Here is a 72089-nt window from a genome sequence, read left to right as displayed (position 1 = left end):
AACAGTAAAATTAGTCTGTGTACTGTAGGAGACCAGATATAGTGAATGCAGGGTCCTGGGTTTAGTACACTTTAAGATACTCTCCTTGAATGTCAAAGGACTAAATATCCCAGAAAAAAGAACCATGGTTCTCTCGGATTTGTCGAAGCATAAGGCGCAAGTAGCCTTTATTCAGGATACCTATTTCAAGTCTTCTGCTGTACCTAGATTTACCAAATATCCTGTCCTGTATCATGCTTCTGCCTCAGACTTCAATGGCCAAAGGAGTTACAATTTTTATTGCCAAATTGCTTCCATTTGTTCTGTCAGAATAATTATTTGATCCAGAGGGTTGCTAAATCTTTTTAAAAGGCATGTTGTCTATTACCTTCGTAAATATTTACTGCCCTAACGACAAGCAAGTCCCAGTTATTCAAAAATTGTAGATTTGCTGATTCCTTTCCAATCAGGGATCTTGATACTGGGAGCTGATTTAAATGTACCTCTGAACCCTTTATTAGACTCCTCCATGAATGCCTCCACAGTCCCCTGCAGGGCAATTGTCCTCTCTACTTCTACAAGATACATGGAAAACCCTCTATGCTAATGGCAAGGACAATACTTTCTATGCCCAATCACAGTACTAGCACTTGAACTAGATTTTCTTATCCCAGTCCAACTTAAAATACATGACTAAAGTGACGATTGAACCCATGTATCTTTTTTTTTTCTTACTCTTTATTGCATATCAAAAAACATACATAATAATACAAATTACATTTACAGTTTTCTATGTTAATCATTCTATTCATCTACTCTATCTCTCACTAGTCCCTTCCATACTACACCATATACCCCAAATTTTCTGATATTTTTGTAAGGTTCCCCTACTTTCATACATAACTTTTTCATATGCTATGATATGATTAACTACATTCATCCATTTTCTGATAGAAGGAGGTACAACTTGCATCCTTCTTTTTTTTTCTTTCGAGCCTTAAAAAGTGTTTTTTGCAAAAAGATCTTTGCATGTCATGACCATTCTTCATCATTTAACACCCCCAGCAAACATACTCCAGGGGTACAAGGCACCTGTCTTTTAATAATTCCAGATCATTTTTTATTACTTGACTCCAATATCCCATTAACTCTCTACATGACCAAATCAAGTGGCAGAAATCCGCTCCATCTTGATGACAGCACTAACATTCTGATGTTAGCCTTCTACCCATTTTATATAGTCTAATAGGGCTAAGATATACAGTATCTCACAAAAGTGAGTACACCCCTAACATTTTTGTAAATATTTTAATATATCTTTTCAACACTGAAGAAATGACACTTTGCTACAATGTAAAGTAGTGAGTGTACAGCTTGTATAACAGTGTAAATTTGCTGTCCCCTCAAAATAACTCAACACACAGCCAATAATGTCCAAACCACTGGCAACAAAAAAGAGTACACCCCTAAGTGAAAATATCCAAATTGGGCCCAATTAGCCATTTTCCCTCCCCGGTGTCATGTGACTCATTGGTGTTACAAAGTCACAGGTGTGAATGGGGAGCAGGTGTGTTAAATTTTGTGTTATTGCTCTCGCTCTCTCATACTGGTAACTGGAAGTTCAACATGGCACCTCATGGCAAAGAGCTCTCTGAGAATCTGAAAAAAAAGAATTGTTGCTCTACATAAAGATGGCCTAGGCTATAAGAAGATTGCCAAGACCCTGAAACTGAGCTGAAGCATGGTGGCCAAGACCATACAGCGGTTTAACAGGACAGGTTCCACTCAGGACAGGACTCATGATGGTCAACCAAAGAGGTTGTTCAGCGTCATATCCAGAGGTTGTCTTACAGAAAAGAGATGTATAAGTGTTGCCAGCATTGCTGCAGAGGTTGAAGAAGTGTGGGGGGGGGAGGGGTCAGCCTGTAAGTGCTCAATAAATACACTGCACACTGCATCAAATTGGTCTGCAGAAGGAAGCCTCTTCTAAAGATGATGCACAAGAAGCCCGCAAAAAGTTTGCTGAAGACAAGCAGACTAAGGACATGGATTACTGGAACCATGTCCTGTGGTCTGATAAGATCAAAATAAACTTATTTGGTTCATATGGTGTCAAGCATGTGTGGTGGCAACCAGGTGAGGGGTACAAAGACAAGTGTGTCTTGCCTACAATCAAGCATGGTGGTGGGAGTGTCATGGTCTGCATGAGTGCTGTCGGCACTGGGGAGCTACAGTTCATTGAGGAAACCATGAATGCCAACATGTACTGTGACATACTGAACCAGAGCATGATCCCCTCCTTTCGGAGACTGGGACACAGGGCAGTATTCCAACATGATAATGCCCTTAAACACACCTCCAAGACAACCACTGCCTTGCTAAAGACAGGTTAAAGGTGATGGACAGGCCAAGCATGTCTCCAGACCTAAATCCTATTGAGCATCTGTGGGGCATGCTAAAATGGAAGGTGGGGGAGCGCATGGTCTCTAACATCAACCAGCTCTGTGATGTCTTGATGGAGGAGTGGAAGAGGACTCCAGTGGCAAACTTGTGAAGCTCTGGTGAACTCCATGCCCAAGAGGGTTAAGGCAGTGCTGGAAAATAATGGCGGCCACACAAAATATTGACACTTTGGGCCCAATTTCGACATTTTTACTTAGGGGTGTACTCACTTTTGTTGCCAGTGGTTTAGGCATTAATAGCTGTGTGTTGAGTAATTTTGAGGGGACAGCAAATTTACACTGTTAAACAAGCTGTACATTCACTACTTTACATTGAAACAAAGTGTAATTTCTTCAGTGTTGTCACATGAAAAGATATGATAAAATATTTACAAAAATGTGATGGGTGTACTCACTTTTGTGAGATACTGTATCTGGTGCATTATATGCATTTATGTCATCTTATTATTATCTAGTTGCGATACAACGAAATGCGAGGAGCATATCTCCCCCCATTTCTTATCTGTCATTTCTGGGATACCCGCCCATTTATCTCTTACTTTCAATGCTTCTCTTCCTATTTTAGCTATAAGAATGAGTACAATTTTGATATTATTCCCTTTAGCCCCTGTGACTTCAGAATTTCTATAAGGGGGTATTTTGATATTTTAAGATTCTGCTTGCCAAATTGCGCCTGCAAGGCATGTCTTAATAAAATAAATATCTATAAAACTGTTTATGTGCTATATCATGTTGATTATTTAGGTATTCAAATGTTCGCATAGTTCCATGTTCATACACTTGCTTTAGTGCAATCACACCTTTCTGTTTCCATCTGGATTTCCTCCCAGCTGTTCAAATGCTGAGTTATTCCAGATAGGAACTTCATGGGGGGATATCTCTAAACCCTACTATTCTCTTAGCTTCTTACCACACCATTCGTGCTATTGTAAACATGGCAATCTTACTTTTGGGTAACCTCGCTGACTGTGACTCCAATCCTACCAGAGTATTTCCAATAGGTACTTTTCCACTCCTCCTGCTCTTTCCTGTCCTAGCCATGTCTGTAACTGTTTTAACTGCCCTGCCAGGTAATATAAATATATATCTGGAAGTGCCATCCCTGCTTCAGTTTTTGATCGTTATAATGTTGTTATTTTAAGTTTGGATCTACCATTAGTCCATATAAATTTTATAATTGCGAGTTTACCTTTTTAAATATAGACTTTGGTGTAACTACTGAAGAATGTGAGAATACATATAAATATTTGGGTAACACTACTATCTTGATTAAATGTATTCTTCCTGCCATCGAAAGTGGTAACTTTGACCGTATTCTCAACTTGCATTTAATTTGTTCCAATAAGGGATTTACATTCATTGCCAATGCTTCCTCTGGATCCAACGTAATTTGAATACCTAAATATTTAAATTAACTCACTATCTTCAACAAGGGAAATTGTTCCTCATTCCTCTGTATATCATGTCTAACTGGCATTAAAACAGATTTCTGCTAAGTGATTTTTAATCCTGAATATTTACCAAACGTATTTATTAGTTTCATTGCTTCCATTAAGGAGCTTTGTGTGTCTCCCATATACAGTATTATATCATCCGCAAAGAGACCAATGACCTCCTTCCTATTTTCCATTACTATTCCTTTATATTCCTCTGATTTCCTAAACCTCAAAGCAAGTGTCTCTATTGCTATAGCAAATAGATGTGGGGATAGTGGACATCCCTGTCTTGTCCCTAAACTTACTGTAGATTACATTATTCCATTCATCAAAAGAGTTGAATGAGATTGACTATAGATTATGGTTATCCATTTTCTAAATCTTTCTCTGAAATCAAACTGTTCCAGTGATTTTTGTAGATACAGCTATTCAGAAATCTAAAAAGAGGGGAGAGTTATCTGGGGTTCAAAAGGAACCACAACAGGTCAAACTCCACTCAATAAAGGAAGGGGGACTTTTAAGGGTGTGGAGTGTGCAATGGTGAGTGTATTACAGCATCAAAAAAGTACATAAAAAAACAATTTATTGTATACACATAATTAGAAAACATAATAATCATCACAAAAATATAATTACAAATCTGCCATAAAGGATTGATCCAGCCAACAAATGTGGATAGTCTGCTGATGTTCCAGTATATAGCATGGGTCTAACAAGTTTTGATGAATTGTGATTTTGCAAGGTGCTTCATCAGAGACCCTTAGCTTGATGGCAGACTTGATAAGAAACAAAGTACATAACCATACATTCATTCAGATAAAATCCAAATACCAGAGCGCATGCGCGGCAGCTCCAAGATGGTCGATTGAAGCCGGATCTCTGTCCCGCCCCAGACAAGTCTGGATCCCCGCGCCGCTTGACGAACCCGCAGCCTGTCACCACCGGCACCTGAAGGTGGGGGAAAGCCCGCTGATCAGCCCTATGTCCTCGGGCTCGGTCCGCAGGGACCTTTCGGCACTCTTTTCGGCCCCGGAAACCCTGACAGGAATAGCCAAGATGGCGGATGCCGCGCCGATAGGCCCCTACACTCCGCTGAATTCCTCCTCATCACTGGGACAAGGTATGTCGGCAAGTCCTGTGGGGGGCTCCCCTGTGAGTGTGCCACAAGGGGGGTCAGTCTCTCCAGCCTTCACGGAATCACTACTCGGCTTGATGTTATGCACCATGCCAGGGTCTCCCATGGATGCAGGGGCGGCCCATCCTCAGTCTCCTTACTCTGGAGCTGCATTCTCCCCCTGCCCACAAGCTCAAATGGAAGCTATGTTCAATAAATTTGCTGAACTGCTGGACAGAGGCCTGGCTAACACAGCTTCTAAAATTACAGGGGAAATTAAGGCTGATCTTGTTAACCTTGGTTCCCGCATTGAATTCATAGAAACCAAGCTTGAACACACAGTACTCCAATCTAACCAGAACTCTGATTGCCTTCAGGAGTTGCATGATCAGTTAGAAACGGCTATTTTAGAAATAGATGATCTGTTTCCCTTCAGTCTCAAATTTGAATACAAGAAAAAATCCTATACGTTTTCTTCCTTTCATGAAGGTGAAAAACTTCTTCTCAAGCTACATCTCATCTCTCAAGAACCTGGGTCTCCCCCCACTTCTACGGCTTCCAGTTCCACCAAGCGACAACTTCCTTCCAGCCCGCTTTCACCTTTATGGCATACAACCAAGTCCAAGAAATCTAAAGATGGCCGCTCGCCCTGAAACTCTTCTTCTCATCTCCTAGCTTCACTACACCTATGGACGTCTTCTGGAACTTTCCTGAACAACAGCTTACTTTTTATTTCTAATTTTTTTTTTCTCTTCCTTCTCATTTTTACCTTTTGCGTTACAAGGACTGGGTCATTTACGATTCTGTTATTTTTTTTATGATATTTAAGTCTTAAAAGGAGCTCCTTGTATACATGCTTTGAGTCACTGGGATGCTAGACACTGCTACGTGCTCTAGGTTTACATGGCTACTGGTAGCCCTGTACACCGGGATTATTTTTGTTGGCTTCCCAATGTATTCAAATTTTGGTTTTCTATATGCATTTTTATTGGGTTCTTAATAAGTTTAGCTGATGTTTCGGGATCCCGATCACTGGGGCGGTGATCATGCCCCTCTCCCCATTTTGGTAGTTGGTTTTTCAGTTCTACCAACATGGGGCTTTCCCTCTCCTCAGGGGAAAGCACATTTCCTTTACTCTTGGTCCTTCGGGACCTTCTATGTTGTATGTCTTTGTTTGTTAGTCTTGTCTTCATGTTGACATATGTTTGCAGTCCAAGCCGGTTTTGTATTTACTGGCCCCTTAGACGGGTATCCTTATTCCCGCCTAAGAACCCTTCATGTTGGGGCACTAGCATATTGGTCCCTTATTTTTGCTTCTTTCTTCTGTCTCACCCTTTCTTTTCATCTCCATTGTCCAGGGAGACCTCTCCATGGGAACTCAGACCAGCCTTGAACTGCCTTCATCTTGGTACCAGACCTTCCTCCTTGTCAGGTAAGACCACTTCATTTATGCTAGAGAATTCTCCCATCTTCCATGGCTACTCGTGATACACGTTCCCCCCAGCTTAAAATAGCCTCCCAAAACGCTCAGGGCCTTAACTCACCCACCAAACGCAGGAAGATACTACAGAACTTTCATGCCCAAAGGGTAGATGTATTGTTGCTGCAGGAGACTCACTTTGCACAACACTATAAACCTTCCTTTCTACATGCTAAGTATCCCTATCTGGCTAATGCGCACAACAAGACGAAGGGGGTTGCGGTTCTTTTTTCTCGCAACTGTCCCTTCACTATGGTGTCCACGCACTCAGATCCTGAAGGACGTTTTATACTGTTCAAAGGTCACATAGCAGGTACCCTGTACTCCTTTGTTTCCTACTACGCTCCTAATCTAAACCAATACCAGTTTTTCCTCTCAATGTTTAATGCCTTGTCCCCTCTATTGGAGGGGGTGTTGATTTTTGGGGGAGATTCTAATATAGCGTTTGATCAGAGCCTTGACAAAAAGAGACCTCTGTCACACTAGCGACTGGCTCCGACTAAACAAAGTCTGCGGATCTGCCAGCTATTGGCTAGGCAGGGTCTGGTGGACATTTGGAGGGAGACCAACCCGAATGGGAGAGATTATACTCATTTTTCTCATCCACATCTTTCTTTTGCTAGGAAAGACCACATCCTCATATATTCGCCTCATGTACCTCAGGCTTCTAAATATTATATCAGGGATGTTTCCTGGTCTGATCACTCAGGTGTATATCTGCACCTGATGGGCGGTGGACATCGATCACGCGAATACACATGGAAACTCAATGAATCTCTCCTGAGTAATCCTAGCACTGTTAACGAGATTGATGGGGCTATTCGGGAATATTTTCAATTGAATGATAATATGGATGTTTCCCGGGAGACATTATGGGCGGCACACAAGGCCACGATTAGAGGGGTACAAATTTCCTCGCGCACGCTTAAAGCACATAAAGCTGATGTTGAACGACTTGATAAGGAATTCAGGGAATTCAGCGATAAACATAAACAGAACCCTTCTAGACAATCGGCGGAAGCTCTGGGTGCTGCCAGGCTCTCTCTTAACCTGGCTTTAACTACTAAAGCCGAAAAACATTTAAAGTGGACCTCGGCTAAATTTTACCATCAAACGGATAGAATGGGCTCATTTCTGGCTCACAGACTACATCCCAAACATCGCATGCAGGCACTTTCGAAACTCAAAGTAGCGGGGGGGACTTTAACTCAGAACCCACAGCGTATTTTACAGGCTTTTCGAGAATTCTTTCACGGCATTTACAATCCTGCCTCACCCCCTGCACTGACAGACGTGCAATCCTACCTTTCCTCCCTCTCCCTTCCTCAACTAAGTGAACAACATAGCGCAGATCTTGACCTACCCTTTTCGGAGGATGAGATTTTAAGGGCTATTAAACGGACTAAAACGGGCTCTGCGCCAGGGACGGACGGCTTTTCCAACATCTATTATAAAACCTTTGCACCTACATTTGCCCCTCGCTTAGCGGCTTTCTTCAACGCTCTTCGCACTGGCTCGACACTAGATAGGTCACTCAACTCAGCTTTCATTTCAGTCATGCCCAAACCGGATAAAGATCCGAGCCTCGTTAATAATTATAGACCTATTTCATTGATAAATAATGATCTTAAACTTATGACTAAAATATAAGCTAACCGTCTGGCCGCCTTTATTACATCCTACATACACAAAGACAAAGTGGGTTTCATGCCGGCGAGACAAGGACCGGATCAGGTTCGGAGAGCAATTGATATCGTGTCCCTATCTTGGACCTACATAAGGGCTTCGATTCCATATCGTGGACTTATTTGTTTGCACTACTTAAGCAATGGGGGTTTGGTCCTTCCTTCATGAATGTCATTGGGGCGCTATATTCCACTTTCGATCTCTAGAGGCACTAGGCAGGGGTGCCCTCTGTCACCCCTGCTTTTTGCCATAGCAATAGAATCTCTGGCTATATCTATTAGGGATGACCTGGATATCAACGGGGTTCGTTGCAGCCCGCCTACCCACAAATGCGCTCTATTTGCGGATGACTTACTTTTATTTTTAACGACTCCCTTGGTCTCCTTACCGAATGTCTGCCGGACCTTGGAGGCCTTCTCCAGAGTCTCGGGCTTAAGAGTGAACTTCTCAAAATCTCTGGCTCTGAATGTTAACCTCCCTCAGATAGAGGTATCTAATCTCCAGTCCAATTTTAACTTCTCTTGGGCAGATTCCTCCATCCCCTACTTGTTTCAACAGGTCATTTCTGACCTTAACAGCTGGAAAAACCTGCGCCTCTCTTGGCTGGGAAGAATACACTCCATAAAGATGACTATTCTACCCCAAATATTATACTACTTCAGATCACTCCCTATCCCGATTCCCAAATGGTTTATACAGAACCTACAAACTAGGATCACCAAATTTATATGGGGCTCTAAGGGTTATAGACTATCACGAACAGTTTTGTTTCGCTCTAGAAGGCAGGGTGGTCTGGGAGTGCCTAATTTATGGTGGTATTTCCAGGCTGCCCGATTGGCCCAAATTTCGGAGATCTACAAGCGCTCTGATATCCCTGACTGGGTACTTATTGAACAACAGGCGGTCCCACTGAACACCCTAGACTTTCTTCTTTGGTGCCCACCCAGCAGTAGACCTCCTATTCTCTCCCCGACTCTTTCACATTCGTTTAGATTATGGGACTCTCTCAGAACTCATCCAGGACTCGTTTCTCCCATCAAACCCTTAGCTCATATCTTTCGGAACCCACTGTTTTCCCCGGGTGAGGATATTCAGGCATTTCAATAGTGGTTGGATAAGGGTCTCTACAGGATAGGACACTTTTTTACCCATTCGGGTCCCATCACGGATACCTACTATAAAACGAAACTGAGGATGCCGATTTCCGAAAATACAGGTTTCTCCAACTAAAACATTTTTTACACTCTTTATGGATAACCAAGCCGGTCACCCCCCACTATTTCCTCTTATGAAGCCTGGTGTGGTGAATTATCAGACAGGAAGGGCGGAATCTCGATCATATTTATTTCCTTGGCCTCGAAATCCATGCAAACAGCCTATATGGAAGCATGGGAGACTGACCTTGCAAGTGAGTGGTCTGTGGAGGAATGGTTTTGTGCCTCTAATAGAGCCTCTCGGGGGGTGCTAAATGTGGCCCTGATCGAAGCCAATCTTAAGGTTCAAATGCGGTGGTATTTGGTCCCATCCAGGCTTTCACGGATGTTCTCCTCGGCCTCTCCATTATGCTTTAGGGGCTGTGATATGGTGGGTGATATGTTACATACCTGGTGGTCATGCCCCAAGATTAGGGTTTTTTGGAATAAAGTCTTTAATGTTATTCGCAAACTCACTGGTGTGGCTCTGCCACAAATCCCACAAGTAGCTTTGTTGAATGTACAGAATTTTCCAGCAAGTAAACCTAACCATCGTCTCATTCACTTTATCCTAACGGGAGCCAAATTAACCATAGCGGGGGCTTGGAAATTCTCCTCGGTATCCTTCTCTAGGGCTAAACAGAAAATTTCATGGATTATGACACAAAAGAAGCTGGTTAGTATACTGGAAAATTCTTCCGCTAAGTTTGAATCTACATGGGAACCATGGGCAAATTATGTGAAAGTCCCACTATAGAGACCAGAGCCCCTGCCTCCCTCATTAGAAGGATCTCGTGGCAGTGAGCTCTCCCTGGACAATATTATATTCCCTTGTTCCCCTTTCCTCTTTCTTTTTCTGCTCTATCCCTCTCTTCCCTCCCTCCTCTTCTCGGTAACTTTATGGTTGGACCTTAATAGGTCTTAGTTGGCATTCTCTTCTCACGCTCCATCCTATAGCTGCCTGATACTGATTGGAGCTTCTTGACCGTGGGGTGGGTATAGATATGATCTTTACCTTCAACAGGTAGTGGGAAGCCATATGGGCCCTGCCTGACCTCCTCTTCGCTCCGGCCTCCGGACTGGGGGTTCCCCTCCCTGCGCACAGCTGGTTCCCGATAGGGGTGCGTTGGAGGGCCTCACCTTGGTGAAGGTGGAATATCTGCATCCACATTGGTAGTGGTTGGGTATACTAAGCTATGTTCTAACATGGTATCCCACTCAGTTCTTACACTAGGGGACAAATGTCTTATGAATGTTACCAATTGTTCGGATTCATTGTTTGTTGATTCCAAATGCATTACTCTGTTTTGTAATTCTCAATAAAAATTTATTGAAAGGTAAAAATCCAAATACCAATCAAAAAAAATAAAAAACAAAACAAAAAAGAAAAAATATATATATGCTCACCACACATAATATAATGATAATAGGCAAGTCTTCAATGGCTGGGATAAGGGGCACTGCGCAGGCACGGCAGGGACGCCCCCGACAAAGTAGCCTTAGAGGAGAACCCCAGGCAGATGACCCGGGGCGCTCAGTCGTGGAGGGACTTGGCAGGTTCAGAAGCAGCTGCACACAAAGCGCATTCTAGAAGGATAATATATAGATATGGGTTAAGGGAGTCATATCACAGGATAGCCCCAAGAAAATCAAAGAGCCAGAGACAATATACGATGAGGTGCTTAATAAAAGGTATATGTGAAGAAAAGGAGGCAATACATCCATGTGTGCAGGGAGGGTCAGGGATGACATACACACATTGATCCCCCAGCGAGTGTCCTCAACCAACCAGTTCCCAAATAAACAGGGCCAGGCAAAAAACAGATTAGAAGAGCTATATAACAAAAGAAGCCCCCTAGCACCAGACAGCCAACAACAGGTTGATAGATGGAGAAATCAAGGCAAAGAGTCATGATAGATATAGCCATTCAGTAGAGTCAAATGCTTTTGCCATATCCAAAGATGCCAGGGCACTTGACTCGGTATGTATTCCTTCATTTGTGGCATCAGTTGTGTTCTTGTTATATTAATTGACATAGATTTTTCTGGCATAAAGCCAGTTTGATCGCTATGAATAATTGATAAAATTATGTTATTAAGTCTTCCGGCTAAGATCTTCGCCAGTATTTTATAATCACTGTTAAGCAGTGAGATTGGCCTATAGCAGGCACATTCACTTTGGTCGCTATGAATAATTGATAAAATTATGTTATTAAGCCTTCCAGCTAAGATCTTTGCCAGTATTTTATAATCACTGTTAAGCAGTGAGATTGGCCTATACGAGGCACATTCACTCTGGTTTTGGAATGAGTACCACGAGAGCCTCATACATAGATTCTGGTAAAGATTCCTGCGTTAAAGCTTCCGTATACATTCTATTTAGAACTAGTTCAACTTGACAAATCTATATACAGCGAAACATATAGTTGTGGCAACCAGAAGCTCTTCAGAAGCATTTGCGATACTTCATCCGCCCAGCCTGGCCTCTGTGTATCCCCGCGGCACTATTTCCGGCTACTTCCGGTGACGTCATCCAGGCGTCACTTCCGGTCCGCACGTAGGACTCGGCTTTCAACTACGCATTGGCCCCCGGTTCAGTGTAGCGGCCGCACACAGAACCGTGTGAGCCACTACCATCGGAAGTTCCAGCCTTCCATCAGGGAGCAGCTTTTTCTATCTGAGTCACCTGATGTCATTGCGAGCCCCATGATTACCACCAGGTATTGCCATGGCTCCCTAGGATATTCAGAGGCTCCAGAGTCCGGTTTGCAAGTATCTTCATTGTATGAGTTTATTAAACTTTTGAGTCCTATTACAAAGACCATTCTCTGAGGTCATATTTGTACTTTTGTATCACAAGTGCACACCTGATCGCCATCCTTCTCTTCTGTTTAACTGTCTGCATACACCATCCTGTGTTAAGGATCAGGCGAACGTGGCGCACTTAGTCTTCACCAGTTTATATTTTTGGGGGGTCATGATACAACATGGATACTGCATGTAGGACTGGCGCTTGAACTTTGTTTGTGGAATTTAAGTAAACAAAGAATGCCCCCTGTATTAGCTCAAGCTGCTACCACTCTTGACAAACAAATCCCAGTGAAAAAGATAATGGATGCTCTCAAAGTCATGAAGATGGGAAAAAAAACCTTAGACTGGTCGGCCTTACCACACAATAGTATAAGAGTTTTGTGGACATTATTGTCCCTCACTTTCTTAGGGCTTTTACCTCCTTGTCCAGCCTCATCCACTTGACCAAGGAACTTCTTGAAGCACACATTACAGTAATCCACAAAAAAAGATAAAGATCCTACTCAAGTGCAAAACTATTGACCAATATTTCAGCTAAATGTAGATATTAAACTTTTTGTGAAAATTCTGTCAACATTCTGCCAATCGTTTACTGCCATACCTTAGATCTCAGTTTTTTTGTTTAATAAAAGCAAATATACACAGGTGATCAGTACCATTATTTTGAAGTTTCAGAAGTGCAGATTAAATGATCTTTTAGGTATTTTACAAATACTGTGCAAACTAATACCATCATATAATACATCTGGTGTTATTTTTAGCCGCCAGCATTTTTTCCATAGAGCATTGGGAGTTGAGATTGCAAATTACAGAATCTCCTGGATAACAAATGGTCTCCATTTTCTAATGATATTAATATTGTATTAAAGCCAAAACCAAAAATGAAATATATTGCAGCTTAACAATCATTAAACATGGTGGCTGCTTCAGTTTTCTTTTTTTTTATTTAATTGTAAGCACCCCTACCAGTGTTAAATTGTTAGCCACATCCTTGTAAACTGATCTAGAAGAGAGCTTGTTCCTTTGAAAAACAGCAGAGATATTGGACAGATTGCCAGTAGAGTTGAGCGAACACCTGGATGTCCGGGTTTGGCGGGTTCGGCCAAACTTGAAAAAAAAGTCCGGGTTCGTAACCCAAACTTAACCCGAACTTTACCCCAATCCCGAACCCCATTGAAGTCAATGGTGACCCGAACTTTTGAGCACTAAAATGGCTCTAAAAAAACATGGAAAGGGCTAGAGGGCTGCAAATGGCAGCAAAATCTTAAGAGCAAGGCAAGTGCTCTGCAAACAAATGTGGATAGGGAATAACATAGAAACATAGAAACATAGAATGTGTCGGCAGATAAGAACCATTTGGCCCATCTAGTCTGCCCAATATATCTGAATCCTATGAATAGTCCCTGGCCCTATCTTATATGAAGGATAGCCTTATGCCTATCCCATGCATGCTTAAACTCCTTCACTGTATTTGCAGCTACCACTTCTGCAGGAAGGTTATTCCATGCATCCACTACTCTCTCAGTAAAGTAATACTTCCTCATATTACTTTTAAACCTTTGCCCCTCTAATTTAAAACTGTGTCCTCTTGTGGTAGTGTTTCTTCTTTTAAATATGCTCTCCTCCTTTACCGAGTTGATTCCCTTTATGTATTTAAAAGTTTCTATCATATCCCCTCTGTCTCTTCTTTCTTCCAAGCTATACATGTTAAGGTCCTTTAACCTTTCCTGGTAAGTTTTTTCCTGCAATCCATGTACTAGTTTAGTAGCTCTTCTCTGAACTCTCTCTAGAGTATCTATATCCTTCTGGAGATATGGCCTCCAGTACTGCGCACAATACTCCAAGTGAGGTCTCACCATTGTTCTGTACAGCGGCATAAGCACTTCTCTCTTTCTACTGCTTATACCTCTCCCTATACATCCAAGCATTCTGCTGGCATTTCGTGCTGCTCTATTACATTGTCTTCCCACCTTTAAGTCTTCTGAAATAATTACTCCTAAATCCCTTTCCACAGATACTGAGGTCAGGACTGTGTCAAATATTCTATATTCTGCCCTTGGGTTTTTACGCCCCAGGTGCATTATCTTGCACTTATCCACATTAAATTTCAGTTGCCAGAGTTCTGACCATTCTTCTAGTTTTCCTAAATCCTTTTCCATTTGGCGTTTCCCTCCAGGAACATCAACCCTGTTACATATCTTTGTGTCATCAGCAAAAAGACAAACCTTACCATCGAGGCTTTTTGCAATATCACTTATGAAGATATTAAACAAAATTGGTCCCAGTACAGATCCCTGAGGTACCCCACTGGTAACATGACCTTGTTCTGAATGTTCTCCATTGACTACAACCCTCTGTTGTCTGTCACTCAGCCACTGCCTAATCAACTCAACAATATGGGAGTCCATGCTCAATGACTGCAGTTTATTGATAAGTCTTCTATGTGGGACAGTGTCAAAAGCCTTACTAAAATCTAGATATGCAATGTCTACTGCACCTCCACCGTCTATTATTTTAGTCACCCAGTCAAAAAAATCTATAAGATTTGTTTGACATGATCTCCCTGAAGTAAACCCATGTTGTCTTTCATCTTGCAATCCATGGGATTTAAGATGTTCCACAATCCTATCCTTTAATAGGGTTTCCATTAATTTGCCTACTATTGATGTCAGACTCACTGGTCTATAGTTGCTCGATTCCTCCCTACTACCTTTCTTGTGAATGGGCACGACATTTGCCAATTTCCAATCTTCCGGGACGACTCCTGTTACTAATGATTGGTTAAATAAATCTGTTAATGGTTTTGCCAGCTCACCACTAAGCTCTTTTAATAATTTTGGGTGTATCTCATCAGGACCCTGTGAGTTATTTGTCTTCACTTTAGACAGCAATCTTAGAACGTCTTCCTCTGTAAAGACACATGCATCAAACGATTCATTAGTCATCCTTTCAAGTGGAGGTCCTTCTCCTTCTTTTTCTTCTGTAAAAACTGAACAGAAGTATTCATTAAGGCAGTCGGCTAGCCCTTTATTCTCTTCTACATACCTTCCGTCCTTTGTTTTTAATTTAGTTATTCCTTGTTTTAATTTCCTTTTTTCATTTATATATCTGAAGAATGTCTTATCCCCCTTTTTCATAGACTGAGCTAGTCTTAACTTAAAATAAAATAACTTAATAACTTAACTTAATAACTTAAAAATAACTTAACTTAATAACTTAAAAATAAAATAACTTAAAATAACATAAAAAACATAAAAATAAAAAATAATCATCTTGATCTAGGAGGAGGAGGCCCATATGGAGTAGGAGGTTGAGGTGGCGGTGGATGCGGCGGTGTAGGTGGACGCAGCGGCGGCGGAGAAGGAGCAGGAGGATGAGGTAGCCAACACTGGTTTTGGTTTTTAATTTTATTTTTTTTAAACTAGGGTACACCCCAAAAGAGTAAGAAAGATCAAATACAACAATGGCTGGGTAAGGCCGGTATACATGTCTATTCTGCACAAGGTACGGACAAGTCCCGTGGGATCCATGCCTGGTTCATTTTAATGAACGTGAGCTTGTCCACATTGGCTCTGGACAGGCGGCTGCGCTTGTCTGTGATAACGCCCCCAGCTGTGCTAAATACACGTTCAGATAATACACTGGCTGCAGGGCAGGCCAGCACCTCCAAGGCATAAAGGGCAAGCTCAGGCCATGTGCCCAACTTGGAGACCCAGAAGTTGAAGGGGGCAGACCCGTCATTCAGTATGTCTAGGCGTGTGCACACATACTGCTCCACCATGTTAGTGAAATGCTGCCTCCTGCTAAGATGTTCCATATCAGCTGGTGGTGTTGCTGCTTGTTGTGGCATGCTGACAAAGTTTTTCCACATTTCGGCCATGCTAACCCTGCCTTCTGAGGTGCTGGCAGTGCCCTGGCTGCGTTGGCGACCTCTTTCTCCTCCTCTGCCTTGGCCTTGTGCTTCTACTGTGCCCCCGCTGTCAGGTGGGAATGCCACCAGCAGCGCGTCTACCAGCGTGCGCTTGTACTCGCCCATCTTTTCCATTCACGCTCCAGTGAGGGAATTAAAGAAGGTACGTTGTCATTGTAATGGGGATCCAGCAGCGTGGCCACCCAGTAATCAGCAAGTTACAATGTGGGAAACTCGGCGGTCATTGCGGAGACACTGCAGAATGTAATCGCGCATGTGTGCCAGGCTGCCCAGAGGCAACGAAAAGCTGTCCTCTGTGGGAGGTGTATCCTCTGTTTCCTCTGTATCCCCCCAGCCACGCACCAGTGATGGCCATGAGCTGGCCTGAGTGCCACAATGCTGTGAACATGGTTCCATATCCTCCTCCATCTCCTCCTCCTCATCCTCCTCATCCTCCAGAACTGTGCCCCTGCTGGACAATTGTGTACCTGGCGTTTGTGGGTGCAGGAACCCATCCTCTGAGCCACTTGTGAATGACTGCCCTGAAAGCCTTGGGAATGATACCTCTTCCTCCTTCTTCTCCTCCTCCTCCTATAAGTCCATTGATGCATTCAAAATAAGGTGCTGGACAAAAAAGTGCTTGAGGTGCTCCACACTGTGGTAAAAGTGCTCCAAACGGCCCCTTTTGGGGATCCACTCACCAGATGTTAAAGGTAATCAAGCCTTAACAACCATGGACTCTCCAAAACAGCCCTGTGGATGGATGGATCCGTGTGTCACCAGACGAGCCTCCAACCTTTACTAATGATCCCTCCTTCCTCCGCACACACCGAGCTCTCACACAAACAGCCGACAGTGTCACAGTAAAGTATGAATGAAAAACTGAAAAATAATTGTCCCCTTAAATCGGTGCTTTTTGAATTGCAGATTAGAACTGCAGTGTCTAAACGCTGTATGACAGTGTCACAGTAAAGTATGAATGAAAAATAATTGTCCCCTTAAATTGGTGCTTGTTGAATAGCAGATTAGAACAGCAGTGTCTAAACGCTGTAAGTCACAGTAAAATATGAAGGAAAAAACTTTTTTTTTTTTTAAATTCAGATTAAGCAGACACATATGCACTGAGCTTGCATTACATGGCCGCTGCACGCCGCACACCTAACAGACTGATAAAAGTTTTTTTTTTTCTCGTTCCTCCTCACTGGGCTCAGGTCAGGGCAAAAAGATTGTGCACTGCACCCCCACACAATACAATCAATGTAGATCGCTGTCTGATTAAAGAAGATTCTTCCTATTCTTTCGCTGAAAGCAATCTCCAGCCTGCCCCTACAATAATCTCCTATCTCTCCCTCAGCAGCAGCAGGAACCTCTCCTTACAGTAGTTAGAGCAGAGTGACGTGCGGCAATACGTGACTCCAGCTTATATAGAGGCTGGGTCATATGCTGCACTGGCCAATCACAGCCATGCCATTAGTAGGCATGGCTGTGATGGCTTCTAAGGGCACACTAGTTAAACGCTTGCTGATTGGCTGCCTTGCAGCTGTTGAAACCGCGCCATTAAAACAGCCCCAAAACATGAAATAACATTACCAAACAACGGACTGTATCCCGAACAAACAGTGAAATGTTCGGGTCTGTGTCCGGGTACCGAACACCCAAAAGTCCGGTACGATCCCGAACAATACAGTCCGAGTTCGCTCAAACCTAATTGCCAGATGACAATAGAAGAAAGCCTAATAAAGAAAATGAATAAAGCCATCATGTCTAAAATAGGTAAGCTGCAATATAATAAATGTTTGCTTTTAGGTTTAAAACCACTTTAATTTTAGTTGCAAGTAATAAATAGGTGATTTTAACTCTGGAATGACTAGGAAAGTCTGCTATCTTTTTATGGAATATGGCTTATTCTACTGCAGGGGTCACTAAAATGTCAGTAATTTCTCTTATGAGTGGAAACGTGCTGTTCCAATAAGATTTACAGATTTAGAGAGCCAATATATGAATAAAAGATCCAAGTTCACCACATTGTCTCCAACATGGTGGAGAATGAGAGAGGTAATATACCAGCAATTGAAATTCGCTGAAAGTATTGCAAATTATGCATTGGTGGTGCAATGGAAGGATTTAAAGACATGCCTCACCGCATAAGTCACATTGCATTAGTTTTACAGAATAAAATAGCAGTGCAGGTGGCTATAAAAATGTAATTACAAGGTGATTTGGAGTCATATAGATAGGTACAGCTTTAATGGTCAAATGTTAATTCAAATTTTAGCTGCTTGCTCAATAAGTACTGTGAAATACATAAATATTTATAAAGTTCCATAGGATGAATTTGGCATTTCTAAGAGGTATTTCAAACAACTTTAGCTGTATATGTTGCTTCTACTTCAGAGAGAGGAGAGGAGTAATTTAAAGGTTCAGTTGGCCTTCATAGGCAAAAAGTCTAAAGCCCGGTACACATGTACTGCAAATCCTGCTAAACTGGCTGACATTTGGCACATGTGTACCGCTGCCTGTTCAACAGATGCCAGTCTAACGACAGGCTTCTGTCAAACGGTCTTGCTGGAAAACCAGCAACCAGTGTATATTGACAGGTGGATGTCCCCCTATCAGAATACAATAGCACAGTGGGTGACATCCCTGAATCCCCGCATCACACAAAATTTTGTTGAAGCAGGGACTTGTCTTTTTTTCTTTTTTTTTCTCATTTAACCCACTAATCGAACAAAAAATAAACTGCATGTGTTATACCGAGCTTAAAGAAGTTTCAAAGTCAGAAGGGTTTTTATATTAATGCATTCTATGCATTATGATAAAAATCCTTCTGTGTGAAGTAGTCCCCCTCTGTCCCCAAACACTTACCTGAGGTCCCTCTCTGTCCAGCAATGTCTACAAGTGTCTCAGCCATGTGAGATTCCCCCCTTTCTGATTGGCTGGGACACAGCAGTGGTGCTATTGGCTGCAGTTGCTGTCAATCAAAATCTGCTAGCCATTCGGGAAAGAGAGGGTCAGGACAGGGCTCTGTGTCTGACTGGACACAGGGAGCTGTGACTTGGCTCGGGTGCCCCCCATAGCATAGCAAGCATTTTTTTTTAGCACTGATCACTGTATTGGTGTCACTGGTCCCCAAAAGTGTCAAAAGTATCAGTTAGATGTCTGATTTGTCCACCCCAATGTCGCAGTCCTGCTAAAAATCCCTGATCGCCGCCATTACTAGTAAAAAAAAAAAAAATAAATAAAAATTCCATAAATAAATATTTGTATAAATGGATATTGCATAGTTTGTTGAAGCTATAACTTTTGCGCAAACCAATCATTATACGCTTATTGGGATTTTTTTTTACCAAAAATATGAAGCAGAATACAAATTGGCCTAAATGAATTAAATCATTCGATTTTTTTTATTTTTTTTGTTTTGTAGCAGAAAGTAAAAAATATTGTTTTTTGTTTTTTTTCAAAATTGTCGCTCTTTTTTTGTTTATAGCGTGATCAAATACCACCAAAAGAGAGCTCTATATGTGGGAAAAAATGACATAAATAATTTTGTTTGGGTACAGTGTCGCAAGACTGTGCACTTGTCAGTTAAAGTAATGCAGTGTTGCATGGCAAAAAATGGCCTGGTCATTAAGGGGGTAAAACCTTCCAGTCCAGAAGTGGTTAAACTGTTCCAAACCTTAGAAGTGCAGCTCTGTTCGCAGCCCCCTTTAAATACTTACCTAAACCTGATCTCGGTCCAGTGCAGGGGGGGTGAGGCTGGTATAAGCAAAAAGCCTGACCCAGGAGCTAGCCCATATAAGTGACCCCATAGGAAGCAGTTTACTATGGGGGCACTCGGAGGCGGGGGGAGCCAGGAGTGTTGGCATGGGTCCTGAGAAAAGTAGAATCAGGGCTGCTCTCTTCAAAACCATCATAAAGAGCAGGTAAGCATAACATGCTTGTTATTTAATGGTAAAAAAAAAAAAAAAAACAGAAGCTATTACAAGCACTTGCCTATCGCTTGCCTATTTATGCAATTTTGACAATTTTCATATAATGTGTAAAAAGCAGAATTTTGTTGCTAGGAAATTAGCTAAAACCCATAAACTTTTTATATTTTTCTGAAAGTAGAGGCCCTGGAGAAAAAAAATGTTGGTTGTTGCAATTTTTTATGTCATATGATATTTATTAAACTCTAATTTTCAGGGGGAAAAAATACACCTATATAAATTTTAGTGCACACAAACACAATATAATACTCAATTTTTTGCTAAAATATAAAAAACGATGTTGCCTTGACTAAATAGATACCGAAAAAGTCAAGATTTAAAATTTGCATGTCTGTGCAGGGGCGACAAACTATGGTACCTAAAATTGTCTGTAGGCAATACTTAAAAAGCCTTTACAGGTTATCAGTTTCGAATTAAACATGAGGTATAGCACTAGAATTATTGCTCTCACTCTGACATTCATTTTGATGTCTCACATATGTGTGAGGGGGGCTGCATGTGCACAGGTGTGTGTGTGTGTGCGTGGGTGCTGCATGTACAGTATGCAGGTGTAAGGGGGGGGGGGGCTGCATGTGTACAGACATGTGGGAGTGCTATGCGCATACAGTTGTGGCGGGAGCTGTGAGTGTACAGGTGTAGACGGTGCTGCAAGTATACAGGTGTGGGGGGTGCTGCATGTTTTCAGGTGTTTGAAACTAGGTGTGTACAGGAGCGGGGGTGCTGCATGTGTACAGGTGTGGGGGCTGAGTGTGTACAAGTGTAAGTGCTGATGCTGCATGTATACAGGTGTAAGGGTGGCTACATGTGTACAGGTGTATGGAAAGGCTATGCATATACAGGGGTGGGAAAAGGCTGAGTGTGTACAGGTGTGGAAGTGCTGCATGTGTACAGGTATGGAGGGGCTGAGTGCGTACAGGTGTGGAAGTGCTGCATGTGTACAGGTATGGAGGGGGTGAGTGTGGGGGGAGCTCTGTGTGCAAAGGTGTGGGGGTGCTGTGTGTGTACATATGTAGGGCAGAACTGTGTGTGTGTGTGTGTGTGTGTGTGTGTACAGGTGTTGGTACAAGTGTGGGGGTGGCTATGTGTATAGGGGTGGGGGTTCTGCATGTGCACAGGTGTGGGGGTAGCTCTGTGTACAGGTGTTGGGGGGGGGAGCTGCACATACACGGTTCTTGGGCAGATCTGTGTGTGTGGGGGGCTCTATGTTTGTGTATAGTGGTGGGGAGGCTGAGTGTGTGCAGACAGGTGTGGGGGGTCTGAGCGTGTACAGATGATCACTGTATGCATACAGTGTGTGTGTGTGTGTGTGTGTGTGTGTGTGTGTGTACAGATTTTGTGAGGTGGCAGGCTGTGTGTGTACAGGAGTGTGTGCACAGGTGGTGGTTGTATGTGTACAGTGGGGGGGTCACTCTAAGTCAAATAGGATGCCCTCCACAAATGCCAAGACATGGTGAGGGAAGGAGGTATTTTCATGTGGAAAAGGAGGTTCCTGCGTGGCAAGCTGTACCTTCCCCGCCTCATGTATGCACTGCCCTTCGATTTGCCTCTGGCTGGCCCAGTGCTTTTTACAGTCAGTGCAAGGAGACCGACACAGGCAAAGAACACACAGCAGGGTGGTTCAACCATATATCAATGCGTACTTCTGAAACCTGAATGGTGGGCCTGGAGCAGTGCAGTGTTGTTGAGACAAGTGTTCTGGCAGCTGGGAGTGAGATCCCAGCTGCAAGAGACGATCAGGAGAGTACAGTTGGTATCTTCACCCTGGGTGCTGAATGAACTTGTCTTGGCACTGATCAAATGTGCAGCATCATAGCAACTGTCAATCTAAATGAAGGTTAAGATGGCGCTGTCTTTGGCAGGTAAAAGGATAGGAGGATTTAGTATCACTTTACCATCTGCTGCCTTAATGGCTCAAAATAACTTTATTTTAGAAAACAGGGCACACTGCCATAATGTGATCTATTGTGATATGGTGTTTACTGCAGTTATAAAGAGTACACTGAAAATGCTTTGTTTTAGGTCAAGATATTTAACAAGAAAAATCTTAAAGTGAAGTCGTTTTTTTTTTTTTTTTAATGCAAGTAGTTTAAAATGCAGTATTTAAAATTACTTTCACTTAGCCAAAGTTGGCCATGAGTGCCAGGCTTGCTTTATTACTCACTCTATGTGATAGAATGTCTTTGTAACTTTCATCTTAAAAATAGACTTGACACCTTGCAGACATGTTTTAAAGCAGTCTGGGAGTTGACATAATGAAGTGATATCTGCTGATGAGTACAGAGTTCAAATCTATCTTAACACTTTTCCTTCACAGCACCATCTGCTTCTCTACTTAGAGATTCTGTGTCGCATTTGAAAGACGACAGAACAGTTTGCTACCAAAAGCTTTACAGGCCTTTTTTTCTGTCCAGGATGATGAGTTTACCCCCTGACTGATGAACAGACCACTATCATCTACAATTTATAGATTGACCCTTAAGCTAGGGCATGCATTCATTACCGAAAGCGCTATGCTTACACTGTTAAAAAAAATGTATCGCATCAGTATGAATATGCAATCAGAATGTTGGTCTATTAGGGATTACTACAGTAAAAGTGCAATGAAATCCAATGTTCTACCCCCCAAAAATATATGTTTATAGCACTAAGAAAGTGTTTTTGATTTAGTGCTGGTACGGACTACTGACAATATAAAAAAAAATAAAAATAAATTGTCGGAGATTTTAACGGACAATTGCGCGGTCCTGCGATGCTGTACCCAAATGAAATTGACATCCTTTTTTTCTCACAAACAGAGCTTTCTTTTGGTGGTATTTGATCACCTGTGCGATTTTTTGATCATGCGCTATAAACAAAAAAAGAGCGACAATTTTGCAAACATAACAATATTTTTCAAATTTTTTTATATGAAACCCCCCCCCAAAAAATTTTAAAAATCAAACTTTTTTAACATTTTAGGCCAATTTGTTTTCTGCTACATATGTTTGGTAAAAAAAAATCTCAATAAGCGTATTTTGATTGGTTTGCACAAAAGGTATTGCGTTTACTAACTAAGGGAAAGATTTTTGTCATTTTTATTTTTTTTTTTTTAACGAGTAATGGCGGCGATCTCCGATTTTTTTTGCGGGACTGCGACATTGCGGCGGACAGATCGGACCCTTGACTGACATTTTTGACACTTTTGGGAGTACCAGTGACATTACTACAGTAATCAGTGCTAAAAAATATGCACTGTTACTTTAAAAATGACACTGGCAGGGAAGGGGTAAACTTTATTGGAGAAGCAGGGGTTAAGTGTGTCCCTAACTGTGAAGGGATGTGGCTGTTTGTGTAACAACAGAGAAATACAATCCTACATAGCAGGACCGTATGATCTCTGTTCTTACACAGGGGAGAATGACAGGCGGCTTTGTTTACATTAGCCGCCTGCCTTTCTCCCTCTCCACCCGACGATCGCGAGTGACCGGCGGACATCGGGTCCACCGGTCACACTCGTGGGGGTGGTCTGCGCTCTCGCCCCCTAGAGCCTCACGGGCTAGTGACGTACCCCTACTTCACTTTGCCTGTGAGGGGTTGACTGCCGCCGTATATAGTCGTGCGGCAGCTGGCAAGTGGTTAAAAAACTTTTTTTTTTTTTGTCTTGTAATATTCTAATTTGCTGAGATACTGAATTTTGGGTTTTCACTAGCTGTAAGCCGTAATCATCAAAATTAAAAGAAAGAAATGCTTGAAATATATCACTCTGTGTGTAATGCATCTATATAAAATATATGAGTTTCACTTTTTAAAGCTAAATTACTGAAATACATTTTTTTTGATGATATTATAATTTTATGAGATGCACCTGTATACTGCCAGCACTGTCTTGAAAGCCTAATAACTGCCAGGCTTGTTCAAATTTAGATTTTTGTTATTTTTGAAGAAGACAACTTGTCTACTTCAGGATTCCCTTTAATAATTATTTAATCCATTCTGAAACTTCCTTATCTTCCTTGTCCTTTGGTTGCTCTGTTGGAACATTACTCAGAAGAAATGTCTCAGACTTCTAACAACCCTAGATGTCTTGTTACATTTACACACTGACTATGATTTGAAAAATGGCCCTCTGCTTCACTTTAAAAAGATACAAATTTTGTTTAACTGAACCAGCTGCTTTACTATTTCGCTTTTAAAATAGCTCATAGTGTTTTAAAATAAGTGCTATAACAAAGGATCCCTATGCAGTAAAGACTGTTTTGTTTGAAGAAAACCTGTTAGGACTGAAATATGATAGCGGCCAATACTGATTTGAAGTGCATGCTGTTTTACTAATTAGTGAGTTATTTATCTAGAACTAGAAGTGTATATCAGGTGTCACTGCACCTTCTTTTTACACGTTTGTTCCAGGTCGGTAATTTACCCTGTAGTGAAAGAAGAATAAAAATTAACAGCAGGGCATGTAACTTTAAAGACAAGCATCTCCTGCATTTTTTATCCACATATTCAGACCTTTATACATGTGTTATATGATATACTGTGTATTTTGCTATGCTATCAGTTCTGCTGTAGAATAAAAAAAAAAGCTTTAATTTCTAAAATGCCAATCCTGGGGCGCATGCGCGGCACTAGCTGCTCGCCTCCGTCGGAGGGGGGAGAGACAGGCGGCTTTCCCGGGGCCAGATCTAAATTTTTTGCAACAAAAACTACCAGCACCCCCGTGGGAACATCCCGTGCATGCCGTCAGCAAGGAAGAACAATCGGGGTCGCCCTCCAAAACGCTCCCTGACGACTTATCTCCTCAGCACTAAGGAAACCACCAGGATGACCAAAGATGGCGCCCAGGCCTGTTCTCAGCAGCATGCAGAAACCTCATCACCGCCACCTTCCACTACATCTCCTGCAGCAGACCGTGAGTACGCTAATAGCATTTCTAAGGCAGGTTTGGATGCTAGTCTCACGCCGATGTATAACAAACTGGCAGACAAATTTCAAACAGAGATTCATAAATCGACCAACACTCTGTCACAGGAAATAGCTGCTTTAGGGGGTCGCACAGATTTACTGGAGGCAAAACATGATGAACTGGCCATTGCACATAATGATCTCAGGAAAAACTTTGAGCTCCTGTCTGACAATTACGATTTATTACAATCTCAGGTCGAAGACTTGGACAATAGAAATCGTAGGAATAACCTGCGCCTCAGAGGTATTCCGGAGACGGTGACTGAGTTAACCCCTGCAGTGTCCAAACTTTTCAGTGAACTGCTGCCAGATAAACCTGCTGCTGCTTTCTTGTGTGATAGAATCCACAGAGCCCTGCGCCCTAAACCTCCCCCAGATAAGCCCCCAAGAGACGTGGTACTATGTCTTAAAGACTTCCTGGTTAAGGAGGACATCCTGCGTGTATCCAGGAATACTCCAAATATTATGCTGGAAGGCACTAGGATCCAAATCTTTCCGGATATATCGCAAGCCACCCTTGAGAAACGGCGTGGTATGAAGGAGGTCACCACCATTTTGCAGACGGCTAGGATTCGTTACAGATGGGGATTTCCCTTCAAGCTCACAGTGCCTCATAATGGTTCTGTTTATGTGGTTTACAACTTGACACAAGGAAAAGAACTGCTTATCAAATTGGGCCTGATGAACGCAGCACCTGAAGCCCGACCACAAACCACTCCAAGACTCTCACCTGTGTGGTCTACCCCAGCTACAAGAAGGGATCAACGCAGATGGCGAAACCCCTTCAGAGATGGTCCCTTTTAATCATATACATACCAAATATGCGGTTCTTTTTCTTTTCTCTCATGTTTGTGTGCGAATTAGCAGGAACTCATAGGATGGGTCCCCATTATACCTATGATACCCTTCAGTGCATTAATATTTTGTTATATAATACTGATGGTTTGAAATCTTTAGATTTCTAGGTTTACAATTCACAATTGCCTTTCTCTCTCCCCCCCCCCCCTCGCTGGTTTGTCCCCCATGTGCTTTTTTCGTGGGTGTCTGCGCCCTTAACAGAAGCAATTCGGTGTCACGCCGCAGGTTCCTGGGGCCCCAGGGCGCTGACCCCTACGAATGGCATCTGGACTTAATCGTCCTATGTTTTGTTGTATTTTTGATGGGTTTACATGAGTTGCCCGTCTCCCTGAGATATTTTTCATATCTTAGAGTCTTTCTGACTCCTGTTGGTATTGTCTGTTTTTTGATACCACAAAAATATTGTTTTTTGAAAAATAGAAAGTCATCCACTCAGATCATTATAACCTTTTTACAGACTCTTTGATCAGTTGGCCTGTTTGCGATCTCTTGCTTGAAGGTTGCACTACCTCTTATTTTTGGGATATTTTTGCCATGCTATTATCAGAAGGTTGCATATAAGATGTCTCTTGCATATTGGTTTCAGACACACTTAATGGTTTCTTTAAGTCACTGGGCTCAGTCTCAGCTATCTTATCTACTAATTATCCAATCGTGTAGATTTTTCCTCCTCAATAACGATGGGTCTTAAAATAATTTCACACAATGTTCAGGGTTTCAATTCCCCAAACAAAAGACACAAAGCATTTAGACATTACAAAAGAATAGGTGCTGATATTATTCTCCTGCAGGAAACGCACTTTGCCACAGACAAACATCCTAAATTCTTTGACAAGTCATTTAGGCAATTTCAGTACTCCACTTTTCACAGCAAGGCTAGAGGAGTAGCTATCTTCATCCGTAATAACATTATTTTTGATATATCTTCTACATATAGTGATCCGGATAGTAGATTCCTGATCCTCAAAGGTAATATAGCGGGTAAATCAATTACAGTTGCCTCTCTTTATGCCTCTAATGAAGCTCAGGCCACGTTTTTTAAACACTTCTTTGAGATCCTTGGTAGATATTCATCGCCCCATATGGTGGTTGGTGGGGACTTCAACCTGTCCACTCACCCTTCACTGGATAGAAGTAGAGTTACACCCTCTTCCAAGGCCTTTCCCAAAACTCTTACCAAGGTCCTTAGTGACTTCCAATTAATTGACGCTTGGAGAGCTCATAATGTAGGTATTAAAGAGTTCATTTTTTATTCCCACCCCCATGAAAGCGCGGCCAGACTGGACTATATTTTTTGCACACCGGTTTTACTGGCTAACTCCTCGGAGGCTAGGATACACACCTGTCCCTGGTCTGATCATAAAATTGTGTCATTCGAAGCATGTGGGGTTGGTTTAAAAAGTTCAACATTTAATTGGAGACTCAATGATTCATTGCTGAATGACTCTACATTTACAGCTCAGATTGCATCCTCCTTGGAGGAATATTTTAGTATAAATGAAAACGATGATAACCCCACGTCAACAGTGTGGATAGCACATAAAGCGGTAATTAGGGGTAAGATTATTGCCCTAGCTTCAACCAAAAATAAAGCTAGACTAACCGATATAAAATCCCTTACCAAAGAGTTAGATAGATTATATAATTTACATAACCAAGCTCCCTCCTTAGATTTGATGGATTTGATCTCCACCAAGAGGCGTGTTCTGGACGAAATTTTGTCTGGTGATACTGAAAAGGCCCTCAGATGGTCCAAGGCAAAATTTATGCTTAATAGCAACACCATGTCTACGATTTTTGCTAAAAAACTCACACAAGATTCTAAACCCACCCATATTTATAAACTTAGAAGGCGGGATGGAAAGATAGTTTCTCACCCAGAAGAGGTGTTGAAGATCTTTACTAATTTCTATAAGGATCTGCTATCAGTATCATCTGATGTATCTCTGGCTGAGTTCGACTCTTGGAGGCTCCTTGTTCGGAAGAGGAGATCCTACACTTGATCAAATCCTTGAAGTCATCCACGGCCCCAGGTCCAGATGGATTCTCCTCCTCCTACTATAAAAGTTTTGCCCCAGTCCTGACCCCTAAATTAACCAAATTATTTAACCATATTTTACAGGGCGGTAACTTCCCAGAAGAAATGCTATATGCAAATATGTCACTCATCCCTAAACCCGATAAAGACCATTCTCTCCCACAAAACTTTAGGCCCATCTCGGTTATGAATAATGACCTGAAACTGTTTGGTCGCCTACTTGCTAATAGATTAGCTAAGTACATCTGCCATTTGATTAATCCAGATCAAACCGGATTCATCCCGGGTAGGCAACTTACCGACAACATTAGGCTAGTCTCTAATATAATTCAGGACGCCAACATTAGCAAATCACCCACTTGTCTAGTCAGTTTAGACATCAACAAGGCGTTTGACAGCGTCAGCTGGGCCTTTTTGGATCATCTGCTCCCAAGATATGGCCTGGGCGATGGATTCGTTCATGGCTTTAGGGCGCTGTATGAATCCCCACAGACGAGGATCCGCCTTCCTGGATGCAACTCTGACTTTTTAAGTTGAAACGGGGTACCAGACAAGGGTGACCCCTTTCCACTCTTTTGTTTTCCCTGGCAATTGAACCTTTAGCAATCTCTATCAGAAACAATGTCAAGATTAGCGGCTACCGTAAGGAGGGAAGGGAGTTCAAACTTAGCCTTTTGTAATGTTCCGGTACCTTGGGTACCCTAAATTACTCTTTTCACAAGTGTATGCGCCCCACCATTCTCTTTTGGAAAGGTGCGCATACACCTTTAAGACTGAAGCTGTCATCACTCAGCGCCGGACTAGATGGCTATTTAAATTGCCGGTTCTCACTCACATGTGTTCGTTCAAACACCCTTACCTGGATGCTAACTTGGCTTGAAGCTTTCGTGCTTGCAAGCATACCTCGCTGACGGAACCTCGCTGTGCTGATCCCTGCATCCCGCTTCCGGATCATCCGCTCCTCCTGAACCAACCTTCGGCTGTATTGCTATTAGTGCTAAGTACCCCGCAGGGGAACCCTCTATAAACTTATACTAAGCTTACACTATCTAGCTCTGCATAGTAAAGACTATTTATCACATCTGCATATCTAGATTGCTAGCTCTTAAGACTACTGCTACTTATTCCTGCACTGGGTTGATCTCTCTTGTATGTCCACCTGCTACTCTGTCATCTGCTACCACACATGATTGCTAAACCTACCTGCATCCATCTGCTACTGTCTTACCTTCAAGTGTCTGTCACCTACCACCTCCACTCAACCTGTCTCTTAAATCTTCATCACTGTGTTACTACATACATAAAGTCACTCTAGGAACCAGCTTGTTGAGTGTGTGTATTTACTAGCTGAATTAAGACCTTCCACACATGATGAGTCATTGAGGTTGGGAATGGTATCTCAGCATCTCTCTTACATGACTACTGAAGTGGAATATTTCTGCAGCTGAAAATCCACACCATACATGAAACGCAGGAGCGTTACAGATTGAACGAACCCACAAATGGATTCAGCAGAAATAACCACTCAGGTGACACAATTAAAACAGCAAGTAACTGCGTTAATACACGCACTTGCTGAATTAAAAGAAGACAATCAGGCTCTGTCGCAGCAGGTAATTAGACTGACACAACTTACCTCTGCTCAGTCCCCTGAACCCAAGATAAATCCCCCTTTGGTATTTACAGGCGATCGCAAAAAATTTTGCGAATTTAAAAACGCACGTGAGTTACTTTTTTTGCTAAAACCTCGTACCTACCTTACTGATCACATTAAGGTTTGTACTATTATTTCTTACCTAACAGGCGATCCTCGAGCCTGGGCAGACTCTCTTTTTGAGAAAAACGACCAGCTTCTCAACTCCTATGCCTTGTTCCTAGCAGAACTCACTAGCCTATATGATGACCCCAATAGGCAGAGTACTGCCGATCTTCAATTAAGATCCTTGAAACAAGGAAGGAGGCCTGTAGAAGACTTTGTCGCGGAATTCAAGAGATGGACCCTTGATTCAGAATGGAATGATGCATCTCTGAAAACCCAATTTAGGCTTGGCCTATCAGAAGCCGTTAAGGACGAGCTCGCCCGAGCGGATCTACCAAAAACCCTGGATACATTAATACAACTCAGTATTACCATAGATAGAAGACTACGAGAAAGAAAGGCTGAGAAAATGGGAATGCCATTATCCGTTTCCTCTCGGATTCCGGCCGTTAACCCCGTTCCTATGGAGGTAGGAACCATACGCCCACCGCTATCAACTATGGAAAAAGCCAAAAGACGATATGAAAATCTCTGCTTGTACTGTGCATCCCCGGATCACAAGATAAATGTCTGTCCCCTAGTCAACAAAAAGAAGGGTGAGTGTTCACATGTCCTCCTAGGGGGATTGACAACTTCATTCACTAACCCTTACATTTTTGTTTGTTTGACATTACAGTGGGACCAGAACAGGATTACTACTAAGGCCATGATTGACACAGAATCTTGTGGAAATTATATTGATATATGTTTTGCTGCTTCAAATAAAATTCCTATTATTTCTAAACTTAAACCTGTCTCAGTAAGTCTTATTACCGGTGTTCCGTTATCCTCTGGTCCGATCACCGATCAGACACAAGCACTTCTAGTCACTATTAACGAGTCTCATAGGGAGACTACTACCTTCGATTTAATACCTTCACCCCACTTTCCCATTGTGTTGGGACTTCCCTGGTTACACACACAGCAACCAACCATAGATTGGAAGGAACGGTCCTTGGCCTTCCTCTCTTGCTATTGCGAGGATACGTGTAACCTCCCGTCTTCCGGGAAGATTCTGTCTATGGTGACAGATGAGATTGCACCACTATGTTATCAGGATCTTTCTGAGGTTTTTCTTGAGAAAAATGCTCAAGCATTACCTCCTCATCGAGACTATGATTGTAGCATTGATCTACTCCCAAATAGCAAATTGCCGTTCGGTCATGTTTATCCTCTTTCACAGGATGAACTTTCCCATCTCAAAACCTATTTGGATGAGAATTTGGAAAAAGGTTTTATTAGACCTTCCACTTCTTCCACAGCAGCAGGACTCTTTTTTGTTCGCAATAAGGACTCAAGTCTCAGACCTATCATCGACTACAGGAAATTGAATGCTATCACAATAAAAGATCGCTATCCTCTACCGCTTATCCCTGAGCTCATTGAGCAGGTGCGTGGAGCTACCTATTTTTCAAAATTGGACCTGAAAGGAGCATACAATCTCATTCGAATCCGTGATGGACACGAGTGGAAGACTGCATTCAGAACCAGATACGGATTGTTCGAATATCTTGTGATGCCATTCGGGCTATGCAACGCCCCTGCAGTTTTCCAACGATTTATAAACGATATTTTTAAAGACTTACTAGATGTCTGTGTTGTGGTATATCTGGACGATATACTTATATATTCACGATCCCTGTCTGAACACATAAGACATGTAAGACTTGTACTATCGAGATTGCTTGCACATAACCTTTATGTGAAACTGAAGAAATGCTTGTTTCATAAAGACGAGGTACTCTTTCTAGGCTACATCATATCCAAAACAGGAATCGAGATGGACATGAGTAAAATATCCTGCATTCAGGATTGGCCTACACCAACCACACGCAAGGCGCTACAGCGATTCCTGGGATTTTCAAATTTCTACAGGAAGTTCATTAAAAACTTTTCTGCTATTGTGAGACCCCTCACACAGCTCACTAGCATAAAAAAACCATTCAAATGGTCAGAAGAAGCCAATAAAGCTTTTCACTTGTTAAAGACAAGGTTTACTTCCGCTCCCATATTACGCCATCCAGACCCATCCCTCCAATACATTCTGGAGGTAGATGCGTCAAACATGGCAGTAGGAGCAATACTCTCCCAACGACCAACCCACACTTCACCACTTCATCCAGTCGCCTTTTTTTCTAAATCCCTAAGCAGTCCCGAGATAAAATACCCCGTGGGTGAAAAGGAACTGCTTGCTATAAAATTGGCTCTGGAGAATTGGCGACATTTACTCGAAGGCACCCAATTACCAATAATTATATACACGGACCATAAAAACCTCCAATATCTTCAGACTAGCAAAACTCTCTCGCACCGACAGGTACGATGGTCACTATTCTTTCTAAGGTTTAACTTCCTAGTGACTTACACACCTGCAGATAAGAACAAAAAGGCGGATGCACTATCACGACTAACTGAAGAAAACTACTTTGAAATCCCTTCCGTTCCTATAATACCTCACAAACGCATTATTGGAGTTGTCCGTTCCTTGAAGGAAGAGGTTTTGCATGGTATAAGTTTGGATTCACCCCCACCACAACTAAATACTGATGCAGAAGGCTTCCTCTACTACAACGACAAACTTTACATACCACCTACCCTACGCACCAAGATCTTGGAATTATCTCATGATGTGCCTATGGCAGGACATATGGGTATGACAAAGACTCTTAATTTGATTTCCCGGCAATTCTGGTGGCCTGACATGAAAACATCTATACAAAAATTCGTCTCTTCATGCAATGTCTGTGCCAGGTCCAAAATTGACACTACGAGACCATCCGGTCTACTATGCAGTCTACCAATACCCCAAACTCCATGGGAAGTTTTGTCCTTGGACTTCATCGTAGAATTGCCTCTTTCCAAAGGATTTAATACCATCTTGGTGTCAGTGGACCATCTGACAAAGATGGCACATTTCATTGCTATTCGCAGACTACCTTCGTCCAAACAAACGGCAGAACTCCTGATGAAACATGTCTTTAGATTACATGGTATCCCAAAAACTCTTCTGTCTGACCGTGGATCCCAATTTATTTCTAAGTTCTGGCAAGAACTATGTCACATACTACGGATCGAGCAGAAGCTCACTTCTCCTTACCATGCGCAGACCAACGGACAGACTGAAAGAGTCAACCAATTCATCGAGCAGTATTTACGTTGTTACACTTCTTACCAACAGGATGATTGGGTGGATCTTCTCCCTCTGGCAGAATTTGCCTACAACAACGCAACCCACAGTACAACCAAGCAGAGTCCGTTCTACTTGAACTATGGGTTTCATCCCTCTATTCTTCCACCACGCATCCTTCCTTCAAACAACCCAGTAGCCTCAGACTATCTTACCCAAATAAAGGATTCTCTGGGTTTATTAAATACTACCATTGCACACGCTCACAGTCAACAAAAGAAGTACTATGATCTTCGCAGAAGACCTTCTCCACAGTACACTATCGGGGACCTCGTTTGGCTCTCAACAAAAAATTTAAGACTGAAGATCCCTAGCAAAAAGCTTGGACCTCTGTTCTTGGGACCTTTCCCAATCAAAAAACTTATTGGAAAAGATGCAGTACAGCTTACATTGCCAATAGACCTAAAAATCCATCCCATTTTCCATGTGTCCCTACTGAAGCCCCATGTTCCGGACCAAGGAATAAGGCCTAATATTCCACCTCCGCCTCCTGTACAAGTTGAAGGTGGAGAAGAATACGAGATAAAAGATTCTGGATTCTCGTATCTACAGAAGAAGACTTCAGTACTTGGTTAGATGGAAGAACTATGGGCCCCAAGACGACACCTGGCTAAACACCTCTGAAATACATGCCCCTAGATTAATCCGCAATTTTCATGCGAGATACCCAGACAAACCAGCTCCAGAGGCCTTCAGGAGCCGGCCTTAAGGGGGGGGTATTGTAATGTTCCGGTACCTTTGGTACCCTAAATTACTCTTTTCACAAGTGTATGCGCCCCACCATTCTCTTTTGGAAAGGTGCGCATACACCTTTAAGACTGAAGCTGTCATCACTCAGCGCCGGACTAGATGGCTATTTAAATCGCCGGTTCTCACTCACATGTGTTCGTTCAAACACCCTTACCTGGATGCTAACTTGGCTTGAAGCTTTCGTGCTTGCAAGCATACCTCGCTGATGGAACCTCGCTGCGCTGATCCCTGCATCCCGCTTCCGGATCATCCGCTCCTCCTGAACCAACCTTCGGCTGTATTGCTATTAGTGCTAAGTACCCCGCAGGGGAACCCTCTATAAACTTATACTAAGCTTACACTATCTAGCTCTGCATAGTAAAGACTATTTATCACATCTGCATATCTAGATTGCTAGCTCTTAAGACTACTGCTACTTATTCCTGCACTGGGTTGATCTCTCTTGTATGTCCACCTGCTACTCTGTCATCTGCTACCATACATGATTGCTAAACCTACCTGCATCCATCTGCTACTGTCTTACCTTCAAGTGTCTGTCACCTACCACCTCCACTCAACCTGTCTCTTAAATCTTCATCACTGTGTTACTACATACATAAAGTCACTCTAGGAACCAGCTTGTTGAGTGTGTGTATTTACTAGCTGAATTAAGACCTTCCACACATGATGAGTCATTGAGGTTGGGAATGGTATCTCAGCATCTCTCTTACATGACTACTGAAGTGGAATATTTCTGCAGCTGAAAATCCACACCATACATGAAACGCAGGAGCGTTACACCTTTACGCTGATGATGTCCTTCTTTTTTTGTCCCACCCTCATATATCCCTTTCTCAACTTTTAGTGGAACTGCAACAATTTAGCTCAATCTCAGGTCTTGGAGTTAATCTCTCCAAATGTTCTCTCATGCCAATCAACCTCCCAAATTGGATGCAGATTTCCATCAGAGAACGATTTTCATTTGCCTGGTGCCCGAGACCATTCAAGTACTTGGGAGTGCATATTACCCCTCACTATGATTCTCTATTCTTGCTAAATTTCCCTAATATGTTCAAAAAACTAACATTAGTGCTAAAAACCTGGTCTACTTATCATCTCTCTCTCTTGGGTAGAGTTCTAGCGTTAAAGATGATTGTACTCCCTAAGCTGTTATTTCTTTTCCGTGCCCTCCCCATCAATGTCCCAAAAACACATATTTTGTTATTTCAAAGAGAGATTTCAAAGTTTGTTTGGTGTGGGAAAAAGTCTAGATATAATAAACAGGTTTTACATGCCCCTCAATCTCAAGGTGGTCTGGGTCTCCCTGACTTTTGACTTTATTACCTCTCCGCCAAATTTCAGCAGCTGGCACAATGGTGTTCCAATGATGATTATATCCCTTGGTTGGATTTTGAACGGTCTTCGGCTGCCCCATGCTCGCTGAAGGCCCTACTTTGGGACATTCCGAGACCGCCTCGGTTCAAAACTTTCCCCAACAAAATTATTAACCATTTACTTCAACTATGGTCCAAACTGAAAACTCCTTTGGAAATGGTATCCCGAACCTCACCTCTGACCTCCTTCATGAACTATTTGGGCTCCCCCTCTTTCCCACTAGATGAAACAGACCTGGATCCTTGGATATCCAGAGACCTGGTTTCCCTTAAAGCCATCACAGTTTGTAATACAATCTGCACTTTTGATCAACTTACCCAACTGCACAATATTCCCAGCTCTGAACTGGGCCATTATTTAACCATAATTGAGTTTTTTCGCTCAAAAGGCACCGTATCACTGAACCCACCATTTACTGTGTTTGAGAACATTTGCTCCTCTTCTCCCAGAGGAAAGGGTATTATTTCTACATTGTACTCACATTTAGTTGGTGTCTCTCTTCCTGAGAAGCAGGGGTATATGATTAAATGGGAAGGGGACCTGAGTTGTATTTTTTCACCTCTGGAATGGAACAATATGTGGAGTAATCTACGCAAATGTTCCCGTTCTAGCGCTTGCAGGGAATCCTCCCTTAAACTCTTTACTAGATGGTATTTAACCCCTTCTCTAATGCACTCTTTTTATGAGTCAGTCCCTCCTTCCTGCTTTAGAGGTTGTACTGAAGAGGGTACCCTGCTTCATCTCTTTTGGAACTGCAATTATTTGCGACCCATTTGGGATCAGGCCCAAAAGCTTATTTCGAAAATTGTTGGGTCAAATTTTTCCCTCTCCCCTAAAGTTTGTTTACTCTTTATGAAAATTCCTGGTGTCCCATCCCAAACAGGGAGACTAATCCATACATTGATGTGTTCCATTCATTGAATGGTTGCCCTTAACCACTTAAGCCCCGGAAGATTTTACCCCCATTCCGACCAGGGGGTATTTTGCGATTCGGCACTGCGTGACTTTAACGGACAATTGCGCGGTCGTGCGACGCTGTACCTAAACGAATTTGGCGTCCTTTTTTTCCCACAAACAGAGCTTTCTTTTGGTGGTATTTGATCACCTGTGCGATTTTTTGATCACGCGCTATAAACAAAAAAAGAGCGTCAATTTTGCAAAAATAGCAATATTTTTCACATTTTTTTATATGAAATTCCCCAAAAAAAAAATTTAAAAATCAAAATTTTTTTACTTTTTCGGCCAATTTGTTTTATGCTACCTATGTTTGGTAAAAAAAATCGCAAAAAGCGTATTTTGATTGGTTTGCGCAAAAGTTATTGCGTTTACTAACAAAGGGAAAGATTTCTGTCATTTTTGTTGTTTTTTTTTTTTAACGCGTAATGGCGGCGATCTGCGATTTTTTTTGCGGTACTGCGACATTGGGGCGGACAGATCGGACCCTTGACTGACATTTTTGACACTTTTGGGGTTACCAGTGATATTTCTACAGTAATCAGTGCTATATATATGCACTGTTACTGTAAAAATACACTGGTAGTGAAGGGGTTAACTTTATTTGGGAGGGAGGGGCTGTGTGTATCCCTAGGGGCGTGCTTTCTACTGTGATTGGCTGGGGCTTGAGCTGATCACTGATCAACGGATCTACATACTAGATCCGAGTGATCAGTATCCTAACAGCAAGGAGAATGACAGGCAGCTTGTTTACACAAGCTGCCTGACATTCTCCCTCTCCCCCGCCGATCGCCGAGTGACCGGCGGACATCGGGTCCGCCGGTCACACGCGCGGGGGGGTCCGTGACCACGCGGGAGCGGGAGCGCGCCTCCGGGGGTGCGCGCTCGCTCCCTAGACCCTCACAAGCTAGTGACGTAGCCCTACGTCACTTTGCCTGTGAGGGGCTGACTGCCGACGTAGATCGGCGTTAGGCAGTCGGCAAGTGGTTAATTGTAGATCGGATACCTTGGTATGGTCTCAGGTTCTCTCCCGAATGGAAAGTATCAAGCTGTCAGAAAAAGTTTTTCATTCTGTACACAACTCGATGGCAATATTTCAGGCCAAATGGGCCATATGGGACTCCAATGTTTGAAACTATTAAATTTTAGTATATGGTCTCTTTGATCATGTAGTAGAGCCTTACAGCACTCTTTATCTTTCTCAGCTCCATTGTTTTTATGCTTGTCTTCCTTGTTCTCTCTTATACGCAGACCCATTTATGTAATTTCTTTGTTAGGAGGTGCAACTACTGTAAATCTCTAAATTTTTTTTTGATATATGTTGAAAATGATCTGTACTGTTTTTCATGACTTTCTAATAAAAATCTTTTGAAAACAAAAAAATAAAATGCCAATCCTGGAGAAAATTCCTACCCAGGCTCCCTTGAGCAATCACATCCTACAAGTCTAGGTATGTGATCTGGGCAAGATTTGCCTTTTAGATAAAGAATGCAAAGAGGAAACGTTTCCAGATATAACTCCCTGTAACCCTTTTTCCGCAAACACCATTAACCACTTTAAGACTGGAAGGATTGGCCCCCTTGCTGACCAGGCCCTATTTTGGGATTTGGCACTGCGTTATTTTAACAGACAATTGTGCGGTCGTGCAACGCTGTACCCAAATAAAATTGATGTCCTTTTGTTTTCTGCTACATATTTTTGGTAAAAAAAAATCTCAGTATTTTGATTGGTTTTGCGCAAAAGTTATTGCGTCTACTAACTACGGGAAAGATTTATGTCATTTTTATTGTTTTTTTTTTATACTAGTAATGGCGGTGATATGCAATTTCTTGCAGCGACATTGCAGCGGACAGATTGGAACCCTAACTGACATTTTTGACACTTTTGGGGGTACCAGTGACATTACTACAGTAATCAGTGCTAAAAATGTGCACTGTTACTATAATAATGCCATTGGCAGGGAAGGGGTTAACCCTGTGGGTGATCAAGGGGTTAAATGTGAGCATAGGGGAGTGATTCTAACTGTAGGGGGCATGGCTTCTGAAATTACCATAGAGACATGTAATCCTATATAGAAGGATCACATGGGCTCTATGATCACTTTGGGGAGAAGAATGTTTAGCTGTGTTTACAACAGCTGCCCATCCTTCTCTCTCAGCGGGGAGCGGGTGTCAGGCGGCAATTGGAGCCACCTGACCTGTACATCGGCGTCCCCGCTGCCGAGTGGGGGCGGGAGCAGCCAGCCAGTGGCGCACGCTCGCCCCCTAGCTTTCTTCGCACGCGTGACCAACGTAGGTCTACGTCGGTTTGCGCAGGAGAGCCACCCTGCTGCAGTAAAAAAGCGGCGGGTGGTCGGGACCTGGTTAAAATACACTTTTTTTTTTTTTTGCACATTGTGTTAATATTCTATGCCATTTTATAACTGATAGAACAATAAAAGGGGTGTATAAGAAGGTGATCATAACAGTGAGGTTTACTTTTGATTTAAACTCCAGTAATGCAAATCCAGCCTAGTGAAAATGTCAGCAGAGAATCAGCTAACCCAAACTCTGTTCTGACATTCCAAGAGCAAGGGGTTCATTTACTAGAATGAAACGTGCAGAATCTGGTGCAGCTGTGCATGGTAGCCAATCAGTTTCTAACTTCAGCTTATTCAATTAAGCTTTAAAAAAAATGGAAGCTGATTGGTTTCTATGCAGATCTGCACCAGCTTTTGCACTCTCCAGTCCTAGCAAATCAAACCCAAGTGTCTCAATGTCCATTTGTGCAGTCTGGTCCCCATTTTTTAGTGCATTTTCAGTTTTGCAGAAACACACTACAGTCCATTTAACATGGTTTCCTATGGGTCACGTTCACATCTGTGCATTTTACGGAAAGGGCCAGAGCCTTTTTTCTGGTTTTTGGTTCCATAGACTTCAATAAATCAAATACGTGCATTAAAAAAATGCAAAATGCACCTGGAATATGCCAACTGCAACCAGCATAGATGTGAAGCAGGCCTAAAGCCCTGTTCACACCTAAATGTTTTCAGCATCTAAACGCTCTGCTCTGAAGCTCCAAAACGCCCAACAAGCAAAATCCCATTCATTTTAATGTCCCCTGTTCACATCTGAGTGTTTTGTTACCTGAAGCAAAATGCCTAAAGCTCAAAAAGATACATGAGTTTCTTTTTGGCAGATTACAAACATTTTTGGCTCCAAAGACTTCAATATAAAAGCCTGACATGAGCAGAAAAACACTCGTAAAATGATAGTAAAACGCTCGTAAAGGACTCAAATAGCAGCTCTCCACTTCTAATTCCCTCTCTCTCCTCCCCCTAGTGCTTTCTATTGGCAAAACAAAAACGTTTGAAGCTGTAAATCGCTTGTAATACACTTTGAAAACGATTTAAATAAGGGCTCTTTCACACGGTCCGCCTCCGTAGGCGGATCCGTGCTGCTCAGCGGGGATCGATCCGCGATCCCCGCTGAGCCGGTGGATGACAGCTCCGTCTCCGCTTGCAGTGCGGAGAGGGAGGTGTCACAGCTCCCGCTGCTCTCTATGGGGAATCGGATGAGAGCAGACCGCCTGTCCGCTCTCATCCGATCCCATCCAATCCCCAGGACGGATGGAAAATAGGGTTTCCATCAGTCCGGATTTCACGGACAGGATCGGATGCGGATGGCAGCGGGTGTCAGCGGACATGTCACCGCTGACATCCGCTGCTCCATAGGGCTGAATGGGGCATCAGATCCGCCTAAAAAACTGACAGGCGGATCTGATCGGAACGCCCATGTGAAAGAGCCCTAAAGCTTGTAAAAATCTGCAAAAAAAGCTTACAAAAAATGCAAAAAAAATGACAGTAAATCGATACGCTAAGGTGTAAATGGAGCCTAAAGGGAACATGAAGTAGCATTTTCTCCAGGCAATTTCAGACATCCCATTACTGTTTCTGTACTAAATAACATGACATCATGTAAAGACTTGTCTAGACAGAGTAGGGAGTAGATTGGAAATATTAAGAACACATTAACCATTTCTGGACCAAAAGGTTAGGCCCCCTTAATGATCAGTCCATTTTTTGGTAATTGCGCAGTCATGCAATGTTGTACCCAAACAAAATGTATGTCCTTTTTTCCCCCACAAATAGAGTTTTCTTTTGGTGGTATTTGATCACCTATGTGGTTTTTATTTTTTGCGATATAAATGAAAAAAGACTGAAAATTTTGAGAAAAAAAAATCTAATTTTCTCCTTTTTCTTATACAAATATCCAATAAATCTCAATTTTTGTCATACATTTAGGCCAAAATATATTTAGCTACATGTCTTCGATAAAAAAATTCTCAATAAGTGTATATTTATTAGTTTGTGCAAGAGTCTACAAACTATGGTGTATATACTGGAATGTACGCCGCTTTTACTTTCTGACTTTCTAATTTCTTGAAGTGCTAAAATGACAGGGCAGTACACAAAGTTGCTCAATTCTCTGGCAAGGGTCAAATTTGGATTTGCGGCAATGAATTGATCAGCATAAAAATTGCTTTGGTCCTCAATAGATCTGTACAGATCTTCCTTGAAAAACAGCTAAAAAAAATCAAAAAAATCAAGGGAAGTAAAATTCCCTGTTTCCACTTGAATTTCGGGTTGGCCAGTAAATGGGGGAAGTACGGGGGCTGCAGAAATGGTGGGCTACCAATCAGGATTTGCAAGCGCATTAGGAAGGACACTATGGGCTCTATGGGCCTGTCTTCGAATTCTTGGTGCCTCCGGGACACTACTTGTGCTAGCCACCGCACCAGCTTGAACTGCACTTATGGGACTCGCCACGTCACCAAGTGTTACTGCAGTGCGGGTTTGACTATGACCAGGATGTACTAGGCTGCTGGTGCTTCCCACGAGAACCCTATGGTTGTTGCACCTAAGCAACAGGAGGAACAGGGTCGGGTATGCCTGACCTTAGCAGGGACCACTACTCGTCAGAGCTATCTGTCATGGTGCCGCTGCTCTCTACAGGTTTGAATACTGAGCCTGATTCTGACAGAGAGGCTTCCTCATCGCTCTCATCTGTCATGCTCAGCATCGTGTAGGCCTCTTCACTAGTGTACCACTGTTTGGACATTTTGGCCAATAAATTTATATGTACCTAGTGTGACTCATAGCTAAAGAAGCACCTGGTTGTCAAGGACTGTTTGAGCTGCTACCACTATCTATTTGATGTTAAACTGTAAATTTAAAACAAAAGAAAATAGGGGTGCAAAACAGCTTCATAGTTGTATCAAATGCGGTAACAACAAAATTTATAATAAAGGTATACTGGACAGCCACTGAAATATCTAGTGAATATTTAAAATGAACAAACAGGCATAAAACAAATCTTTACTGGACATCAAAATACATAAAGCTTCTTAAACATAAAAGTTACCATAAGCATTAACAAGACTCAAACATACACTCCTATTCCCAATATCCCAAAAAAAGGTCAAATAATACTTAACTCTGGCAATAGCTTACAGTTGATATCTGGAACAGGACAGTGCGGATGTTTTTTTGATGCATGCTTTCCTTCCACAGTTCCAAAAAATGAACCTTTCTCCCCCATCCTAGTGACTCTATTTATAGTCCTATATACCAGAGACTACTCACAGGATGTTGTCATTCCTTTTGACCACTCACAGGTCGTCATTTGAGTGATGTCAGCAAGACATGGTTGCACTTGGATATGCGAGAGCCATCTTTACACACGACATCAAAGCTCACTAAACCACCTGTGGGTGAGAGATATTATTACACATGTATGGGAACATTTGTCATGAATATGTTAAAATATATTCACAACTGATACAATAGTGTAGTAAGCTTTATTAGAGTAGCCAAAGACAAAATGAATAAAATGCACTCACAAGTGTTGAGGTGCAAGACCAGCATTGTAACAGAGTGAGGACCAGCCTTAGGTGCAAAGACTCAGATAATCAGACTAAAACCATTGTGGAGGAAGCCCCCATGCACAGGGATTACTTGAGCTGGGATGGACACCTCTGCATTGGGTGAACAGCCAGGTCTATTTCTGCTTGTGTTTGGCTTACAAATAATCATGGGAATTGCATTTCGAGGAGCAGGACCTTATTTTTATCAGTCCACCAGCAGCTACCTGCAACTAGCCTATTATATTAATATAATGGCTCTTACTGGTATTGTTCTGCAGATGAGCGTTACAGGCACATTTCATTAGCTATATTAGTGTATAGTAATGTAACTAACCTTCGGAATATGAGATTGCTAACTGATTTTAGTACTGTTGTTTGATACATCTCCTTGTTCGTTTACTTATCTATGTGAACACTGTGTTACATTCAGGCACCTTTGTGGGCTGTTTCCGAACCCTTATGTCCCCTGGTGGTTATTCAGGTATATTACAGGTACTTTATTTCACTATTTTCAGCTCACAGGGTGGCTGAGTGTGCTACGGGTTCCTCAGATTCTTTTTCTTTTCCTTTTTAACTGTAATTTTGCCTGCTAGCACTGCAATAGGCATAAACAATGTCTCAAAACACTATCTGAGGAATTTTAACCACTTTATGACTGCCACATAACAGTTTTACTGCTACAGGGCAGCTCTCCTGTGCAGAATCACGTATCTATATACTGTATGTGACTCTACACTTCTGCCTGCAGGGGGTGCATGCACCCCTGACGGGCAGCTTCTGCTGTGAATATTTATAGCAGAAGCTGATCTGCAGGTGCCAGACACTGGATGTCCTCCGGCACCCAGCAACCATCGGTAATACACACAGAATTGAGATCTGCCTATGTAAACAAGGCAGATCTCAGTTCTGACAGGGGGTAAGGAAAGGATTTTGTGTTCCTGAAACGCAGGAAACAAAATCAATCTCTCCCTTAGTAAACGCACCTAACACAGTACTGAAAAACATAGGCTAGTCACGCAGTTAACCCTTTGATTGCCTTAGATGTTTAACCCCTTCCCAGCCTGTGGCATTGCTGTATTAGTGTCTGAATGTCTGTTGCAATATCACATTTCCGCTATAAGCCTTGGGTCACCACCATTACTAGCATAAAAAAATAAATAAAAGTTCTATAAAAATATTCCATAGTTTGTAGACACTATGACATTTGAGTATATACGCTTATTGGGTTTTTTTTTTTTTTTACCAAAAACCTGTAGCAGATCACATATTGGCCTAAATATATGAAGAAAGATGATTTTTTTTTATTTTTTTATTGGATATGTTTTAGAGCAGAAAGTAACAAATATTGTTTTTTTTTTTTTTCAAAATTGTCAGTCTTTTTTTATTTATAGCACAAACAATAAAAACGCAGAGTTGATCAATTACCACCAATATAAAGTTCTATTTTTGGGAAAAAAAATTTAATTTATTTGGGTACTGTCATTTTAACCACTTGCTGACCGCCCGCCGCAGTTTTACTGCGGCAGGCTGGCTTGGCTGCGCGAAGAGGCGTAGTACTACGTTGGTCGTGCACGTGGTGCTAGGCGCCGCCCCCACTAGGCAGGAATGCCAATGCACGGGGCTAGTGGCACCGATTCCCGCCAGCCACCCACGATCGCTCCCTGCTGAGAGAGAAGAACGGTCAGCTGTTGGAAACACAGCCGACCGTTCTTCTCTCTGAAATGATCACAGAGCACCTGCGATCCTTCTATATAGGATCACAGGGCTCTATGGTCATTTCATAAGCCCCTCCCCCTACAGTTAGTAAACGCTCCCCATGGCTTACATTTAACCCCTTGATCACCCACTAGGTTAACCCCTTCCCTGCCAGTGTCATTATTACAGTAACAGTGCATATTTTTAGCACTGATTTCTGTAGTAATTACACTGGTCCACCCAAAAGTTTCAAGTAGGTCAGTTAGGGGTTCGATCTGTCAGCCGAAATGTCACAGTCCTGCTAAAAATTGCAGATCGCTACCATTACTAGTAAAAAATATATAAATAAATAAAAATGGCATAAATCTTTCCCCTAGTTTGTAGACACGATAACTTTTGCACAAACCAATCAAAATACGCTTAATGCGATTTTTTTTTACCAAAAATATGTAGCAGAATACAAATTGGCCTAAAAGGATGAAAACCTTTGATTTTTAATTTTTTTGGGAATGTTATATAACAGGAAGTGAAAAACGTTGTTTGTTTTTTTTTTTCAGAATTGTCGTCTTTATTTGTTTATAGCGCAAAAAATAAAAATTGCCAAATCGCAAAAAAAGGGCCTGGTCATTAAGGGGGACAAATCTTCCGGAGGTCAATTGGTTAAAGGATAAGTTCACCTTTTCATAAAAAATAATAAATACACATATTTTTGCAGTTAAAAAATGTGCATATGTTATTTTGTAAAAAAAAACAAAAATAAAAATGGAGCCTGCAAAGTATTGCACCCAAGACCAACAGATCCCATTGGCCTATAACAATCTTGGCCTGGGTTGTCACCATTTTCTATAGATATATTTTCTACATTTTCTTCTGATGTACAGTACCTGACAAAACTACCTGTTTCAAGTCTAACCTGCAAAATGTCTCAATCATCTTAACATGTGGTTGCATAGCATAGTCTCTATAAGACCCCATAGCAGTTGGCAATCATTACTTCAGAAAAACAGTTCAAAACATAAACAGCTATTTGTGCTTATCTTTATAAATCACATCCCTCTTAGCGAAGTTTGGGGTAGCTCAGGTAACACAGGCAAACAGCTGTAAGGGATCTTTGAATTTAAGAGGCCGTAAAACAAGGGACTTTAAAGCCTCTGTACGTAATGCTAAGAAAACACAGTTAATAAATATAAAAAAGTAGAACATTTCCCCAGGATCCAAGAGTATTGAAACAGGGTTTTTTTCTTGATCCATTGCCTTATCGGCAAACCTGTGAGCCAACAGGCTTAGTATGCCTTGCTGAACTAAGCTATTCCCGCCTTTTCAAGTAGTGAACAGAGACTAGCCTCTTTTTATCTTTTTAGCTGCTACATGGCCCAATAGAGGGAACTTGGAAGAAGCAGTCTGTGTCCTTTACACGACATTTTGTGAATTATGATACACGAGAAGCTTGCGAGTGTACTGAACAATAGGACTAGGCATTTACAAAAAATTTGATCACTTTGGGTCTCTCATCCTTCTTTACTCTTCACTTACTCTACTTTTTATTTCTTGTTCTTCTTATTTCTCGCTTTACTGTTAATTCAATGCTACACTTAGTGACATGCTTCATCTGTGTTGGGGGTTCCCTCCTCCTATATGCCCAAATAGCTTTTTCTGACTTTGACCATTACCTCTCTTGATATATCTGTCTGCCATTGTGCTGGAACAATTTTGAGAAATGTTATTCATTGTTCTTTTAATTTAGATTTGTGCACTTCTCTCAGTGAGCCCACACGATTGTCACTTTGTTCGCTGCGGATCTGGGCGTATATTGTTTTTATATTTTATATTAAAATGTTATATAAAACATATTGAACGATAAAAAAGTACAAAATGTAAATATCACAATCGATTGGCACCAACTCCCACCCTTGCAGGGGAAAGTTGGGGTCGTCCTTGCAATCGATGATTTGATGGGGATATGGGGCATCGATTGCATTAGACATTTCTGTGTTCTAAACCTGTGGTAAGCTCATATAAAAAGGTACTCACATTTGTTCTGTATAGAAAATATGATGTATTATCATGTTTTACTCAACACTTTAGATGTCACCGCATTCTGTCCATGAAGAAGCAATGGCCCAAGCTGCAAAAGGCATCAGACTTGGAGTTCCCAATGAATGCATGAGCATTAATATATGGACTATGTATAGTTAGTTTTTAGCACCATATGGTGCATTATCTTTGTGATCGTGCATATAATTGTTGAAGCAATATCAACATGATTACCTATGATTTTATACATGAATTGTGATAAATAAATGTTGTACTTTTCTTAACCCTATTTTCACCTAATGCTCTTTTTGGTGCTTTTGCATTTTGCAGAAATGCACTACAGTCCATTTAACATGGTTTCCTATGGTATATATTCACATCTATTCGTTTTTCAGCCAGTGCCTCTTTGGAAAGGGTCAGGGACTCTTTTCCGACATCAGAATGCGTTTTGCGTGTAGAAATGGGCCAAGAGACTCCCTGTTTGGTTTGTGGCAGAACGTCAATAGTGCCCAATTTGAAGGCTTATATGTAAGTAATTAGGCATATGATGGTTAGGGATGTTTGGGTACTGCTCTGTGGGACATGTATCAATGAAAAAAAAGTTTGTAAAAAACATAATTTTTAAATGAGCAGTGATTTACTGATGCTTAACGTGAAACCATAAAAACAACAATAAAAAGAAAAATCCCTTTTTTAAGCCCCGGTTCACACTAGGGCGACCTGTGAGGCGACCTGGTCACCTCACAGGTCGCCGCAGGTCGCCTCCCATAGGAAAGCTGCGGACCCGTTCTAATAGGAGCGACACAAGTCGCTCCGACCTAGAAAAAGGGTCCGGAGCTTCTTTGGGGCGACCAGGAGGCGACCGCCATAGACTTCAATGTTATGAAGTCCGTGGCGGCCGCTCCGAGGTCGCGGCGCGCTGCTCGCACCGCGATCTCGGAGGTCGCCCCTGAAAGTAGCGTCGCTCCTATGTGAACCGGCGCTTAATATCAATTCATCTTTATTTTCTGTTTTCCAATATACAAAATACAATACAAAAACATCATAGAACCTCAACTATAAGAGCCGGTTCACACTAGCGCGACTTGTCAGGCGACTTGTCAGCCTGACAAGTCACGCTCTCTCGCGGTCCATTGACCGCTACAGGACCCGTTCTAATAGGAGCGACACAAGTCGCTCCGACTTAGAAAAAGGGTCCTGTACTATTTTGGGGCGACCTCGGAGCGACTTGCATAGACTTCCATTATGTGAAGTCCCTGCAAGTCGCTCCGAAGTCGTGGTGCATGGTAATGCACAAGTCGCCCCCGAAGTAGTAAGGAGTCGTGTTGCCTCAGTGTGAACCAGCTCTAAATTACATGTTTACCTTCCCTTTCCCTCTCCTTAAGTCCCTCCCCTCCCTCCCCTCATATCATTGTTAGGATACACCCATTACAAAAGCAACCATTCTAAATATTCCCAATCTCAGAGTTTCAGTCCAAGCTTTCCACATCCTTTTTCAAATCTATTTTTACTCCCCCCTCCTTATACAAGCCAGTTTTTCTCTTATTATTGTAATAATAACCCTCCTCAACCATTCTTATGGATGGCGGTTTAGAACCTATCCACTTCCCAGTGATCACCTTTCTAGCTTGATAGAGGAATCTCAACACTGCTATCTGTTTAGCTGCCGATCCCATCCTCTTTTCTATATACCCTGATACACACAATAATGAATCCAAACTTAGGTTTATCTTGAATACTGAGTTATTTTATCAAACACCTCTTTTCAAAATCTATGTAGCTTGGGGCACCTCCAGAGCATGTGGATAAAGTCCCCATCTGCAGCCCCACATCTGGGGCAACATGCATCCGGCCCCCAAACAATAGCAATTTTTTGATGTATAGTATGCTGTATGAATAATATAGACTTGTGTAGTTTTTTGAGCTGCTGATAAAGATAGCAAATCTATTGAGGATACTATTCCATCCCATTGAATGTCTGTTAACTCCCCTACATCCTCCTCCCACTTTAATCTACAAGAAAGCTGACTATCCTTTTCTCACATTTTTAAATGTATATTTTTATATAATTTCGAGATTAGACCCTTTAGAGAAGTGGCATCTACTAACACTTTCAATAGCGGGACTCTACTCCATTCAAGCTCTCCCCCTTTGAATTGTGTTGTTAGTGCATGCCCCAACTGTAAGTATTGGTAGAAACTTCTATTAGTTAATCCAAATTCCTCCTAAAATTCCTGAATGTCTTCAATGCCCCAGCTGTATATATCTGTGATAGTTTTACCGCTCCCCTCTGCTTCCAGTTATCAAAATTCTCCAATATCTCAATCTCAGGTAAGTATTTGTTGTCCCAGATGGGTATAAATTCAGTGAATCCTGAGTATTGGAAAATTGACAGTGTTACTTTCCACACTTTTTGCTCTAATTTTACTGATGGTCACTGGCCTACTTCCCCCAATGAGTCTGCTTCCAGAGCCTCAATTATAAATACATGTGGGGTACAAGTCAGTAATGCACATGAAATATAACTAATAGTATCACTACCCAATTCCCATCCCCCATGTGTTGTAGGCGGGTCACTATGAAGTAGTTCCAGGGATATGAAACAGCCAAACCTCCTTTATCTCTTGGTAGCTATAACATTCTTAGGCAAATGCCAGCGTGTTTCTTTCTCCAAATCAATTCTCTAAAAAGACCCTTTTGTTTCCTAAACCATACCCAGGGAATACATATTGGAGAATTGTGCAGATTGTATAGTAGTTGGGGCAGCCACACCATTTTAACCAAGCTGCAGAGACCTACTATTGACAGAAGGAGACAGGTCTATATCCCACTTTTTTCCCCTAAATGTTTTTATCAGAGGTTTCAAGTTTTTCAATACATATAATTTAGGATTAACCTTTATAATTATTACCAAGTATCTTAAGCTCTCCGCCACTGGTCGGCGTCCTATATTCTCTATGGTCTCTTGGTCCAACCCATCAACTGGAAGAAGAACAGATTTCTCTCAATTGATGGAGAGCCCAGAGAACATTGCAAATCTTTTTATATTATCCATCACCGCAGTTAATGAATTGTTCACATCTCCTAAAAATAGAAAAATATCATCTGTATATAACAATATCCTTTCTTCCTTTGCCCCCCCTTCTAAAACCCCTTATATCCCTCGCCATTCTGATAGCTATGGCCAAATGTTCCACCGCTAGGGCAAAAAGCAGGGGTGACATTGGGACACCCGTCTTGTACCCCGAGGCAGTGAGAAATATTCAGAGACCCTTTTGTAAATCTTCACTTTTGCTCTTGGGATAGTATACAGCAGCTTCTTCCATTTTATAACTGGACCAATGTTAAATGCTGACAGTGCTGCCCATAGGTATTGCCACTTGAAGCTTTCCAAAGCTTTGACAGCGTCCAGGGATACTATAGCCCTTGATAACATATCCTCGACTGTTGTCTGTCGACGTGATAACTTTTGCGCTAACCATTCAAAATACGCTTATTGGGATTTTGATTTTTACCTTTTTTTCATTGGGAATGTTATATAGCAGAATGTGAAAAATATATATATTTTTTCATAATTGTCGCTCTTTTTTTTGCTTAGAGAGCAAAAAATAAAAATCGCACAGGTGACCACCAAAAGAAAGCTTTATTTGTGGTACAGCGTCCCGCAACTGCGCAATTGTCCGTTAAAGTAATGCAGTGCCAAATTGCAAAAAAATGGCCTGGTCATTTAGGAGGTAAAACCTTCTGGTCCAGGAGTGGTTAACAATGAAAGACTGATCACCTGTCAGTTTCCTGCTGACAGCTGAATGTAAAAAAAAAAAAATGTCGAGCAATGAGTACCCTCCCTCCTGAACTATATCAGATGACAAGGGCCAGGGTTGTGGGGGTCTGCGGATGGAGGCTTATTGAAATCTTGAAGCCCCCTTTAAAAAGGGGGGCCCAAGATCTTATCCCGCTATGTGAATAAGTCTGGGGTACATAGAACCTCTACTAATTCACTTCCAAAAAATAAGTGCAAAAAAAGACAATAGACAGCTTTTGAGAGTTCTTCCATTTAAAAAATATAAAAAATAAAAAAAATGTAATCATGACGCCCGCCACCACTGCCAACCCCCCAAAAAAAATAAAATACCTCCAGTCCTACCAAAGGCTCCCTATGTCTGCCAGCTCTGCCATCTGCCAGCTCTTAACTAAGGTGCATGGCCACCTGGCAATGTCATCAGTTGGCCCTACCCCATTGGTACATCACCGGCCAGAGTTAGTGATGTCATGAGAGGGTGGGGTCACCTGGTAATGTCGACAGGTTGCTACACCTCTTAGTTATTTAAGATCTGTCAGACGGCGAAGTTGACAGACAGCGGGAGCCTTTGATGTGAGAGGACCATTTTCTTCTTCTTCCTTTTACAGGTTAGCAGGGGGCATTGTGATTGTTGATGGATCTACACCAGGGGGCTTTTTTTTTTTTTTTTAAATAAAGAAATTGTCATAATTGGTCTGTTGTCTTTTTTGCACTACACATTTTTTGGGGGTGAATGAATAGGGGTAATATGTACTGCATACTCATTCACATATGGGGGGGGGGGGGGGGGGGGGATCTGTTTATCAGCATCTTTCTTCCACATATTATGTAATTTTAACATCTCTACCCTGGCAAGTTGACAGCAATTAACACTTTCAGCCATGTACATTGAGAAACTAACACCTATGCAGGCTCCCTGACACCAGCAATGGGGTTATGTTACTGACACAGGATAGCAGCACAACTTTCTCACCTCACATCCTGCTTTTGGAAAATCTAAATTTACACATTCCACAGTGATTGGATTAAGGTGTCCTAAAGTGTGAACATATAAGTGCTGAGGTATATTTAAATGCTGAGCTTGGTAAGCTACAAAATGTCTTTATTATTACAGAACAAATCCAGTTGAATGTGACTACTGTAGCTACTACTAGTGATTAAATATAAAAATCATAATGTACGACAGATATTTGCTGTTGTCGATATACCTTTTTGAAAATTCAGTGTGCCGACCTCAAACCAATGTTCAGTTTTGAATGAGTCCCCCATATAAGAAATATGGTTGGCAAGCAGTACAAAACCTCTCCACATTTCAGAGAAGACACTCAAAAAAAAGTATGAATTCTAAATATAAAAATGAGTAAAAAAAAAAAACGATCTGAGAGCTGAGAAACTATCTGAGTTTACAAACCATGGGGACTTACAAACCATGGGTACATACCTGTATATAGCAATGCATTAACAGAGGGGGGGGAAGGGCTGAATCTGGGTGTAAGCCTACTCTCTGTGCTTTGCTATAAGGGACCACATTTATCAGAGGTTCCTTAACTATGCCATGTGGCTTCTACATATTTTTGCAAATGTCGCCACTAAAACCTTTGTTTTTAAACTGAGAATTTGAAACAGATTGGTTAGGTTTTTTTTTTTTTTTTTTTGCCGGCTAGCTTGAAAGTGTGCTGGGGACCGCTTTTGTATGTATGTTTTAACTACTCATGAAATAAAAGTATCAAAGACATGTGTACCTTCAAAAAAGAGAGAAAATACCTCTTATTCTGCAGGTATACTTTGGGAATGTTGATCTCCTGGTTCCCTTGCAGATGTCACTGGTTTCATCTGCTGACTTCCACTTAAAGTATTACAGGATATAGTAGTAAAGTAGAGGTCAATGGGAGAAACCAATAAGAGTTGCAATGGATCAGGGGGCAACAACATTCCCAAAAGTTATGTATATAAAGAAATCCCTGAGCTACAAATCTATCCTAATTCTTACCCCTCTATCCAGTCCCCTATGCTACTAAAATTTTATCCACAAATAATCACAAGCTGCCACTAATAGTTTGGTCACCATCACTATTGAATCCATATAACATCAACTAAATAAAGTAAATGTGCATATGGTATAAAACCAGTCAAAGGTATGTTGTGCGTATATACAAATCTAAAGTGCATACACATGCTTTTTTAATAAGACAAATATAAAATGAGACTGTGATAAATCCAAAGCAGCAAATCTCAATAATTAAATGTTCATATCCCATACAGTGTCATAAAATCTACACCGTGACTTGATGATCTTAATAATTTAATGTCCATATCCTAAACAGTGTTAAATAATCATCACTGTTATATAAAAATTCAAATCTTCCTAGTGTGCAAACCAGACACCAAAGATAAAATGTACCCTTACCTCTCAGGTTGAACCTCACCTAAAAGGCGGTAATATAAATATAAATACAGCGCATTCGATAAATCCACTCACACCAGCCTGATCTTTCTCCAATGAACTGAGGAAAAAATCACCTTCCTAATACAAAGTCTCTTACAGGACATTCAAATGGCAAAAGCAAAAGAGCTTCATAGTGTAAAACTGTACACATTTTATTAAAGATAGAAATGCACTCACAAAACTAAAATAATCACTTGCATCATATCAAGAGTATAGCCCAAAATTAGGAACCAAAGATGGTGCCAAAACTCCACCCACTTTGTGATGACATCACAAAGCTCTGCCCTCTGATGCATTGTGGCCCTTTCTGGACCTTATCAAATGCCTTCTCTGGTGATCCCTGGAGAAGTTGTGATCGCAGCGCATGGGACAGAGCCTGGTGATGTCACTTCCGGGATGGAACAAAACTATAAGTCAGTGAGAAAGAGTGATTTGTGGGGATTCTATTTACTTCTTATGCAAGATTATAAAATGGTTTTAATGTGAGTGCAATGTGCTTTTAATAAAGACTAATTTTTTTTTTTTTTTTTTGCATTATTGAGCCATTGCTGTTTGTTATGTTTCTCTTTGCTGGAGTACCATTTAGAAGTGTTAAAAACTGCTTTGACCTTTTAAAGGGCCATATTCACGTACCATCTGTGCCTCCGGGTTATTGTCCTAGAGTGGCCAGAATCACTAGTGATTCAAAAAGATTATTATTAGTTCTAATAGACCTATATGTGTTTAATACATTTTTATTGGAAATAAAGACATGAACAATACAGAAATAATCATAAACATTTAATTTTGTTTTGACAGTGTACTTAACTGATACAAACAGTAGCCATAACTTGGGGTATCGTATTTACCAAGAAGACAATGAAGTTTAAGAACATTTCAAAATTATACATGCTGAAGGTCAACCGATACAAACCACATTTAACAGCCTTTTAATTAGGACAAGAATGGGGTAGATGAGGTATCAGAGAAAGAAAAAGAGAGGAATGATAGTGAAGGAGGAAACAAAAGAGTAGAGAGGGTTGGGGGGGGGGGGGTGGGATGGAAGGAAGAAGGCGAGGCATTCTTGTACATGACATGAAGTCAGAGGCAACACATGTCAATGCATTATCAATAAGAGACCGTGTAAATACAAAACTCATTTTGATGAGCACATTAAGTCCGCATAATCTTGCGTGTGGGTGAAGGCGAGCCAGCATGCCTAGACTTTATAAGCTACAGAAGAGGGACCTCTTTGGGAAAGGGTCAGGTACTCCATGCGGTAAGTGTGGTCGACATTGCGGAGCCACTGTTGAAGGGTTGGAATTGCTGGCTGAGCCCAGTATCGGTGTATGAGGGACTTCGCCGTGTTCAGGAGATGGGGTGTGATATCAGAGAAAGGAAAAGAGAGGAATGATAGAGAAGGAGGAAACAAAAGAGTAGAGAGGTTTGGGGGGGGGGTAGGGGGGTGGAAGAAGGCGAGGCATTCTTGTACATGACATGAAGTCAGAGGCAACACATGTCAATGCATTATCATAAAGAGACCATGTAAATACAAAACTCATTTTGATGAGGACATTAAGTCTGCATAATCTTGCATGTAGGTGAAGGCGAGCCAGCATGCCCAGACTTTATAAGTTACAGAAGAGGGACCTCTTTGGGAAAGGGTCAGGTCCTCCATGCGGTAAGTGTGGTCTACACTGCGGAGCCACTGTTGAAGGGTTGGAATTGTTGGCTGAGCCCAGTATCGGTGTATGAGGGACTTCGCCACGTTCAGGAGATGGGGTGTGATAGAGCATTTATATTGGCAGGTCGGCTCATCCACACAGTGAAATAATAGTACCCAGGGGTCCCTACGAATCTGAGAGCCCTGGATCTTGCTAATCCAATAGAGCACATCAGACCAGAACCCTAGTTTCTTGGGGCAATGCCACCAAATATGTGCATGTGAAGCCCTGCCACCACATCCTCTCCAGCACTGATCAGAGGTGAGAGGAAAGATACGATGGAGAGTAACTGGGGTAAGGTGCCAGCGAGTTAGCAATTTATAGTTCATTTCAGCTGTTTTCGAGGAGGTGGACATAATATGAACCAACTGTAGGACTTTGGAGCGCTGTGCATCAGCTCACTTTGTAAGTCTCTTTCCCAAGCTTTTAGGAAGTGATTAATAGTGTCGGAGGTGAGATCTTGAAAGGCTTTGTAAAATTTGATAGAGTCCTTTGAGGGGGTTTCATATGGGAAAAGATCTGTTCCACTGGGGTGAGTTCTGACAGGGAACGTAGAGATTTAGGCAGCTGTTTTATTAAATGCGATAATTGGGTGTAGCGCCAGATGTCCATAAATGTCGGAGGAGAGGAGGTGGAGAGAGATTGTAGTGGAGCAATATCTTGCTGTCGGATCACATGATGCAAGAGAGCTTTGGGAGTTTGCATCCACTGACAGTATAAAGGATCCATTTGACCTGGGGGGGAAGTAGGAATGGCTCAGTAGCGGAATAAGGGGGGAATTGAATGTCCATGCGTAGGTTCTACATAGTTGATCCCATATCAGGAAAGTCGAGCTAGTGAGGGGGGACTTGCTAGTCACTAAAGTTCTATGAGCATACGGGATCCAGAGTTGCGTGTAAGGATCCGAAGCACGAAGCACATAACTCTTTTTCCAGCTGAACCCAAATTTTGGATAATTCCTGATGTTTCCAGTCAGAAGCCCTTTGTAGAGCCACCACCTGGTAATACAACTTGAAGTCTGGTAGGGCCGACCCTCCCTTTATTTTTTTTACTATGTAAAATGGAGCGTGCGACCCTCGGACGTCTGTGGTTCCATACATATTGAAGGATCAGAGATGATAACGTTTGGAAGAAACTAGGGGGTAACCTATATGGCAGCATCTGAAACAGAAGAAGCACTCTGGGCAACACGTTCATTTTTATTACATTGATCCTCCCTAGCCATAAAGTAGCAAGATGTTTCCAATTGCGAAGGTCTCATCTAATGGTGTTGAGCAGGGGAATCTAATAGACCTATATGATATATATTGTATGGGTCCAATATTCAAGGTAAGCAGATAGGGAGGACGGTTATGGAACACTTGCCATTTGCTCACTCGGGGATACTGCCTGATATAAGGATCACTATGGGTAGAGTGAGAATTGAGCACTTATTATCATGGATTCACATTAGAGTGTGTGGTGCACCTTTTTTACTACTGGACTTGCAGCAAGGGGCAAGGGGGTTATGGTCTCAACCTCCATCATTATTTTATGTTATAGAGTTTGTTTGTTACTGTTTGCAGCACTGGGACAGTGGGATTACTAATCATTTTTCATTATACATATACAGTATATGTTTGCAGCAATATATCTTTATTCATTGTGGGAATTTTGCACACGTACTTGCTATATTATCCAGTGATCTGGATTGAACATTTATAGTTTATTTTATTCTATAGCATTGGGATTGTGGTATTACAGATTATTTTAGATATATTTCATATCAAATCATTCTAGTTATACTGTATTTATTTGTTCCAACTATATATGTTCACATAGTGAGTGGATCATCATCCTGATTTAGTAGGAGTAGCAATACTCTTTGTTCATTTTTGTTTGCATGATAGTGTGGGAACACATTTAGGTTTTAGTGGTTACTCTAAACACTTAATCAGTCTTTTTGCCATAACGCAGAAGTATTTATATAATTTTATTTTTTTAATCACTAGGTGGTGTTGCTGGTGGGTGGGTTTCCATATAGAATTTTCTTGAGAAGGACAGACTAAATTCCACAAAACCTTGACAGTAAAATGCTGCTCTTTTGATCCACCCCTATACCTCTGCCTCCCTCTATACATCTTTGGATTTGTGGATTTCTTCATGGGTGCACACCTGGGCTTTTATCAAACTTACAGTGCAGTGATTACCTTGGAAGTATATATATATATATATATATATATATACTGTATATATATATATATATATATATATATATATACACATACAGGCAGTCCCCGTGTTACAAATAAGATAGGGAGTGTAGGTTTGTTCTTAAGTCAAATTTGTTTGTAAGTCGGAACAGGTACATTTTTTAAGTGTAGCTCCAGCCAAAAGAATAATTTTTAAGTTTTTTGGATAGCATAGGGAAGGGTTAACACCTCGGTATCATTTGTTTTACTGTCTGTACCCCTGTTCAGAAGATTTCACCTCACTTTCTGTCCCTATGACAACTGTATTTTGAAAATTTTGGGATGTTATGGAAACAAGGATTAGCGATAAAGCTTCAGTGGAGACACCTCTTTCCCATGAGAACTCTTACACTCTAGGGGTAGATTTCTCCTCACTTCCTGTTGTCTCCCTCTGTAAGTAGGAGTCATTTGTAAGTTGGATGTTTGTGACCTTGTAACCCGGGGGCCGCCTATATATATATATATATACCAACTGCTGACTTATAAAAAAAAAAATAACTAAATTAAATTTAAAAAAAAGTGTTCTCTATAGATACACTAAGGGTTACAATAGTCTTCTGAGAAACACAAAAAATAGTGTCATGGCACAATGCAGAAAGCACATTCATAATGCCATGATAACATATCCTCAGAGTTTGCTTACTGTAAATATACACAACAAAAATTTTAGCCCAACTCCCAGAATGTGAATAAAACTGGACTTACATGGCTTTAAAGTCTAATAAATATGCTTTGAGAGTCTGTGTCTCATTCCTATCTACTGGAAGACTAACAGTTAAATTACTTGCTCTTTTCTATAATTATGCTTTGTTTATTCATTGTTTGTGGATTTATTTTCTGCATTCCCTCTGTTTGGCCACTTGATGAGATGCAAGAAGTAATCCTAGCCCCACCAGGGAGCAAAAAGCAATCTGCATTGCATCTTTTAATATGCATGTGGCGTGTGACATAATGTGTGAAATTCTGGTGTCATTGCCAGCTGTCACCCGTCTCCTGGCTTTTAAGAAACGTTCGTGTCAGAGATGGCAAGATTTGTAGAGCTTTGAAGCTTTATGGGAAAAGTCCCAAATGTTTCCATTTTTTTTTTCTCAATTTTTCTTTAATGCAGCTGAAACGTGAGATATTTTCCTGAAGGAATTAATGGGATATATTAATTTCCTGTCTACTGCCAATGTGCGATGCCAGCGCTTATGGGCCACAAAGCTCTCAATATGCCAGGCCATCAAATGACAGATGCCACTGGTTTGTTGCTAAGATTAAATCAGCACTGCCCCATTCTAAAAACAAACTTCAGCTTCTTTTATAGACAAATAATGTTCCGGCAGCAACCCACAATTTATTTGTTTTTCTAATGGGCATAATATATATCAATTCACAGAGGTGCCTTCAGAATAAATTATGTATTTTGTTTTCTGTGTGAAGAAAGAATGACTATTGCAGTGACATTATTATGTTTTTTTTTATACTGACTCATCTCTTTATCACATCTCAAGCTGTGAAATATTGTATACTATTGTTTACTATTGTAAAATAAATATGTTTGGCCTACACTGTGAATAGACTTGTATATTCTTTATCTAGTGTACAGTAAATTATGATTATTGCACACGTCATTCTCAGAGCAAGAAAAATCCTGAAGATGAGACTGTTTAACGTTGTTCATACCCTAAAAATATTTGAGCACAAATCAAGTTTTTCATAATATCAAACTACTGTTTTTAGTGGTGCTCAGCTACAATGGTCTGAAAAGAGGAAATGGAGACATATTGAATGAGCACCAGATGTGTCAACCTAGGGAGAAACCTGCCAGGGTAATTAAGTAGAGGTGTGCACAGCAGAGGCTAATTTAATTAACGGGGTAGATGTATTGATTTGGGGGTTTGGTTTTCAAAGACACTTATTTCCCATTCTAATTACTATACAAAGATTTCTCAATGCAAACACACTAAATCATCTTCTTCACAGGATAAAAGCCTCAGCCTTCACCTTCCCCAGCAGCTATGAAGAGGCACAATCATTACTGCATTGACACCACCAGAAACACAGGGATACAATCAGCAAAAACTGACAGTGCCAGAAACATGTCCACAAATACACAAACAGAACTGTACTGACAATGATAGTAACATCTCCAAACCATACTGTACTGAAATCACCATAAACATTCCACAGACACACAATAGATACTCTTCTAGCACAACCAAGGCAGGGACACAATGGGGTTGATTAACATCAAATAGGCTGTTCACTTTGCAAAGTAATTTGCCCCAGAACGTAATGATTGTGGTTTCACTTTGCAAAGAATATCCAATCACATACAGGGTAAATATAAAAAAGCAGCATCTCTGCTTGCCTTTGATTGGATGATGAAAGTCAGTAGAGCTTCACCTCATTCGCTAAGCTGTTGGGTAAATTTCTTTGAAATGTGCAACTTCCCTTGCAAAGCGAACAGCATATTTGCCTTGGGAAATCAACCCCAATGAGTACCAATATCTTGGAAAACCAGTTTTATTTAGAGAAGTGACAAATAAAATCCATCATGTAGTAGATGGAAGATGCAAACTGACATTTGAAAAGGAAAAAGAAAATAAGTATTGTTTAGGAAGGGCAACACAAACGTAACCTGTGCAACATGGAATGGCCAGCCATGCATGGTCTTGCTTCTGCAGACAGTGCTCCAAAATATTTAGGCAACAGTAGTGTTGGATTCACATTACAGGTGCATCTTATAAAATTAGAATATCATCAAGGAAGCTTAGAAACCTTTGTAGTGTATTAATGTGCTTTTACAAAACTAAATGCTGTACATACAAACTATTACAATGATAGGGATACAATACAAGACTGAAAGATACACAGGTGCATCTCATAAAATTAGAATATCATCAAAAAGTTAATTTATTACAATAATTCAATTCAAAAAGTAAAACTTTTGTTATTTATGGAGATATGTTACACACAGAGTGATATATTTCAAACATTGCTTTTTTTAATTTTGATGATTATGGCTTACAGTCAATAAAAATCCAAAATGCAGTATCTCAGAAAATTTTAATATTACATAAGATCAATCAAAAAAAGTATTTTTAATACAGAAATTTTGGCTTACTGAAAAGTTTGTCCATGTACAGTATAGTATGCACTCAAAACTTGGTCTGGGCTCCTTTTGCATGAAATCCTGCATCGATGCAGCGTGGAATTGAGGCAAACAGCCTGTGGCACTGCTGAGGTGTCATAAAAGCCCAGGTTGCTTTGCTAGTGGCCTTCAGCTCATCTGCATTGTTGAGTCTGGTATCTCATCTTCCTCTTGACAATACCCCACAGATTGCTGCCCAATCAAGCACAATGATACCATTAAACCAGGTATTGGTACTTTTGACAGTGTGGGCAGGTACCAAGTCCTGCTGGAAAAGGAAATCAGCATCTCCATAAAGCTGGTCAGCAGAGGGAAGCATGAAGTGATGTAGAATTTCCTGGTAGAGGGCTGCATTGACTTTGGACTAACACAGTTGACAAACACCAGTAGATGACATGGCTACCCAAATATAAAATATAGGAGTTCAACTTTTTGAATTGAACTACTGAAATAAATTAACTTTTTAAAGATTTATGAGATGCACCTGTATATCTGTCAGTCTTGTATTGTATTCCTATCATTGTAATAGTTTGTATGTACAGTATTTATGTTTAGTAAAAGCACATTAATACACTACAGAGGTTTCTAAGCTTCCTTGATGATATTCAAATTTTATGAGATGCACCTGTAGTGTGAACCCTGCCACTACAGAGGTTTCTAAGCTTCCTTGCTTTTATTGCAAATAACCTTAATGAATGCAAAGCAAAACAGTACTAATGCACAAAATATCATACAGCAAGAATAGGGTCTTCTTTTCTTAGTGCCTTTGAGACCCCAATCATTTAAATTGGGAGGTGCATTTAAGCTGTATGCAGTGTTATGGAAAAGTATGATTTTCTCAGACAGCATCAATGATACCATATTCTGGATTTACAAATTGTGAATGTGCCACTGATTTTTTAACTTTTACATTCAGCTTGGTTTAAATAAAGAAACAAGATCCTGATATGATTCATTTTAACCTGAACAAAAGCAATTGAGGTTGTTTTGGCTGCAATACCTGATATTTGTATCAAACAGTAATAATCCTGATTTTAATATTTTCAGTATAGTTTGTGAGTTTCATTCCTTAAAAAAAGACTTGAAATTATACTATAAAACTGTTTTGTCACTGGTCAAATATAGATTGAGCGTCTCTTTTTTTTCATTGCAATGAAAAGTTGAAACAGAGTGCACAAATCAATTAAAAATCACAACCCCACCTTCTATGAACCCTGTCTGATCCTCATTTCCTCAGTTATTATAAAAAAAATGCTAAATATAGACCTTACGGTATTTGTTTGGTAGAAATTGGCTAAAGGCAGGATAGTATGCAGTCACTTAAATAGGCAGCATGTAGAAAGAGTTCTGCAGTGTGGGCTTTTTTGAATGTATCTGCTGCTAACAGCATCATTGAGGTGCAAAGCCTCAGCATGCAGCATATTAGCAGTAGAGTTGGGCCGAACACTCCCCGATTTAGTTCACACCAGAACTCCCGAATATGGAAAAGGTTCAGACCCGAACCGCGAACCCTATTAAAGTCAATTAGACCCCACCTTGAAAAATCAAAAGTCCCTATTTTGAAGGCCTAAATGCAAGTTATTGGACCTAAAAAGTGTATGAGGCACCGTGTACTGCCTTGGGGGACATGTATCAATGCAAACATTTTTTTTTTTTTTTTTAAAAGATCATTTTTAAAGGAGCAGTGATTTCAATGATGCTTAAAATGAAACAAAAAAATGAAAAAATGCTTTAAATATAAACAGAAAATGTTTAAAGGGGTCATCATGAAGCAACTGCAAAAAAGTAGCCCAACTGGAATTGGGAAACGCCCATAGATCCAATGGTCAGTGGGCCACTGCATTCGCCATACAAATGACTCCAAGAAAACATATAAGGGGGTGGGGCAATGTGTGGGACTTTAATGGTGTCATACAAAAGATTGGTAAAGACAAATTGGTAGAAATTAAAAAAGAAAATTTATTGATACATCAAGACAAACATATTTTAAAAAACAGCAAACAATTTAGGCTGAAACCTATTCAGAGAACATAGGATATATTATCATATATTGTCATTTCCGGTTCTTCTGGATTGGTTGACGCCCGGATTGTGGCACGAATAAAGGAATGGACTCGGCGTCCTGGGAGTTGTAGGCGGCCATCACTTGTGTGCAGTCAGGATTTCAGGTAGAGACTATTTCTGCATACCAGAAAAAGAGACTTTCAGCAGTTGGACGGTGAGGTGGCCCAGTTGGATACCCGCTTGACGGCTGGGGAGGTGGCGGTCAGCGATCTGCAGGCGAGGATGGCCACTTTGGAACAGACTCAGGCCTCCCATGGTGACATCCTGGCTGCCCACCAGCTCCGGATGGAAGATATGGAGAACCGGAGCCGCCGCAATAACTTGCGGCTCCGCGGCATCCCGAAGGCCACGGGGCATGAGGACTTGGTGGACACAGTACGGGCCATTCTCTCCCTCATCATGCCGCAGGAACCCCAGACCTCTTTTGAGTTCGACAGGGTCCACCGGGCCCTGGGTGCACGGCCGTCGAACCCTAGCAGACCCAGGGACGTGATCTGCCGACTCCATCGATATGCCATCAAAGAGCGGGTGCTGCAGGAGGCGTGGGTCAAGGGACCGGTGGAGTTTGATGGCGCTTCGGTGCAGCTCTTCCCTGATGTGGCCCGTGGCACTCTGCAACGTCGGGCGATGTTGAAGCCCTTGCTGGAGCGGCTTAGGCACCCGGACCTCTCGTATCGATGGGGATTCCCCCTGCAGCTTACAGTGAGGAAAGCAGGCTCGTCCTTCACTCTTTGGAGGCATGCAGACTTACCGGCCTTATTTGACTTTCTCAGTATTCCTCCAGTGGACCTCCCAGACTGGATGGCGTGGATCCCGGATTGCGAACCCCGCCGGGGTCCCAGAAGATACGACCAACCCCTGCCTAGGAGACAGCGCAGGCTCACTCAGCGCTCCTGTGGTTCTTCCCCTGGACCAGAGATCGCGGCCCCTGAGACTTGAATACTTTCCCTGTGGAAGGGGGGACAGAAGGTTAGTGTCATTATCACACACCGCCATTCTTGGCTCAAGCTGCCGTGGTGTTAACCACCTCTGAGCCTGCTCTTATAGAGCTGAAAGAATCTCTACTCCAGTGTGGCTCCTGTTCCCTAGACAGACCATCGGAAGCACTGCATGGCATCTTTTAGCCTGACTCGTTGAAAAGCCCCCTGAGAGCTTAGGGGGTACTGGTGTTGCAAAGGACAATTCAGCGGAAGAGAGCATTGAGGAGGAGTGGGTGGGGCTGACAGATCTCACATCCTCAGCACTAGCTGTATGGACGACATGTGGTGAAAAAACAAGCACCAGCACTGGGCCCTGTCCTGCATCCTTCCAAGTTGCAAGCAGAGTTACCCAGTGTGCTGTGAACGAAAGATATCGTCCCTAACCTTGCTTGCTGGACCACGTGTCAGCAGTAATGTGGACCTTGCTGCTGACTGCCTTGCCCAACGATGCCGGAACATTGCCTTCCACGTGATGATACAGAGCTGGAATGGCCTTACATGCAAAGAAATAGTGACCGTGGTACAGCACATTCTGCAAATTCACAGAATGGGGCAAAATCCACAAGCTATTGGACAAGCTGCAAATTAGACGCTTGGCATGTGGGTGGCAGGAAGTGTTTTTTTTTTTTCCGCTGCAGCAGCTGGGGCAGAGAAATTTGCCTGCTATGTTCTACAGCTGGTGGTTTGCTGCTGGCAGACTTGTTGCAAGGACCTGTGACCCCCTTTGCTATACTATCATCCCTGTCAGTGGAGGCTACTGAGAGGTCATCATCATGAATATAGAGATGGGGGAGATGAAATTTGAGGAATGAGGTGAAGAAGTGTGTCCCTTTTGTGTGGCTTTCAGGTGGTCTTGCCAACAGGCTGAGTGGAGGGAGGTTAAATGCCTTGTCAAGCATGTGGTACCCAAATGACTGGTGTTTTTGCCACTCTTGATCTGCTTCCAGCAGACATTGGAAATTTCAACAGTGCGATCGGCTTCACATGTGCTAAAAAGTGACCCAGACAGCTAAGCTGTGGCAAGTGGGCCCAGGAGATAAGAGCTCTACAATCTGGTGGAATAGGGGTGCTGCTCCTTACTGTTCCATGATGGCTGTCTCTGGAGAACATCTTGCCTCATTGGGGTTGTCCCCCCCCTTACTTTCCTCTTCTGCTCTATCAGGCATCCAAGTTGAGCCAATGACCTCATCATCATCATCATCCTCTCCAATCTCATCATCACCAGAGCCAACTTGGCAATTTGGTGTGGCTGGGGGAACATGACTGCCAATTCATGCTCCCTTCCTCAACCTCAGAACCAACATCAGAATCAAGTAATGCCTGTGCATCCTCAAGAAGCAAGTAGCTGACGCTTTGTTCAAATAATTCAGATGACTCCTTAGTGCATGATAGTGGGGCTATGGCAGGAGTAGCTGTGGACAGGGAGGCAGAATAGGCCAATTTGGTAGATGTAGTGGACTGCAAACTAGTGTCAGCTTGGGTAATAGAGGATGAGGATGTTTTATTAAGCTAGCCCCCCACTTCGTCTGCATGCTGTGGCTGGATAGTACGGGCAACATCACTAAACAGAGACAAACATGCCCTGCCTCAGGGCGGACTACACCCACCTCTGTGTGTGGACACAGACACTGCTGGCCTCCTCAAAGTGGTGGAGGGGGGGCTTATTACCCATATAAATAGATACTAGGAAATGGGTGATTGGATGCACTTTATTAAATGAAAAGTGGTGTTTGGTGCACTTTATATTGAGAACGGCCATTAACAGAAATTGGAAAACTATAAAAAAAATTAAATAGAAAGGGGGAACACCAGTGTTGCAGTAAGAAAACTGTGTCTGACAATGTAAAAAAAGGGGGAAGGCAGGGGACAAAAAAAGACACAGCAACCAAAAAACAAATGTGTATACAGCACTGTATACAGCAATAAAGGTAATGTAATGCTGTTAAACACCTCACTGCACTCACACTACACTAATACTACACTATACTCACTTTACACTCACACTACACTGACACACTATACTCACACTACACTGACACACTATACTCACACTACACTAACACTACACTATACACACACTACACTGACACACTATACACACACTACACTAACACACACTATACTCACACTACACTGACACTGCACTATAATCACACTACACTAACACTACAATGACACTCTATACTCAGAGTCACTATGACACACTAGCTAGTAGCTAACTGAGCCCTGCTCTATTTATCTCCACTCCAACAACACACTGCAAAAGGTTCCTGTGCGAAAGAACGTTTTATAGTGTGGGGTGGGACTTTGAGCACTGAGCCATAATTGGGCAAAGTCATCATGACTTTGTCCAATCAGGGCTCTGACAGAGCTCTGTGCCCTAATTGGTCAAAGCCTTGCACCTGACTAGCAGTCAGGTGCATTACTTCATCCAATTAGGGCCCTAGCATGCACTGTGCAGCAGGAATATCCCACCAAGCGCCCCCTAAATTTGGGTATTGACTGAACACGCAAACAGGTTTGGGGCTTATGCTCGCTCAACACTAATCAACAACCTATGCCACCATTTAGGTACCAAATGCAAGAGGAAACACATGGCTCTGCACCACAGAAATTGAAGGGAGCAACATCTCAAAGTGAAAAGTCAGCAGTAAGAGGCACACAATCTTCTTTTTTTCCTGGGTGCATTGCAGCCAATATTTTTATATATATAAAAACGCTTTTAATGCACCCTCCTACACCTTCTCCTTAAGGGTGCATAACAGAGTTTTTTTTTTCATCTGGACATGTCCTTTGCAATGCAAACTCTTTCATTATTGTTATGGAAAGTTTCCAACCCTTTTTTTCTTCCACTTCAAGGGCACATAGCAGCAATTTTTTTTCTGGGCCAGATAATGAGCCCCTTTCCTCCTCCTAAAGGGCTCATAGATGCCACAATTCCTTTAAAGTGCTGCTAATGAATCAGTTTCTTCATCCTACTCAAGTGTGATTAACAGCCATGGGGCGTGGCTTGGACTGCAAGCGTGATGGCTGCTTGAACACGGAGCTTCCACACTGATCTGCTCCCTAAAGCACACACAGGTGACATATCTAAAAAATATGGGCAAAATAACAAGGTCTGGTGCCATCTCCAAACCATCAAGACCTGGATCGAGCAATTCCGCCAAGCATATCCCCGATTTCTTCGGATCCCAGCTCTCACACAGAAGAGGCTCCCTAGGCCCTTAGATGGCGCAGGCTGCAAGAGAGGAGGATGAGGGGGAATATGACACCGAATCCCTTGCTGATACAGAGGAGATGGTAGGTGAACATGAACCCCTTGACCATCCCCTGACCTTCAAAGACATGACAGCAATCACAGCAGACATCAAAGGGTCCTTCTCTGCTGTTATGGCAGACCTGAAGGCAGACATCACAAGACTGTCTGATCAGATGGCTGCAGTTGAGAAAGCAGGGAGACACAGGGATAAGGCGATCAAAAAGTTAGAGGATGTCACACTTACCCACTCTTCTCACCTCATCAGCATGAACAGGCAGATTAAGGACTTGGATAATAGAGTACGCAGAAACAATGTTCGAGTCAGAGGGATTCCAGAGACAGTAGAGAGAGAGCAAATCAAACCAGCCCTGCAATCTGTCTTCAATAGTCTCTTAGAAAGACCCGAGGAAACACCTATTGATTTTGAAAGGGCACACTGAGCTCTTCGTCCTAAAGCTACAGGGGACGCTCCCCCCAGGAACATTATATGCTGCCTGACGAGCCACCCCTTGAAAGAAGAAATTCTTGCGAAAGCAAGACAAAACAATCAGATCCTCTTTAATGAGACTCCTATACAACTATTTCAGGATCTTTCACCTATCACTCTCAAAAACAGAAGAGCAATAAAGCCCCTATTGGAAATCCTCAAGGAGAAAAATTTTCAATATCAATGGAAATTCCTGTTCGCTCTTCAGGTCACATTTGGTGGCAAACAACATCTCCTCCGCACCCCTGATGTTCTGCACCAACCTCCATCTTGATGTGATTGAACTTCCTGACTGGTACGCAGAATTTCTGTTTCCCCACTCACACCAGGCATTACTTAACAACCAAGACACCTCTACTTCTCGCTCCCCTCATCACAGAAGAGGAAAACAGCAGAGGAAACGTGAATTAAATTCACTTTTTGGATCTTCCCCAAAACCCCCAAACAGAGAGACCGTCTATGAGGGCCCCTGCATTTTTTTCTTGTTATCTCAGTCATTCAGACCTACCTCTGAATAATGCTATCTTTGCTCTTCTTCAGTACAGGTTTCTCAACATGCTCTTTATCATAATGCTAAGTTGCCCATTTAATCATCATCATTATCTGGTGATTCACTCCCCTGTTCCATATATGATCCTGGAAGAACTGTTCCATGTCATTACCTTAGCACACCGCTAGATGGCAGCGCTAACCTATCTATGCTGGCCTACACAGGATATGCTCCTCATAACAAATTGTTGCTTTGCTTTTTCCCCTTTCTTCTCTCTGTTTTCAGAGGAGACAACATTGATTATTAACTTTCTTCCTATGCAGACTCCCCTCTACATCTACCTTCACAGATCGGATATTTGAAGAATAGAGGGCATTGATCGGGTATTTCCATTCAGATCAATGTTAGACTTTATTAATCTGAGATAACCTATCACAATGGTTCTATATGGAATCACTGTTAGCTATTACCCTACTATCACCTCCTCAGGAATTATTGTGTGGTTATCCACTCCTGTAATTTACTATGCATTAACTCTCATGTTTTTTTGCAGACTTCCTAGACTCTTAGCATACTTCTGTTTCATTCCTAGCTCCTCTTTTCCTGATAATACAGTGATCGCAAGGAAATTGAAGACAGCATTGAGTGTACATAACTATTTGATCTATACCAGGTACACTTTAACACCTCCTACTTTTTGGGATTTCTGGTAATCAGAGTTTTGCGGAAGGGTGCGTTAGAGGGGTGGATTCTCATCTTCTATATAGGCATCTTTTATGTAGTTGACATCTTGTATATTGAATACTATTGATGCCAGACTTAAAGGTTATACGGATGTCTGCTCAGAACTTTCTAATATGACCAAGTTAATGGGAAGGCAAATCTGAAGAGGCTCCATTGGGGGATAGTAATATGGCCCCTAATAATGTCATATCTAGCGTTATGCCATGTTGCATTATAATATAAAGGTTTGATTTAAGAGGATTTTACTCCTCGGTGATGTGATGGACCCTGCTTTCATACCCATGTATGCAGCCCATAACCACTACTCCAGGATGGGGATATTTTGCCTTTCTCTTAAAAGAGTCATCTGTTTTAAATGTTATACTATTACTGTTTCCTAAACGGAATTGTTTATCTCAGGGATGCGGATCATTTGGGACTCGCAATAGTGACCTATTCCTAGCTTTTTTTACTTGGAGGCCGTCTTCTTGTGACTCCTTCCTCACTCCTAAAAGGATATATATATTGTTTAACTAGTGCACTTATATTTTACATTATTCTCTCCTACAAGTGAGTGTGCTCGGCTTACCACACACTACTTTGAGTCTTATACTTTCTTCTCATTCCCCTTACTCCTTCCTCTCTCTCCCTCTCTTTTAATCCTTTCCCTTCCCCTTTTGAATCCTCTTACCTTCTCCCCACTTTCTACAATTATATCTATCTCCACATAGACCCAGTGTGGACCTCCAGTCTACATTTTATACTTACAGTAAGCAATAAGCATGGTCTACTCTCAGCTGGGCAAAAACCCACAAGTAATCTCTCATAATGTAAATGGCTTAAATACGCCTGAAAAAAGAAGACGAATACTTTATGAATTGAAAAAAAAATAAACCACAGATTGCGTTTCTTCAAGAAATGCATTTCAAGGGGCCTAGGCATCCTGAACTTACCAATAAATACTTTCCTAATGCCTACTATGCTTCAAGCAAACAGACAAAAACAAAGGGAGTAGCTATTCTTATACACAAGGATAACCCCATTAACTGTCGATAAACACTATGCAGACCCAGAGGGCAGATTTCTATACATTGCAGGTTCTTTCTCAGGCAAACCTATCACATTAGCCAACGTCTATTTCCCCAACAAAGCTAATGTTTCATTTTGTAATCGATTGATCTCTGAGCTTAAAGGCTTTGCACATGGAGACTTTAATATTCCCCTGAACCCCTCGTGTGACACCTCCACAGGCAAATCAAGCCTTACATATGCAATTCTTAAAAAAAATAAAATTTAATTTGAAATCCATGACATTGATTGATGCCTGGAGAACGCTCCATCCTGACACAAAGGACTTCACATTTTGCTCCTCCCCACACAAACGCTATACAAGAATTGATAACATCTTTGTTTCTCAGAAGGACCAGGCCGAAATCAGTGGAGCAGAGATTGGGCTGATCACCATTACAGATCATGCCCCGGTCTTGCTACACATGCAATTTTCTCCTGGGCTCAAATGCGATCGCTCTTGGAAACTAAACTCCTCACTTCTACTGGATTTGCCTACTCAAACTCATATCCAAGCCACAATTAACAGCTATTTCAGTGAAAACTGTTCGGACGAGCTATCTCCTCTTACAGTGTGGGAAGCTCACAAAACAGTCATACGAGGTGAGCTGATTCGTTTAGGCGCACAGAAGAAAAGGGAAAGGGAACAAATCATGGCTAACTTACTGACCAAAATCTCAGATTTAGAAACTAAACACAAACAATCACTCTCTTTACAATTAGAGGAAGACTTGATTCAAGCATGGAAAGATTTCAGAGCCCTCTTAGAGACTAGTATGAGAAGGATAATATTTCTTAAAAAATCTCTATATTATGAGCACGGAGATAAATCAGGCAAGACCCTAGCAAGAACTCTTAGAGAGGCACAAACTTCCAATAATATTATAGGCATTAAAAACTCACAGGGATATATTACTCAGGACTCCAGAGCCATTGCTTATACCTTTAGAGATTTTTACGCAAACCTCTACAACATTCCTCCACAAAGTAAACCTGAACACATTGACATGAACAGAGATCAAGCCATTACAGACTAGCTGATCAGGAGTGGACTCCTCACCCTTGATTCCAATAGTCTGGCCGACCTTCAATGGGACATAACACCAGATGAAGTTATAACTGCCATCAAAGCTTTAAAGCCACGCAAAAGCCCAGGAATTGATGGCTTTACGTCACAATACTATAAAATTAATGCAGAAATTCTGGCCACTCATTTAACAGATGTCCTCAATGTTATTAAAGACAAACATCAACCTTCTAATGAATTTCTTATGGCCCATATAACAGTTATACCTAAGCCAGATAAAGACGCAAATATTTTCTCGACCTACAGGCCCATCTCTGTCACGTACCTTGTAGCAGAGCCTGACGTGCAGAGGGAGACCTCTCGTACAGCCCTGACTCAGTCACCACTGGAGTTGCAACAGTGGATGCGAGAGCGCAGTGAGGTAAGAGTGCCTGCGCTGGTCTTCTGTTGGCAGTTGAGAAGAGTAGCTGATAAGTCACTGAACACGGCTGGATTGCTGAGCATCCGGAAGAAGCAGGTACAGAGGTGCGGATGCACAGCGGATGCACAGCGTATGCAGGACAGCGTCTCCAGGCACTGGAAGGAGCTGGATGAGCAAAGACTGGAGCAGGGTCAGACAAGCCAGTTTCAGACACAGGTAATCACATACAGTTCAAGCAGCAGGCAGAGAATAGTCGGTGTACAGGCAGGGGTTGGCAGCAGGATGTCAGGCAGGAAGCAGGGATAGCCGAGTCAAGGCAAGGCGGGGTCAGGACTGGAGATAGCAACGAAGTCAGACAAGCCAGGTCAATACAGGAATCAATACAAACACAGGAACAGAACTCAAGGTAAAGCTGCAGATCAGACAGCAAAGACACAGTGCTGCTGAGGTGTTTAAATAAGACAGCCTGTTGTCAATTACTGAAATTAGTCTGCACTTAGTTAACCCTTAGGTGGCAGACCCATGACAATCTCCTTATTGAATATTGACTTAAAAATATTAGCCAAAATTTTAGCTGATAGAATACGCCCCTTTCTAGAGAAAATCATTGGCCCTGACCAAGTCGGATTCATGCCTGGAAGCAAAGCCAGGGATAACATAATTAAATCCCTGAACCTGATACATGGTGCCAGATCTGCCAAGTTTGAGGGTCTCCTACTCTCCACCGATGCGGAGAAGGTGTTCGACAGGGTAGCCTGGGATTTCCTCTTTGCTACTTGTGCACATGTAGGCTTTGGTTCAAATTTAAGGTCTTGGATACAGGCTCTCTATTCAAATCCACAGGCTAAAGTCAGGGTCAATGGTGTTTTTTCCAATCCAATACAATTACACAATGGTACTAGACAGGGATGCCCCTTATCCCCTCTCCTATTTATTCTAACTTTAGAGCCCCTGATTAGATCGATAAATCTTGACCCATCTATCCACGGCATTAGGCTAAACAATAAAGAGTTCAAAATCTCGGCATATGCTGATGACCTTCTTTTTGTTTTTTCCCCATAAGTATTTTTATTGAAAAATTCAATGAACAGCGTACAAAAAAAAAAAACAGCCAGTACAGAAGGCGTCAAGTAATCAATAACAATAGCACGGTGACAAAGTATAGTAAAGCATTCAACCTGTGTAAAACAGACACAAAAAAAAAAAAGAAAAAGGAAGAAGACCAGCAAACTTGGGCATGGTCATACATCCAGGCGATGGAGACAACATACACGATGTAGCAAGACAAGATATCAAGGATCGTAAATGGTGGTAGGGATGCAGAGTAGAGACCCCCACAGCCAACCTACTGAATAACGAGTAACAGGATTTAAGTGCCAATGAATAACGGACCTTCTTTATTATATCGCTCAGCCACATTTCAATCCCAAACCTGAACAAATAATTCCAACTATAAAGATACTTCTCCAATTTTAAAATAAATAATTCAAAATCTGAAGCAATCAATTTAACACTCCCCCCACATTTAATAAACCTAACTAAAGCCAACTGCCCATATAGATGGGAATCAAAAGCTTTAAAATATCTAGGCATAAGATTACCAGCTAAGCTTGACTCGTTGTTTGACATCAATTATCTTCCTTTACTAAAGGCACTGGAGGGTGATTTGAAGAGGTGGGACAGAGGTAGATTCTCTTGGTTTGGTAGGGTAGCCGTTATTAAAATGGCGGTTCTACCCAGACTACTCTATCTCTTCCACGCGCTTCCTATTCATATACCCGCTTCATTTTTCTGAAAGCTTACCACTCTGCAGAGATCCTTCATATGGGCAAACAAACACCCTAGAATCTATTTCAAATACCTGCAACTTATTAAATCTGACGGTGGCAAGAGTATCCCGGACTTTCAGAAATATTATTTTTCCGCTCATCTAACCAGGATAATTGACTGGCACTGTCATAGCTCAACCAAAGCCTAGGTTAATATTGAACTTGGCTGGGCTAGATATGACACCCACTACATGCTCTGGTCCAATTTGTCCTCACATCCATTAGAAATCAAAAAGCATCCCCTGATAAATACTACCCTCACTGTGCTGTCCTACTATCCCTTAGCTGACAGCCAGTTAACAAAACAGACAGAAATAGCGTTGTGTTTTATTCCAAAACTGAATTTACTTCTATCAATAGTTCTGTAAACTTCAATACAATCAGAGAGACTTAGAATTACAATTATGTATTACATGTGACACTTTGCTAATAAACACAACATTAAACATTACTATGCAGAAAGCTTATATTAAAATGATATATCAAACACACATCAGTGCAGTCCAAGTGTAAAATGATGTTTGGGAAATAATAAATAGACTTACAGGCATTTGTGTATCTAGGGGCAAATATGAAGATCTTCACTTGTCTGCATCAGAACTAAAATGGCTTCTGTATCTGAGGTAAAATCGTTATGTGGTAACCAAGGTGAAAACTTTATGTTGTTCAAAAGAAACTTTATTAACAAAGGAAAGCCTTTTTGTTTATTCCTGTGAGGAACTGAACTGCAATTGCAACAGGCTACCACCAGGTGTCCTCAAAATGAAAATATTATAGACTGGCTATAATAGACAGCACACTCCCCGCCTGGTATAAATATATACCACTACTAT

Source organism: Pelophylax lessonae (assembly GCF_965119305.1).
Source record: "Pelophylax lessonae genome assembly, chromosome: 2".
NCBI classification, from domain to species: domain Eukaryota; kingdom Metazoa; phylum Chordata; class Amphibia; order Anura; family Ranidae; genus Pelophylax; species Pelophylax lessonae.
Note: the sequence above shows the minus strand (reverse complement) of the source record.